The sequence below is a fragment of the Peromyscus californicus genome, unplaced genomic scaffold, assembly GCF_007827085.1.
Source record: "Peromyscus californicus insignis strain IS unplaced genomic scaffold, ASM782708v3 Scaffold_4__1_contigs__length_199733344, whole genome shotgun sequence".
Taxonomy (NCBI): Eukaryota; Metazoa; Chordata; class Mammalia; order Rodentia; family Cricetidae; genus Peromyscus; species Peromyscus californicus.
Genome location: NW_026294562.1, coordinates 165,696,956 through 165,765,407, shown reverse-complemented (window position 1 = coordinate 165,765,407; position 68,452 = coordinate 165,696,956). Strand labels below are relative to the sequence as shown.

At 52.6% G+C, this 68,452-nt stretch overlaps 4 protein-coding genes and 1 non-coding gene across 8 annotated transcripts in view; all 5 read left to right on the top strand.

The window, feature by feature from the left end:
• Positions 1 to 11,101, top strand: part of Bicra (BRD4 interacting chromatin remodeling complex associated protein) — a 78,576-nt gene extending 67,475 nt beyond the window's left edge. For both annotated transcript variants that reach the window (XM_052762392.1, XM_052762391.1), the window contains 8 exons: positions 3,045 to 3,686; positions 3,820 to 4,000; positions 4,236 to 4,345; positions 5,498 to 5,559; positions 6,602 to 6,750; positions 6,934 to 7,028; positions 7,195 to 7,297; positions 9,318 to 11,101. In XM_052762392.1, the coding sequence (XP_052618352.1) occupies positions 3,045 to 3,686; positions 3,820 to 4,000; positions 4,236 to 4,345; positions 5,498 to 5,559; positions 6,602 to 6,750; positions 6,934 to 7,028; positions 7,195 to 7,297; positions 9,318 to 10,435 (2,460 nt within the window). In that variant the 3' untranslated portion in view covers positions 10,436 to 11,101. The remainder of the gene's footprint in view (positions 1 to 3,044; positions 3,687 to 3,819; positions 4,001 to 4,235; positions 4,346 to 5,497; positions 5,560 to 6,601; positions 6,751 to 6,933; positions 7,029 to 7,194; positions 7,298 to 9,317) is intronic.
• A 3,123-nt stretch (positions 11,102 to 14,224) lies between these two features.
• Ehd2 (EH domain containing 2) lies at positions 14,225 to 33,576 on the top strand. The gene is made up of 6 exons (XM_052763092.1): positions 14,225 to 14,328; positions 17,177 to 17,635; positions 18,043 to 18,140; positions 23,967 to 24,379; positions 29,604 to 29,768; positions 31,875 to 33,576. The coding sequence occupies exons 2-6, from the start codon at positions 17,232 to 17,234 to the stop codon at positions 32,424 to 32,426; spliced, it is 1,632 nt and encodes a 543-aa protein (XP_052619052.1). The 5' UTR covers positions 14,225 to 14,328; positions 17,177 to 17,231; the 3' UTR covers positions 32,427 to 33,576.
• A 2,713-nt stretch (positions 33,577 to 36,289) lies between these two features.
• Positions 36,290 to 45,158, top strand: Nop53 (NOP53 ribosome biogenesis factor). Of its 3 annotated transcripts, none has more exons than XM_052763093.1 (12): positions 36,290 to 36,530; positions 37,069 to 37,133; positions 40,204 to 40,312; positions 40,760 to 40,959; positions 41,300 to 41,370; positions 43,008 to 43,103; positions 43,419 to 43,523; positions 43,609 to 43,979; positions 44,090 to 44,156; positions 44,592 to 44,668; positions 44,759 to 44,815; positions 45,104 to 45,158. In XM_052763093.1, exons 1-12 carry the CDS (start codon positions 36,307 to 36,309, stop codon positions 45,108 to 45,110), a joined length of 1,449 nt encoding a protein of 482 aa, XP_052619053.1. In that variant the 5' UTR covers positions 36,290 to 36,306; the 3' UTR covers positions 45,111 to 45,158. The 3 variants fall into 3 exon arrangements, with proteins under 3 accessions (XP_052619053.1, XP_052619054.1, XP_052619055.1); XM_052763095.1 differs by lacking the exon at positions 36,290 to 36,530 and adding an exon at positions 36,694 to 36,900 and having other exon boundaries at positions 37,069 to 37,132; positions 40,202 to 40,312; XM_052763094.1 differs by having other exon boundaries at positions 44,759 to 45,158.
• LOC128095848 (small nucleolar RNA SNORD23) lies at positions 44,197 to 44,305 on the top strand. Its single transcript, XR_008213446.1, has one exon. It is a non-coding gene; the product is annotated as a small nucleolar RNA SNORD23 (small nucleolar RNA).
• Positions 45,159 to 56,860: 11,702 nt separating the features above from the next.
• Positions 56,861 to 61,869, top strand: Selenow (selenoprotein W). Its single transcript, XM_052712254.1, has 6 exons — positions 56,861 to 56,977; positions 58,722 to 58,746; positions 58,862 to 58,915; positions 59,108 to 59,182; positions 59,278 to 59,380; positions 61,558 to 61,869. Exons 1-5 carry the CDS (start codon positions 56,934 to 56,936, stop codon positions 59,359 to 59,361), a joined length of 282 nt encoding a protein of 93 aa, XP_052568214.1. The 5' UTR covers positions 56,861 to 56,933; the 3' UTR covers positions 59,362 to 59,380; positions 61,558 to 61,869.
• The last annotated feature ends 6,583 nt before the right edge of the window (positions 61,870 to 68,452 follow it).

Below are 68,452 nucleotides of genomic sequence, written 5' to 3'. Positions count from 1 at the left end.
TAACTGCTAAGCCATCTCTCCAGCCCTCTTTTTATTCTTTATTTTGAGATAGTGTCTCACAGTTGCCTGGGCTGACTGTAAGCTCACTCCCTAGCCCAGGTTGGCCTTGCAGTTCTCCTTCATTATCTCTAACCCTCTTCTTGTCTGCATTTCCTTTCTTTATTTTTTATTTTATTTATTTTTTTTCCGAGACAGGATTTCTCTGTGTACCTTTGCGCCTGTCCTGGAACTTGCTCTGTAGACTAGGCTGGCCTCGAACTCACAGAGATCCACCTGCCTCTGCCTCCCAAGCACTGGGATTGAAGGCGTGCGCCACCCACCGCCCGGCATTGTCTGCATTTTCATCCCAGTGCTGGGGATAGAACCCAGGGCCTTGTGCGCTCTAAGCACACATCTTTCCACCAAGTTACAGTCTGAGTCCCTTGAACTCTTTTTATAAATAGTTCTGTTAGTTTTAGTTATGTCTGTGTGGGATTGTGCTCTGCAGTGCGCGTGCCCAAGGGTATCAGAGATGTCCTGTACACTGGCGCTGGAGTTACAAGTGGTTGTGAGCGGCCCAGTTTGGGGGTTGAGCCAAACTCGGGTCCTCTAGAAGAGAAGCAAGCACTCCTCACTGCTGAGCCATCGCTCTGCCCCCCCCTCCCCTTTTACTCTCTGAAAAACATTAAGTTGGGTGGTGGTGGCGCACACCTTTAATCTCAGCACTTGTGAGGCAGAGGCAGGTGGGTCTCTGAGTTCGGGGCCAGCCTGGTCTAGAGAGCGAGTTCTAGGACAGCCAGGACTGCACAGAGAAACCCTGTCTTGAAAAGCAAAAAAAAAAAAGAAAAGAAAAAAAAAGAAAGGAAGAAAGTTAAGTGAAACATTTTATTATTTGTAGAAAGATTGTTTCAAAAATATCCCTAAAGGGAGCTTGCAGAAGTCTGTGACTCCAGTTCCAGGGGATCTAGTGCCCTCTTCTGGCCTCTGTGGGCCAGACATACATGCAGGTAAAATACCTATATATATTTAGAAAAAAAAAAATCCTTAAAGGACATCAACACAGCTCTGCCCTGCCTTGCAGGTAGATACTTCTGCCCCACCCCCATCCCCATGCCCCTTCAAATTTTCTGTGTTGCATGTTCCTGGAGAAGAACAACCAAGTTAAAGGTGTATTTGTTTTGTTTAGCTGAGGATGACCTTGAACTCCTGATCCTCCTGCCTTGAGCTCCCAAGTGCTGGGATCACAGCCCTTGAGCCACTGCGCCAGGCTGATGTAGTGCTGGGAATCGAACCCAAGTCTTTGAGCGTAGTAGACAGACATGCTACCGACTGAGGCACATTCCCGACATAAGGAAACTTTGCAAGCACCAGAGCAAGCTGCTTTCTGCAGGATTGCTGGAGGAAGGTCCCTTTCACTGTGTGGCAGGCCCAGAACGGTTACCCTGCCCCGTGGTCGGAGCTGGCAGCACTGGAGGGATGGTTGCTCGATCTACTTTGTTTCTAGGTGTATTTTACTTCTTAGTTGTCAGAAGTCTACCAGAGCTAAGCTTGGGAGAGTTGCTCAAAGTGTCCCAGACTTAGAGGCCAGATGCATAGGGGAGTTACACCATGCAGAGGTCCAAGCAGTAATGCTGAGCTGCGGATCACCTCAGTGTAGAGCAGTGGTTCTCAACATGTGGGTCGCGACCCCCTTGCGGGGGGGGGGGGGGTCGAACTTCACTTTCGCAGGGGTCGCCTGAGACCATCAGAAAACACAGATATTTACGTTACGATTCATAACAGTAGCAAAATCACAGTTATGAAGTAGCAAGGAAAATAATTCTATGGTGGGGGGGCGTCACAACATGAGGAACTGTGTTAAAGGGTCGCAGCATTGGGAAGGTTGAGAGCCGCTGGGGTAGAGTGAGGAGCCCTCAGACTCTCTGGTCTTGAGTCCTTGTGTGTGTGCCCATGTGCATGCCACAGACCAGGTGTGGAGGGTAGAGGACAACTTGTGGGAGTCAGTTCTCTCCTTCCACTATGTGGGTTCTGGGGATCAAACTCAGGTCATCCTGATGTCTTTACAGCAAGCCTTTACCTGCTGAGCCATCTTGCCAGTCCAGTGTCCCAGGGGGTAGAGGCTTTGAGCAGGGTGGGAGCCATGTGAGGGCCTACAGTTCAAGCCCCGCCTCTTCTGGGTGGCAGACTCCCTCTGCAGCTGAAGTGAGTGAGGGCAAACCACACTGGGAGACATCCCATTAGCCCATACTGGTGGCCAAGTCAGTGCTCCAGGGCAGTGTCAAGGTGCCGGCCAAGCCTTGGGGACACAGCGGGCACTCACTGGTTGCATAGTGCCTGCTGTGGTCATGACTTAAGGATGACAGTGGCCGAGGCCTGCTTGGGTGGAAGGACAGTGCACTGGTGGGGGATGCAGGCTGGACGGTGTGGCCCCATGGCTTGGGCACTGTCTAGAACTGCCACACACATGTACCACGGTGGACATGCAGCTGAGTCACGGGCACATTGAGACAGACAGGGACCCAGGCATAGTGCCCAGAGCACGCCACCCGCACACCCATTTCCCATGGTTGGCCACTTCCTGTTGCCCTCTCGTGCTCCTGGGTCGTGAAGCCTCCCACCCTGGCCAGCAGCCACCTGTGCCCGAGCGGCGCCTGTGTGATGTCATGCAGGCACCTCCCTGTGCTGTGCTCCTGCCCCTACCTCCTGCTCAGCAGCTTGTGGTGCTCCCCGCCAGTGTCCCTGCCGCTGCTTCCTCTGCTGCCGCCAACCCGCACACCCGACCTGCAGAGCTTTCCTTCATCTGCCGGGTGGGGGTGCACAGGGGGGATCAGAGGGTAGAGGAGGGCGGGGGGTGGGGGGGGCGTGTGGCGACAGGGGTGTGGGTAGGAGAGGCTGCAGTGGTGGCGGTGGGGTCCTGCCTCAGGCGGGACTGGGGCAGGCGGGGAATGGAGCCTTTGGGTGGGATGGTTGAGGTCTGGGTGAAGAGTGGCTGGGGATACAGTGTCTTGGGAAAGTGGAAGCCAAGGCCGATCTGAGTCTGTCTCTGTCTCCCTTTTCCTGCACAGATCCCTGCAGCTGCTCCACTGAAAGCCCCTGGCCCCGCCTCCTCCCCATCACTACCTCACCAGGCCCCCCTGGGAGACAGTCCCCACATGCCCTCCCCACACCCTGCCAGGCCCCCCTCCCGCCCACCCTCAAGACCCCACTCACGCCCTCCATCCCAGCCCCAGAGCCTGGCCTGCCCACCCTTGGAGCCCACCCTGCACCCCTGCCCTCCACCCCAGGGTCCCCCAACTCTGCCTGGTATCTTTGTGATCCAGAATCAATTGGGTGCTCCACCACCAGCCGGCACCCCAGCCCCCACGGCCCCAGGCCCACCCCAGACCCCTCTGCGACCCCCATCCCAGCCCCCTGAGGGCCCACTGCCCCCAGCCCCCCACCTCCCTCCTGCCTCGACCCCCTCCTCCACTGTGGCCTCCTCCTCTGAGGCTTCCACCAGGGTGCCAGTCCCCACACCCCCTGACTTCCAGCTCCAGTTCCCACCGGGCCAGGGACCCCATAAGTCCCCCACTCCGCCACCAGCCCTCCACATGGTCCCTGAGCCCACAGCGCCCCCTCCACCACCACCACCTCGGACCTTCCAGATGGTAACTGCCCCCTTTCCAGCGCTGCCCCAGCCAAAAGCACTTCTGGAAAGATTCCACCAGGTAACGATTAGTAGGGACACCTAACTTCCCAAACTGGCGCCCTGCCCTGCCCTGCCCACTATGTGTCCGGGTGCATCTGGCCACCCCCACTGCGATCCCATGCCCCACCCCTCAGCCACCTGTCCTTCCTCAGGTACCATCTGGGATTATCCTCCAGAATAAGGCTGGGGGCACCCCTGCCACCCCACAGACGTCTACTACCCTGGGGCCCCTCTCCAGTCCTCCTGCCTCTGTGCTAGTCAGCGGACAGGCACCACCTGGGACTCCTGCCGCCTCCAGCCATGCTCCAGCCTCCACGCCTATGGCCACCACAGGTAGGGAGAGGAGCCTGCCTCAGCAAAGGGGTCGTGTAGAACGGCTGCGTAGCGGAGCCCAGGCTGCTGCCCCACCCTCCCGGCACCGACGGGTGGAAGAAGGAAGGCAGACTGCCCAGGTCTCAGGAACGAGGCACTGGTGGGAGGGCTGTGGGATGGGAAGGGTGCTCACAGTGGAGGAAGGGCCTTCATGCTGGTGACCCCTGGGTCCTCTCCCTTCCTTGCTCCACCCTAGGCCTCCCTCCTCTACTTCCTGCCGAAAACAAAGCTTTTGCCAGCAACCTTCCAACCCTGAGTGTGGCCAAAGCTGCTGTGTCTGGGCCCGGGAAGTCCCCAGCACTGCAGGTAAGGAACATCGGGGTAACTAGGGATCAAAGGGTGAGCTGGTGAGAGAGAGATGGACATGGGACACTGTGCAGGGGCAGCTAAGGTGGTGAGAAGAGCTAGCTAGGGGCAGGGGTGTGTGGACCACCAATACAGTGCTTTAGATGTGGGCTAAGGCCAGGGATCAGTGGGAGAGCCCCTGCCTAGAATCCCCCAGTGAGGGACTGGGGTGTGGCTCAGTGGTAGAGCCCCTGCCTAGAATCCCCCAGTGAGGGACTGGGGTGTGGCTCAGTGGTAGAGCCCCTGCCTAGAATCCCCCAGTGAGGGACTGGGGTGTGGCTCAGTGGTAGAGCCCCTGCCTAGAGTCTCCCAGTTGAGGGGCTGGGGGTGCGGCTTGAGGGGTTAGGGGGGTGGAGGGTGTCTCTTTGTATCTGAGGCTGTCCTTGAACGGGATCCCACCTGTGCCTCCCAAGTGCTGGGTTTACAGGCTGTCCTGTTTGCTGTCTGTTGCTATCATAATAAGACTGTAACAAGCCGGGCGGTGCTGGCGCACACCTTTAATCCCAGCACTCAGGAGGCAGAGGCAGGTGGATCTCTGTGAGTTCAAGGCCAGTCTGTTCTACAGAGTGAGTTCCAGCACAGCCAGAGCTACACAGAGAAACCCTGTCTCCCAAAACCAAAACAAAACAAAAGATTGTAATCAAAAGCAGCTTAAGGGAGGGAAGGTTTATTTGTCTGTCATTGAGGGAAAGTCAACTAAAGGGCAGGAACTGATCGCGGAGGAATGTTCCTTACTGGCTCACTCATGGGCGCAGTCATTCACTGGCTCATTTCCTCTCTAGGCTAGCTTTCTTGCAGAGCTTGGGACCACCTGCCTCGGAATGCTGCTGTCCACAAAAGGGCAGCTCTCTTGCATCAGTTAATCAAGATAATCCCTAAAGGGCAGACGTCAGTTGAGGTTTCTTTTCTCAGGTGACTCTAGGCTGTGTCAAGCATAATGACAGCACACCTGACTTTCCTTGCCAGGTTTCTCTTGATGGGCAGGGATGCTGTAGCTGCGGGCCAGCTCCATTTACCATCTATGTCCTTGGCTAGAGGGGGGACCCTAGTCTGAGGAGACAGAGAAGGCTCCCTCCTAGTAGCACCTGTCACTCACCATTCCTCCTTCCACAGTATGACAGCAAGTTGTGTAGCCTGAAGAAACAGCCCCAGCTGCAACCCAGCAAAGAAGCCTGGTGAGTGCCAGCCACCTGCCCCGACCACTCCACAAAGTCCCAGCTCCAACTCTCCCTAGTGGTGTGCGTTCCCTCTTGACCTCAGTTTCCCTCCTTCTGAGGGAATGGTGGAAGTGAGGTCAGTGGGGGACATGGGCAGGCTGTTGATGTCAGGGCGGTCGGATGTGGTGGGGAAGAGAGCCAGGCAGAAAGTGAATGGGTGACAAGAAGCCAGGGGTGTTCAGATGGACCCGTGGGTTAAGAGTGCTTGAGAGTTTGAGGGTCAGGGGGCTGGAAAGATAGATGGCTCAGAGGTTAAGAGCACTGACTGCTCTTCCAGAGGTCCTGAGTTCAATTCCCAGCACCTACATGGTGGCTCACAACCATCTATGATGAGATCTTGCGCCCTCTTCTGGTGTGAGGGTAGACATGCAGGCAGAACACTATACATAATAAATCTTTTTTTAAAAAAGTTTGAGGGTCAGGGAAGATGGGGAACAATATTTTGAGGGAGTCAGGTGAATAGGTGGTGATATGGCTACCTGTTGGGTGAGGGCAGGCAGGCTATTTTGAGAACTCGGAGGAGTAAGTGGGTCTGCCCCATGGTGCCCGAGGGCTGGTCTTCAAGGCTTGCCTGGTGGGGGACATGGTCATGTGATGGGGAAACCCAACCTACTGTAGTAGGGATTCTGTAACAAAAACAAAAACAAAAAACAACCCCCACAACTTTGAAATAGAGCAGGCACTTAGACCCTCCTAGGCAGCCCGGCTCCTACACGCTTTCTTAGGCCAGAGGAAGTAGAGAGGTCCTGCCCCCCTGGTGGCAGGAGACGGAACAGCATGGACCTTAGAGTTCCCACCTAACTCTCAACCCCTCCCCTTTCTCCTTTGGATGCTCTTCGGTCACCTGCTAACTTTGGTCCATGGCCAGGGAAGCCGTGAGACAATTGGAACGCAGGGAGCCAGGTTGGCGCCCGAGCTCTAGCCCGGGGCTGAGGTCCAGGATCAGTTTCTCTGGCCCTCACCCCCAGCTCTGTGTATGTGGTCTAACCCCTACCCCCAGCTTCCTGGAGCATCTGCACAAACATCAGGGTTCCGTCCTGCACCCCGATTACAAGACAGCCTTCCCCTCCTTCGAGGACGCCCTCCATCGCCTCCTGCCCTACCACGTCTACCAGGGTGCCCTCCCCTCCCCCAACGACTACCACAAAGGTAAGGCCTCCCCTCGGCTCTCCTCCCGTGTCCGCAAATGCCCTCAGCTCAGCCGCCAGCCCTCAGTGTTCAGACCACAGAGCATGGAGTAGGCTGGACACGTCGCACTTGGCCACAGGTGCCCTGTGCCGACTACTCATCCCCCAACCCACCTCCCGACCTGTGTGGCTTTTCTTCTTTCAGTGGATGAAGAATTTGAGACTGTCTCCACACAGCTCCTCAAACGCACCCAGGCCATGCTCAATAAATACCGGCTTTTGCTTCTGGAAGAGTCCAGGGTAGGATTCTGAAGCCACTGGGGTCCCTGCCCTGCTGTGAACAGGACAGGGTTTGGAGGGAGGATGGGAGGGAGGTAGATGGTCGGAGAGGACCAATCACATCCTGCCAGTTTCATCTCTTCCCCAGCTTGCTTTTTCATGTGTGCTTCATCTCACCCCACCATAGAGAGTCAGTCCTTCTGCGGAGATGGTTATGATCGACCGAATGTTCATTCAGGAGGAGAAGACCACCCTTGCCTTGGATAAGCAGCTCGCCAAGGAGAAGCCTGGTGAGAGGGGAGGGTGGGGCCGGCATCCCGCACCTGTCATGCACCTTGCCAATCAGCCTGACGTGGAGGTGCACAGGGGAGGCAAAGGCAGGAGGATCTCTGTGAATTTGAATATAGTCTAAAAACAAAACAAAATCAAATTCAAGGATTGGGTTGGGCGATGTTACCCTTCTTCGCCACCAGGGGGAACCCCTCCTGCCTCCCTTGTAGTAACTCCCTGAGAGTTTCCACTCTGGAAGGGAGGAGGAGGGGCTTTTCTTTTTATTTTCTTTCTTTCTTTTTTTTTTTCTTTTAAACAGGAAAATATTTTCTCTGTAGAAAATAGTAAAAATGATAACATTTCCCAATAAGCCCTTTTAGGCCAAATGATAGCTGAATTATACATATACTGATTAGATTCTGGGATACAGAAGAAACCTGTCTTCATCTGTTCAGAGAGCTATGTTTTACTTAAGTTGTGGAAGTGAGATTCCTATTCATCTTCCTCTTCACTGTTTGATTTACAGCAGACATTTTCCTATAGGCTAATCCATAATCTAAAAAGATTTTAGCCTCCCCTCCTGAAAGCACAGCCAGCAAAATTCTTATCCTAATAGTGAAATGTTTCACTAAAGCTTGCCCAGTGATTGGGCAAAACCAAAGGAGGGGCTTTCCTGCCAGCCTAGCGATGCAAATGCAGGGGAGAAGCGCAGGGGCTGAGGGCGCAGGGGCTGAGGCGCGCAGGGGCTGAGGGGGCGCAGGAGCTGAGGGGGCGCAGGGGCTGAGGGTGCAGGGGCTGAGGGCGCAGGGGCTGAGGGTGCAGGGGCTGAGGCGCCCAGGCGAGGCTCCGGCCACACCCACTCTGCCTCCGTTCTGCGCTTACACCACTCTAAGAACGAGCTTCCCTCTTGCTTTTTGCACTTTAAGCATCTTACAAGCCTTATCCTTTCTTCAAAAAAGCATGGCACCACACCACAGCCCCTGCTTTTCCAGCGTTCCCCCTTAAGCATTCTTCCACATTCAAACACCATTATTCTCTTGAAAAAAATGCACTGTTCTGCTTCCCCTACCCCAGCCCTGGACCTTTTTATGTCCTCACAGGAGTCACTAGTGCATAATCTTTCTGAATCCCTTTGAAGTATGTTCTGGAGCTTTCTGCCTTTAGGAAGGCGATGTGATGCCTACATGTGTCTTCTGAGTGTCCCTAGTGGCCCCAGGAAGGACCCTGTGATCACACACAAGACTTTCTGTAACAAGTTTGATGGACAACGTGAGATAAACCAAAGCTATAAGCAGCCAGCCAGAGCCCGTGGGCATGCCTTATCCCTATAAGAAAACAAGGAAATAACTTGGAGCATTTGTTTGTTTGTTTTTGAGGTGCTAGTGTTTAAACTCAGGGCTGGGAGCATGCTAGGCTAGGACTGTACTGCTGAGCCATGCCCCCGGTCCCTCACTGGGGGATTCTAGGCAGGGGCTCTACCACTGAGCCACACCCAGCCCCTCACTGGGTTATTCTAGGCAGGTGCTCTACCACTGAACCACACTCCAATCCTGTTTGTTTTGTTGTTTTTAGCTTCACTTTTTTAGAGACAGGGTCTCAATAAGCACCCAGGCTGGCCTTTGTACTCCAGATCCTCTTGCCTTAGCTTCCCGAATAGCCAAAATGACAGATATAGGCCACTACACCGTGCCTGGGAGTTTTCGGGAGGGTTTGGGAGTCCTTGATAAAGGGAGCCTGCAGAATTCTGGGATGACCCAAGAATCTGCTCGGTCTAGACCAGGACTTCTCAACCTTCCCAATGCTGTGACTCTGTCATACACTTCCTCGTGTGGGGGTGACCCCCAGACATACAATCATTTTCATTGCTACTTCATAACGTAATTTTGCAACTGGTATGGGACTCCTAAAGGGGTCGTGACCCACACATTGAGAACCATTGGTTTAGACTCTCCCTGGACCAGGCCATAAGATATTCAATGCGTAAGTACGTCTCTCAGCTTAGCTACTAACCCTGAGGTTTTCTTTGTTCCAACTCCACAGACGAGTACGTGTCTTCCTCCCGCTCCCTCGGCTTCCCTGTCCCAGTGTCTTCCGAGGGTCACCGGCTCCCCAGCCATGGCCCATCATCCTCATCTTCCACATCCGGAACCTCTGCCCAGCCCCCTCCTCACCTGCCCACCAAGCTAGTGATCCGACACGGCGGGGCTGGCGGCTCCCCTTCAGTGACCTGGGCTCGAGCATCATCGTCCTTGTCATCAACGTCCTCATCCTCATCCTCATCCTCTGCCGCCTCATCCTTGGACGCAGATGAGGATGGCCCCATGCCCTCCCGCAACCGGCCACCCATCAAGACCTATGAGGCCCGCAGCCGCATCGGCCTCAAGCTCAAGATCAAGCAGGAGGCCGGCCTCAGCAAGGTGGTGCACAACACCGCACTGGACCCTGTGCACCAGCCCTTGCCTGCACCTGCACCTGCACCTGCGAAAGGGGCGGAGCCTCCGCCGCGCCCGGCCCCACCCCCGCCTCCTCCTGCCACGCAGGCGCAGATGAATGGCACTCTGGACCATCCCCCGCCTGCAGCACGCAAATCCACAGTGCCTGCGCCCTGCCCACGCCTACCATTGCGCAAGACCTACCGTGAGAACGTGGGCGACCAAGGTCCTGCCGAGGGCGCACAGGGACGGCCGCGGGGTACGAGCAGCCCGACCCCACTGCCTGCCAAGGTGGACGAGGCCACCAGCGGGCTGATCCGCGAGCTGGCTGCCGTGGAGGACGAACTGTATCAGCGTGTTCTGAAGGGCGGCCCACCACCCCAAGAAACCCCAGCCTCTGCCACCAGCCAGGGCGCCACCGAACCCAGCTGGGAAGCACCCGCGCTGCCCCCGGCCAAACGACGCAAGTCTGAGTCCCCTGACGTGGACCAGGCCAGCTTCTCTAGTGACAGTCCGCAGGACGATACGCTCACTGAACATTTGCAGAGCGCCATCGACAGCATCCTTAACCTGCAGCAGGCCCCTGGCCGGACACACTCAGCCCCATACCCCCATACAGGGCCCGCACCCGGCACCCCCACATCCCCAGCGCCCCTGCACAGGCCAGACGCCTTTCCGCCCTCCAGTCACAACGGTGGCCTTGGTGCCAGGACGTTGAACAGATAACACTGGGCTGCTCCTGCGGCCCCTGTTGGGTGCCCCCAACCCCGCCTCCAGGGGAGCAGCCTGGCAGCCGACTTCCACCTCTAAGGGGACACTAAACCAGTTCCCCTGACAATTCTTGCCTAAGTTATTTGAGTCACAAAGGCCTCCCCACCCTTCTGCTTCCACATTGGCTAGAGAGTTGGGATGGGGCGTGGGCTTTCTAGGGGAAGGGGGGTTGTAATGTACAATGTTCCCCCCGGCACAGGACAGGCCAGGGGATAAGAGTGAGTGTTTCCCAGGACTGGGCTACTGGGTTGGCACACTGGTAACATCTGAATACCAGGCCATGTCTGATTGGCTTCATGGATCACTGTCCAGGGCGCTCAGAGCTGTGAGAGACCTTCAGACATGCTCGGCTCTCTTCGCGTTCCCCACAGAGCCTGGAAAATTAGGAAACAAGGACTCAAGCCAGTGTCCCAAAGTATCTGCGTCCCATCCATAACGTGCACACACCTGAGTCATTCTGTGTGTGTGCATGCACGAGAGAGTAAGAGAGATTCCCACCACCCCCATCCCTCCAGAGGAACAAGACACGGGGTCTTCCTTCCTCCTCCCAAGCGTCTTCCCTGTATTCTTGCCTCCAGCCCACCATGCCACGTTTTGAAATCTTGGAGACAAAACTAGTACTGTAAGATAAAGTTTTTTTTTTTTTTTGTACTGTATTTATTGTGTATAACGATTTTTTTAAGGGAGAATTCTGTACATCTAGAACTCTTGTAAATTAAAAAACCGATCCTTTTTTTTTTTTTTTAAACTGTATTCAGGCCCCCTCCGGCCTCTGTTGCTTTTGGGTGTTTTATTTGGGGAATGGTATTGGTGGGTTGGTAACCAAGCCAACAGAGAGGAATTTAATGTGTTGGGTGGGTGTCCACCGGGTTCTAGGCCATGTTCTAAGCCCTGTGGAGTCATGAGATAGTTCAATAGGTGCAGGACTTTCCAGGACTCAAATTTTATCGCTGGGACTTAACATGAGAAGGAAAGGACGGATTCCCACACGTTCTCTGACCGCCACGTACGTGCAGTGGCATACATGCCCACACACAAATACATGTAAGGGGCTTTTTGTTTTGTTTTGTTTGTTTTTTGTTAATTAGAAGGTAGTTTGGAAGTCCCTGCTTCTGAAACCAATACTGTCTGTTCTTACTCTACCCGTGTATGTTCTGTGGGCTTTACTTGAAAATGCTCTGAACCCATTGCTCTGGGGAACATGTAGGATTGGGACCCTAGCAGTCTAGGGTCAGTGTTCTCAACCATCCAGGCAGCACCTTGTTTTAGACGGTTTGCTGTTCACAGACATTTATGGGGCTGCAGAGACGGCTCCGTGGTCAAGAGTGCTTACTGGAGAGATGGCTCAGTGGTTAAGAGCACTGACTGCTCTTCCAGGGGACCTGGGTTCAATTCCCAGCACCCACATGGCAGCTCACAACTGTCTGTAACTCCAGTTCCAGGGAACCCGACACTCACAGCAAAACACCAAAGCACATAAAATAAAAAGAAATAAAAGAGTGCTTACTGCTCTTGCAGAGGACCAGGTTTGGTTCCCAGCAGCCGTGTGTATAGGTGGCTCACAACTGCCTGTAACTCCATGTCTAGGGATATGATGCCCTCTTCTGGTCTCCTTGGGTTCCTGCACACATTACACATTAAATTCACATGGGCACAGCACACACCTAAAACAAATCTTAAAGACACTTAGGGGTGTGGTGGCACATGCCTGTCATCCCTGCGTTTGGGAGGTGGAAGCTGGAGAATCAGAAGTTCAAAGCTATTCTAAATACTTGGGGAGACCAAGGTCAGCCTGGGCTATGCAAGACCCTGTCTCGAAGTACAAATAAATAAGGGTTGGAGAGATGGCTCAGCAGTTAGAAGCACTGGCTGCTCTTGCAGAGGACCTGGGCTTGCTCCCCATCACCCACTTGGTGGCTTATGGCCGTATGTAACTCCAATCCCAGGGTATCTGACATCTTCTGGCCTCTGGGGGCATTGCATGCACGTGGCACACAAACATACAGGCGGGCCAAACACCCATACACATAAAATTGAAATAACTTATGAATTTAAATAAATACATAAAAATTGAAAAAAACAAAAACCTTGTTTATGCATGCAGGAGGGCCCTGGGTTCCATCCCTGGTGTCTTATAAACTGAACATGGTGGTACATTCCTGTAATTCCAGAACTCTGGACAAAGGCAAGAGGACCGAAAGTTTAAGGTCACCCTCTGCTACATACTGGGCTGTGTGAGACCCAGTCTCAAAAAAAATCTGCAGACATTGCAGATACGGTACTGTGGATTGTGGATGAGAGTTCATACTGTGCAAACAAAGACCTGAATCCTGCACCCCAGAACTCACAAAAAAGCCAAGTGTTACCTCAAAGCTCTTATTCCATCTTACTCCAGCTAGGGTAACAAGGACACAAAGCCCAGGGATTGATAGAGAAGGACACATGCCTTCCTCTGGCTTTTGCCCATGCCTATAGGCACACACACTCGTACATACAGGCATAAAGCACATACAGAAATAACAGCAATAGTAACCCCTGGGCACTGGGCGACAACAGTGAACCAGTTAGATGGTGGCATTCTTGTGGTCGATGCCTGGTGGTGTGGGCAGGCACCATTTTCAGAAAAGCAGCTGTTTGCTTGCTAGGTATGGGTAGACTCCCCAGTATGTGGGAGGCTGAGGCGGGAGGATCATTAAGGCTAATTTGGGCTACTTTGGGGGACCGTATTTTATTTTATTTTGGTATTTTTGAGATAGTGTTTCTCTGTGTAGCTAGGGCTGTCCTGGGACTGGAGGCCAGGCTGGCCTTGAACTCACAGAGATTTGCCTGCTTCTGCCTACTGAGTACTGGGATTAAAGGTGTACACCACCACAGCCTAGCTAGGAGACCCTATTTTAGAAGGCCAAAATAAAATATGCCGTGTAATGTGTAATACCACAACGTGAACTGGTCTGAGAGCGCAAGCGTGCACCACTATGCTGGGGGTGTGTCCTGTGCTGGAGAATGGAATCCAGGGCTTCATGCACCCTGATGGGCACTCTACCAACTAAGCCACATGCACTCAAGTTTTTGGTGTTCTACTTTTTTGTTTGTTTGTTTTTGACACAGGGTCTGACTATGTAGCTTTGGCTGGCCTGGAATTTGCTATGTAGATCAGGCTGGCTTCAAATTCGTAGCGATCTGCCTGCCTCTGCCTCCCGAATAATGGGATTAAAGGCAGGCCCATACACTTAGATTTTTTTAAATTACTGTTGTTACAATTATGTTTTTTTTTTTTTTTTTTTTTTTTTTTTTTTGGTTTTTCGAGACAGGGTTTCTCTGTGTAGCTTTGCGCCTTTTCCTGGAACTCACTTGGTAGCCCAGGCTGGCCTCGAACTCACAGAGATCCGCCTGGCTCTGCCTCCCGAGTGCTGGGATTAAAGGCGTGTGCCACCACCGCCCGGCACAATTATGTTTTTAAGACAGGATCTCACCAAATAGTCCAGGCTGGCTTCAAATGTACCATCCTCCTGCCTCGGTCTCACTAGTGTTGGGAAAATATAAGAATGCACCAGGATAAATGATTGGTATACCTGCTGCAGGTACTGTCTACTTGTTTACTAAGAGACAGACCGGGAGGGAGCCAAACACTGGAGGGCCCGGCACAGCTCGAACAAGTACTTAACACGTGCGAGCCTGTGCATGTCTTCACAGTGTCCGCCAGGTGGCGCTCTAGGTCAGATACGGGCTGGGACAGGGGCCCCCCGCCCGCCCTGCCCGGCGCTCCTCCCGCGCAGCCCCACCCGGCTCACTCTGCTGCGGACGGGACCGAGCTCAGACAGCTTGCCCTGCCCTCTCCGGGGTCCCTGGTGAGTGCTCCCTAAACCCCAGCCCTCAGCTCCCCCACCGCACTCCCCCGTAACAGTCTGTGTCCTGTCCTTCCCAGTCCCTCCCGGTTCCCACACTCTTCCTCCAGGACCCCCCAACTCCTCCATTCTCCCCGCGTTCCCCCAACCTCCTCAGATCTCCCCAGCCTTCCCCAGCCCCTTCTAGTCCTTCCACCTCCCGTCGCACCCCCTACCTCGCCCCCAGCTTCCCTCATTCCAGAAGACTGACTCCCGCTTGGAAGTGGCCTTCTACCCTCCACACCCATTTCTGCCCTCCTCGGTGTTTCTTGCCACCCAAGAGCCCTCTCCCGACTCACCAAGTGCATAGACCCCTTAGCCACCCCTAACGGTCCTTTCTGAGATGTTGCCTCCCTGTCTGGGACCCTCCCACGATCCGCCATCAGCGTCTATGTCACAGGTTCCTGCCTCTGTTACCTCTCCTACCCCTTTTTTTCTCCAATCCATTTTCTTTCTATCTTCCCTCTCTCTTTATGTCACTATGATTTTATGGGGCGTAATGTTTTGATTTGCAGGGCTTTTTTTTTTTTTTAATGCTTAGATTGACCCATTTTGGGGCCAGATGTAAGACGTAGGAGGCAGAGGCAGAGGCAGGCAGATCTCTGAATCTAAGGCAATCTGGTCTACATAGTTCCAGGTCAGCCAGAACTACACAATGAGAACCTTTTTTTTTTTTTTTTTAGAGAGTGGAGAGCTGGAGAGCTGGCTCATACTCACAGGTTAAGAGCAGTGGCTGCTCTTCCAGATGACCCAGGTTCCATCCCCAGTACCCACATGGCAGCTCACAACCATCTGTTACTCCGGTCTAAGGGATCCAACGCTCTCTTCTGGCCTCGAAGGGCACTCCATGCACATGGTACACAGACATACATACCTAGAAAACACTCATACACATAAAATAAATGAATTTTTTTTAAAAAAAAAAAAAGAAGGAAGAAAAAAGGGAAAACTATCTCATCTTTGGCTAGTGGGAGCCACTTTAGGCGGTGCTGCATCCCTGGTATTCTTTGAGCTGATCCAGACTGGATTGCTCCTTCACAGCCCCAGCCCTGGGACAGCTGTTTCTCCAGGGAGCACTCCATTCTTTCTGTGGGGAATGACATTTAGAGATTCCGATCTGACCAAAAGCTGGTTCTTGAGGTCACCAAATCTACTTCTGGAGTGAGGGAATAGACTGTTATTGACAGCCAGGAGAAGCATCACCCCAGAAGCCACAGTGACTAAAAGGCTCTTGAGGGTATTGAGGGTATACAGAGAACAATCTGGCTTCAGGGGTGCTCACTGCTGCAGGGTTGGTGATGACCTTTTTCTCTGACTGAGCTCTTGAGACCTAGGATGGGAAATAGGCTCTGAGGACCGACTGTCTAGACTCAAGTCCCAGCTGGAGGGCTTTCCAGCTCAGTGATCCTGTGCAAACTGTCGCTATCCTTCTGAGGCTCAATTTCCTCCTTAGAATGGTGTGAGTAGGAGTGAGGCTGTAGAGTGAGGAGCTGTAGAGTGCTTCCTTAGCGTGCTAGAAGCCTTGGGTTCTAACCCCAACTCTGGATGAAACTAGGCGTGCCGGTGTGTGTCTGCAATCTCAGTGCTAGGGAGTAGAGCCAGGAAGATCAGAGGTTCGAGATCATCCTCAGTGACATAGTTCAAGTTCATCATGAAATACACGAGACAGTCTCAAAAAGAAAAGACTTAAAATGGGGATAATGATAGAGCCACCTGATAGAGTCATCAAAATTAAGTGAGCTAGCACAGGGCTGAGAAGTGTGGCTCCGTGGTAGAGCTCCTCCTGCCTGGAACCCCCCCCCCCCCCAATAAAGGGCTGAGGGAGTGGCTCAGTGGTAGAGCCCCTGCCTAGCATCCCCAAGTGAGGGGCTGGGGGTGTGGCTCAGTGGTAGAACCTCTGCCTTGAATCCCCCAATGAGGGGCTGGGAGTGTGGCTCAGTGGTAGAGCCCCTGCCTAGAATCCCCCAGTGAGGAGCTCAGGTATGGCTTAGCAGTATTGTGCTTGTCTAGCATGCTCAAGGTCCTGAGTTCTGTTCTAGTACCACACCCTAAATATGAGCTGCATAATGTCTGGCTTATACTTTCTCATGTCCAAGGCTCCTCCTAACCTGGGTGCACCCAGATAGCCTCTAGGCTTCATTTCTCATCCCTCTGGTTTTGTGTGCCCACCAGACAATCTCAGCTCCCAGTGCCCAAGAGCCTGTCAAACCCCTGGGTCTTTGCACATGTTATCCTCTGCCTAAGACCTTTGTCTTGCCTGTCCTTCATGAAGAAGCCCCTGTGATCAGTTTCCCATGCCTGCCTTGATGCCTGGAATTTTGCTATCATTAACTGTTGGGTACCCAGGTCTTCAGCTGGAGGCTCTGGTTGGGTGGCAGTTGGCCTCTGTGGCTCTTTTCTTAGGCTCCTGCAGCATGGAGCGAGCCATTCCAGTGAAAATACGTCCAGTGATGGACATATGCAGTGATGATGAATGGATTTGGGAATGAGTTTCTTTGGATGTGGGTCTTTGGAGATAGGGTCTTTCTTACATGTGGCGGCCCAGGCCAGCTTGGAACTTGTGATTTTCCTGCCTCGGCTTCCCAAGGGCTGGCATTACAGATGTATTCGACCATATCCAGCGCAGGGATGCGTCCGCCCAACCTCCAGCAGTTCCTTCCTTTCCTTTGTTCTCTCTTTGGTTTTTCCGGCCCACTTCCCCTTCTTGAATCACCGCTGTTTTCATCTCCAGGCTAGCCCCTCTCCCTCTTCCCATCACTGGGTCCCCCGGCTCCTCCTCTCCTCTCCAGCCACGCCCCTCCTCTTTCTGCAGGTAAAGCTCTCCACGCCATAGTCTCCTTGGGTGCCCCGTAGGCATCGAAGTCGCCATGTTCAGCTGGCTGAAGAAGGGCGGGGCTCGGGGCCAGCCACCTGAGGCCATCCGCACTGTGACCTCGTCGCTCAAGGAGTTGTACCGCACGAAACTTTTGCCCCTGGAGGAACACTACCGCTTCGGGGCTTTCCATTCACCAGCCCTCGAAGATGCCGACTTCGACGGCAAACCCATGGTGCTGGTGGCTGGCCAGTACAGCACCGGCAAAACCAGCTTCATCCAGTACCTTCTGGAGCAGGAGGTCCCCGGCTCCCGTGTGGGTCCAGAGCCCACGACCGACTGCTTCGTGGCTGTCATGCACGGCGAGACAGAGGGCACCGTGCCGGGCAATGCTCTCGTTGTGGACCCGGAGAAGCCCTTCCGCAAGCTCAATCCTTTTGGAAATACTTTCCTCAACAGGTGTGGCAGCTGCCAGCCAGGAAGGGGAGAGGGCGGGCATCTTCTATCCCAGAATGCTTCTGTCCATCTCAGCTTTGACTGTCATCTTTCTGCCTACCTCTTTCCCTTCCTGTGTGTGCTACCTTTCCTATGGGAGCCTGGGTTCCAACTGTGCCTCGGCCGCTGAATGCTGGGCAGCCTCTCATATTCGTCTGGAGAATGAAGGTAACCCAGGGTTATAGCGGTGACTTGGGATATCCCCAGACACAGATCTGGTATTTTATAGATCCGATGATCCCTCTGAACTTCCTTCTTTCCAGGACTTCTGTCCTCTGCATCTGCCTCTCTCTTCGTGGCACCCTTAGTGTCCCTTCTCTTTCTGCCCGTCTTCACATTGACCCCTGACCTTCTGTCTCCGCGCCCCCCAGGTTTATGTGTGCCCAACTCCCCAACCAGGTCCTGGAGAGCATCAGCATCATCGACACACCGGGCATCCTGTCAGGTGCCAAACAGAGAGTGAGCCGCGGTGAGTGAGGAGGAAGCCCGGTGTGAGGGAGGAGGCTGGGCCTGGACCCCTGTGTCTTGGGGAGGAGGCTGGGGCCTGGACTCTACAGTGTACAGGAGGTGGGCTGGGCCTGTACCTCTAGGTTTAACAAAGGAGGCTGGGGTCTCCTTTGATGGTCCCTCCACAGGCAAATGGAGCTATAGGAGGCCGCCGCCCCTTCCATTGGTGCTGGCGGTGGGGCCGGGGAGGCACGGGGGTGGGGGTGGGGGGACACATGTGAGCAGGCTGGAGCCACATGTCTGGGCGGGCCGGGAGGATGGAAAAGGAGAGATGAAGAGGGACAGAGACTGGGGATGGGGGAACAGGAGGTGCTTAGAGAGTGCCAGGAAGAGACCGGGCCGGACAGGGAGGCCCTGGGCCCCATACTTGTTCCTCTGAGCTCCTGGCTTTGGAGGCTGGGCCACAGATGGAGCTGAGAGGGAGAATCTGGGTGGGGGCCAAGGCCGGGCCTGGAATTTATAAACAGCTGTGCAGGGGGAGCAGTGGGGGGTAAATTCCAGCAGGGCCTCCAGTGAGCCTGTCCCCTCCCACCCTACCCAGCCTCGTAGCCCCATTCCTACCCCCCCCTCCTCAACATCTCCCCCACCCCAGCATCTGGGCCCACAGCCTCTCCGTCTGTCCCCGCCACCCCCCCCCCCATCCCTAGGCCTCGGCCGGGGAATTGGGGCAAAGGAGGCAAGAGTGTGGGGCAGAGGGGACCCGAAGCCAGGCAGGAGGCGGGGCCGGGGCAGGGCTTTGGCTCCCCAAGTGCCAGTGCCCCTGGCCGCTGTCCAGCAGAGCAGCCCCGAGGGAGAAACAGGAGGCAGCTGCAGAAGCGGTCACAGTGCTCTGCCAGCTGGAGGTGGGGGGAGCCGGGGAGGGAGGAATTCCTGGTGGGCCTAGCCCATGGGCTGGGCCTCAATGATGGAGGGCGCCCAGGGCCCCAGCTTCCGTCGGAGATGAAGAGGGGTGGGGATGGGGAATCCCCTTCCTCTGGCCCTGGAGGCATCGGAGGTGGAGCCTGTCTGCCCAGGGGGACTTGGGGTGGGGAGAACTGGGTAAATCCTGGGGAAGTACTAGGTGATGGGTATGGGGGACGTTGTGTGTCCGTCTGTGTGATGGGGTGTGCTGACAGGTGCGGCATGGAGGCCACGACCCTGAAGTATGAATTGACAGAAATGTGTGGGTGGCTGGCTATGTGTGCTGTGTACCTCTAATTGTGACTAGTTGTGATTTTTATATGATTCTGAGGGAAGGTGTGGGGCAGAGGGGCCTAGAGGGATCTTGTAAGGGTGTTTTATTGCGGTGTTGGTGCCTTGCACATAGTAGACAAGCATGCCATGTCCCCAGACTCTTACTGGGGAATTCTAGGCCAGTGCTCTACCAGTGAGCTACATCGTCAGCTCTTGTGTGTGTGACTCTATACAGGTGTGTGTGTGTGTGTGTGTGTGTGTGTGTGTGTGTGTGTGTGTGTGTGTGTGTATGTGATTCTGTATTTATGTCTGTGTGGGTTATATTGTCCATTTTGAGAGGTGTATAATTACCAGAAAGAGCTTGTGTGGCAGGCCACATCTGTCATCCCAGCACTGGGAAAGCTGAGACAGGAGGATTGTGACCAGTTGGAGGCCAGCCTGGACTTTGCAGTAATGTCTCTGCCACACACTGTGTGTTCAGACAGACCTCCATGCTGAAGTGTGTACGGATTCCTGCCTCTGGGATGCTCTGTGATGCATGTTTGTGACTGTATGGTATGCAAATCTGTGCAGGTCCTCGACTCCAACACACAAGTATGTGTCTGGGAGCCTGGGTCTGGCTGCAGGAGGCTCTGATGTATCCAGCTGTTTGGTGGTGGGTGTGCACATGTGAGTGTGCATTGGCAGAGGTGTGGCTGCCATGTGGCTGGAGACGCTTGCCTGGTGTGACTGTTGCCTAGGGCGTCTCGCTGGCACACCTCCAGTCTGGACTCTGCTAATTTTCTCATTTCTTTGTTTTTTGACACAGAAGGGAACAGTTCCTTGAAACTGTAATGGCTTAAGCAAGCTGTCTTGTATCTCCATGCCTCAATTTCCCACCTGAAAATAGGGAGGAAACCATAGGAACTTCTGAGAAGGGATAAGTTTGCTTCATGGAGTAAATAGGTGCCTGGGTGATGGGTAACCAGGAGTGTTTTTCTTGGGTGAACATCCCGTCTCTCTGCCACGTCTCCATTCCCACACTGACTCAACCTCCCTCCGTCCCTCCCTCTCCCCTCCCTTTCTCCCCCCCACCCCCGCCCCAACCCCATGAGACAGACTTTCCAAATCCAGGCCAGAGTGTATGTAGATCTTAGGGAGGGAGGAGAGGCCCAGCTGCTGCCCCTGCAGTGACCTGGCCCTTCCTTCCCCAGAACAATGTTGCTACCCCTTCCCCTCCCATCAGCAAGGAGTAGTCTGCCTCCTGGACCCATGTTGGGGTGGGGGTAGGGGATGGACAGGCAGCTACAGCTACTGGGGCAAGTCCTGCCCTTCTGCCTCCTGCCTGCGTGGCTTCCGTGTCTCGGTTTCCTTAGCTGGAGGATGGCGTCATATATTGCCTGCCTACTGGCATTCTGTGGGATGAGTGAGTCTGTTCTACCCCTGTGCTCAAGTCAGGACATCAGTGATGGCCCCTTATCCTGCCAGCTGCTGGCTCTATATCTGCTCCTCCAGAAAGCCCACCTTGATCTACACTTAGGCCGGGTCAGGCACCCCCTCAGGGGTTCTCCACAGTTTCCAGGGCCCCCACATCCTAAACTGACCACTCTGGGCACAGGTTTGTCCCAAAACTGTAAGGGCAAAGTTGGGGTCACCTCAGCCTCCCCTCCTGCTGGGAGCAGGCAGGTGGAGATGAGTCCTGAGTTGTCCCATGTGTCTGGTGGCCCATGGCTAACATTTGTTGAACACTTACTCTGGCATCTTGTTTCTTCTCTAATAGTTTTCTAGGGGCCTTGTTGCTGAAGCTACTCTACCCCTTCATGGGCACAATGACACACGCCCATAGATGAGCTTTTCCCATGGATGAGCTCAATTGTCATCCTTTAGTTTCATGATTGTCTATGAGATAGAACCAATCATGATTTTTGTTTTTTTTTTTTTTAATTTTAGGGGATAGGCAAGTTCAGAAAGGTTAAGCTACTTGCCTAATATCACACAGTATACGGGGGCGGGGCAGGGATTCCTGATTGACAGGTCAGGGGTGGGTCTTACATTCTCAGCTCTCCTAAGCTTTGCTCATCAGTGAATGAATAAGTGAAGGAGTAAAGGTGAGAAGTACTGAAGGGCATGAATGAGAAAAGGGATGAGTGGATGAGTGAATGGATGGACACAAATTGTTGAACGTATAGGGTGGCAAGAACATAGCACTACTGGAGAGATGGCTCAGTGGTTAAGAGTGCAGATTGTGGGGTGGGGGATTTAGCTCAGTGGTAGAGCGCTTGCCTAGCAAGCACAAGGCCCTGGGTTCGATCCTCAGCTCCAAAAAAAAAAAAAAAAGAGTGCAAATTGTTCTTATAGAAGAACCAAATTCAGTCCCAGCACCCACACTGGACTGCTCACAACCACCCAGCACCCACACTGGACTGCTCACAACCACCCAGCACCCACACTGGACTGCTCACAACCACCCAGCACACACACTGGACTGTTCACAACCACCCAGCACCCACACTGGACTGCTCACAACCACCCAGCACACACACTGGACTGCTCACAACCACTTGTGACTTTAGTTCTAGGGGATCTGACACTTATGGCTTCCAGGGATACCTGCACTCAAGTGCACCCCTCTCTATCGCCCCCCCCCCCCCCGGCACATAGACACAAAGAGAGACAGACACAGACACACACAGAGAGACACACAGACAGGTAGACACAAAGACACATACACAGACACATGCAGAGACATACACAGACACACAGACGTACAGACACACACACAGAGATATACAGACACATAGACAGACACACACAGATACACATGAACACACACAGACATACACAAAAACACAGAGAGAGAGAGAGTCATACACAGACACACACACACACAGAGACATACACACACACAGAGACATAGACATACAAAGACACACACGCAGACACACAGATACACATACATAAACACACACGAAAATAGCCTTAGCAGTTTGATCTCTTGTCACTCAATTGATGGCACATCCAACAAGTCCCTGGGAAAGGTCCTAGGTGACAGGGGCGTGTCAAGTGCTGGGAGCAGGCTCATGAATACTAGGGGCCTCTTTGAGATCATTTTAGGATTTTTCTTTCAGACAAGGTCTCACTATGTAGCCCTGGCTGTCCTGAAACTCACTCTGTAGACGAGGCTGACCTCAAGCAGATATCCGCCTGCCTCTGATTCCTGAGTGCTGGGATTCAGGGTGTACCGCACCATCTCTGGCCACTTTAGGATCTTTGAAAATTATGTAGGTGCTGGAGGGATGGCTCTGTGGTTAGGAGTACCTGCTGCTCTTGCAGAAAACCCAAGTTTGTTTCTCAGCGCTCATGTCAGTGATGGCTCACAACTGTCTGTAATTCCAGCGGCGGGTGGTCTGCGTGACACTCTCTTCTGGCCTCTGCGGGTACCCTTACCCACATGCACACACACACATATATAAATGATAAAAATAAATATTTTAAGATGTCAATAAAAATTGTGTGTGTTATGTGTGCAAATGTGAATGTGTGCATGAATGCAGGTGCTCAAGGGGGCCAGAAGAGGACACTGGATCCCCTGGAACTGGAGTTAACAGGAGGGTGTAAGCTGCCTGCTGTGGGGGCTGGGTACCAACTGAACTGGGGGTCTTCTGGGTGAGCAGAGTGTTCTCTTAACTGCTGAACCATCGCTCCAGGCCCCAACTTTAGCATTTAAAAGTATTCTTTTTTTTTTTTTTTTTTTTAGGATTTATTTATTTATTATGTACCCAGTGTTCTGCCTGCTTGTATGCCTGACAGAAGAGGGCACCAGATCTCATTATAGATGGTTGTGAGCCACCGTGTGGGTGCTGGGAATTGAACTCAGGACCTCTGGAAGAGCAGTCAGTGCTCTTAACCTCTGAGCCATCTCTCCAGCCCTTAAGAGTATTCTTTACTACGTTTTATTTCTTGTGTGGGCGTGGGTGTAGGTGGGCACATGCCACAGCATATGAGTGGAAGTCGGAGGAAAACTGCAAGCCCACCTCAGGTTGTTGGGCTTGGTGGCCCCACCTTTTCACTCTGATCATCCTACAAGCCCCATACTTGGGAATTTTAACTGCCAATGAGTATATCCCTGTCGAAACAAATCCCTAATATCTGCCAAAGGAATGAATGAAAAAGCCAGTGATGTGGGAACCAGGAGGGGGGAAGGGAAAGAGGGAGGTGGTGAAGGGGGGGGGGGGGATGGGTTGCTTCATCCCAGGAAGCCAGATGGCTTGAGGTTCTGGGTCCTGAAAAGCGGCAGTTATGGGGCCCACGTAGAGGCTCTGAGATATTTGGAATACACAGGAATTACATAGTTAACGATCTGAATATTTGTGCCACCCAATATCAGTTCCAAAGAATGGATGCACCGGGCGGTGGTGGTGCACGCCTTTAATCCCAGCACTCGGGAGGCAGAGGCAGGCGGATCTCTGTGAGTTTGAGGCCAGCCTGGGCTACAGAGTGAGTTCCAGGACAGGCTCCAAAGCTACACAGAGAAACCCTGTCTGGAAAAACCAAAAAAAAAAAAGAATGGATGCTAATGACTGGGGTGTGGGAATATGACTTCTATTCCTGTGCTCCTCTCCTCTGCCTGCTCCAGGCTACGACTTCCCAGCTGTCTTGCGCTGGTTTGCCGAGCGTGTGGACCTCATCATCCTGCTCTTTGACGCCCACAAGCTGGAGATTTCCGATGAGTTCTCAGAGGCCATCGGTGCCTTGCGTGGCCACGAGGACAAGATCCGCGTGGTGCTCAACAAGGCGGACATGGTGGAGACGCAGCAGCTGATGCGTGTCTACGGGGCGCTCATGTGGGCGCTGGGCAAGGTGGTGGGCACGCCCGAGGTCCTGCGCGTCTACATCGGCTCCTTCTGGTCCCAGCCGCTCCTTGTGCCGGACAACAGGCGTCTCTTCGAGCTGGAGGAACAGGACCTCTTCCGTGATATCCAAGGTCTACCGCGCCACGCGGCTTTGCGCAAGCTCAACGACCTGGTGAAGAGGGCGCGGCTAGTGCGGGTGAGCAGGGCAGGCCGGCGGGCGGGAGGACTTGGGGAAGTGGAGGGACGGTTGAAAGGGAGATCAGGAGATGGGGAAGGAATCAGGAGGCTGCAGGAGGGCTGAAGGAGGCTGAGGAGGACTTGGGGGGACCGAGGAGAACTTCAGGAGGCTATGAAGGATTGATGGAGTCACAAGAGACCCAAGTTGGGGAGGCCTTGAAGATGATGGACAGACTTTCCTTTCTTCCCTGTTTGTGCAGCTAGCTAGGCACCAGCTAGTTCCCAGATTAGCTGATTCTCCTGATGGGCGGGGCTGGTGCAGCGTGCGGAAGGAAGGAGGGAGTCCTGTGCAGAAGGTCCCTTTTCCACCATTGCTCTGAGTTCACATGTTTCCCTCGCTGCCTCCATCCTATCTCTGGCCTCCTCTCCCTCCTCCATCCCACCGAGCAAAAGCTGAGTCCTCTCCGTGGCTGTCTTAGTTACTTTCCTGTAGCTGTGAAGAGACACCATAACTAAGGCAACTTACCAAAGAAACGTCATTGGTGCTCATGGTTCCAGAGGGTTCGAGTCCATGACCATCATGGTGGGGAGCCTCACAGCGGTCAGGCATGGTGCAGGAGCTATAGCTGAGAGCTTATGTCACACTGAGAGAGCAAACTGGGAATGGTGTGGCCTTTTTTGTTTTTTTTTTAATTGGTTTTTTCAAGACAGGGTTTCTCTGTGTAGCTTTGGAGCCTTTCCTGGAACTCACTCTGTAGCCCAGGCTGACCTCGAACTCACAGAGATCCAGCCTGCCTCTGCCTCCCGAGTGCTGGGATTAAAGGCGTGCGCCACCACCGCCCGGTGTGGCCTTTTTAAACCTCAAAGCTCACACCTAAATGGCATGCCTCCTCCAACAAGGCCACACCTCTTAATCCTTCCCAAAGAGTTCCATAAAGTGGGGACCAAGCATTCAAATATATCGAGTCTGTGAGAGTCATTCTCATTCAGTTGCTCACTCTTTCGCTCACTCCTTCCCCTACCTCCTCACCTCCCATTCATTCCCTTTCCCTCAGTCGCTGCACTTCTCACTGGCCACCTCAGTCCTGCCTCGGGGCCCTTGTACTCACTGTTGGCTCACTCACCTTTGTGAAGGCTCACTCAGCCTTCTCTTCCCACTGACTGTCCCTACGGCTCACTCAAATGTCACCTTCTCGGGAGGTGCCTCTCTTTTGATGAGCATGCCTACTCCAGATTTACCCCTTACCCTGTGATCACCTCCTGTGAGCCTGTCAGGGGCTTCCCTGTTTACTGCCTCCTCGACTCTGTACTCAAGCTCTGCAGAACCTGGCATCTTAGAGTTCCTTCACTGAGTGTCCCTAGCTCCTGGGTCTGAATTGCTCTGTAAATATTTATGGAATGAATGACTCTCGGCAGAACTTCAGCTTGAACAAAGTCACCTCTGTGCCTAGCCCTCTGCTGGGACATGCTGAGGATGCTCCGAGGTCTGAATGCCCCAAGACAGTCTTAGGACTCACTCTTTGCTTGGGGAGAAGACAGACCCATCCCACAGCGGTGATAGCCAAACAAGGTCCAGGCTCAGGGGTGGAGTCAGGAAGGGGAGTCAGGAAGGCTTCTGAGAGGAGAAGGCATCAGAGGGAATACGGCGAGACTGAGGACTGCCGATCCTCTGGGCTGCATCGAGGCTCCTGTGCTTTGTTTTAAGGGCACCAGGGAAACACGGGAAGGTTTGGAGCAGGATGGCAGGGTTGCACTCAAGCTGCCTTCTGGAGACCGGATTCGGGTCTAGGAAGGATCGAGGTGGGCTGGAGGACACAGCCTGTTTCAGGCCGAGCCTCAGAGAGGAAGAGGAGGGCAAGGGCTTTGCTGTCAGAGCCAGAGGTGGAATGGAGCATTCATAGGGGAGGCCGCCAGGGTGGAGGTGGGGCAGGAAACTGGGCCGGAGAAGAGGCCAAGAAGGTTCTAGGTGGTAGAGGCATCCAAGGTGTGGTTTAAAGGAGCTGGAGAGGAGTGAATCACCGCCTCCAGCCCCACCGCAGGAATCCTCTTTGGAAGGGAGCACTGGGTACCCAAGGCGTCTGTTCCCGGAGGCCAGGGCTGTCCTTCAGTCACTGTGGCCCCATCAGCCTCTTCCTTTCCCAATTCTTTTCTCTTGCTCATACCCTTTTCCTAGTCATCTCTCTCTTCCCACTTCTCCCTCTGTCTTCCTCAATACCCCCTGGCTCACCCTCACTCCTCCTTGGGAAGCAGAAGCCAAACCTGGGGCCCCGCGGCACAGGGACCAAGGGGCCGGGCCGGACACCTGGCGCCCTAGCCAGGCGGGAGGTGGCTCCGGAAACCCAGGACAAACCCCGGTGTCCGACCCGCTCCCCGGCCCAGCCCGCGCCTCCCTCTTATCTCTTCCTGCCACCTTCCCATGCTTCCTCTCTGGAAAAGCCATCAGCGATCCCGCCTGCCTCGGCGGGACCCGCCCCCAGCCGCGGTCCTCGCAGACCAGGCCCCTCCCCTTTGGGCCTCCCTAGAAGACCACTCCCCTGGAGTAGCAAACAAGCCACGCTTCTCCCATTGCCCGCCCTCGCAGGCAATACTTCTTCCTCCCGTTAGACGGTCCTCTACGCCACGCCCCTTGTCATTGACCCGCCCCAACAGACACAGCAAGCCACAATTGATCTGTCCAAACAGTTCACACACCCCTCCCCAATAGACCATCCTCGAGCCACGCCCCTCCTTATTTGACCTTTTAGGTCAAAAGCCTCTCCATTAACCTATTCTAGGAGGCCACACCTCCTCCTGACTGACCCATTCTCACTGGCTGCGTCCTGACACTCCTTCCCCACTGGCCCGCCCTGGCAGCCCCCCACCCACCTACCCCCCCACCTCCCACCCCCGTCCTTCCCAAGTGGCACTATGTCTCAAACCCTACTCTTCCCCGTTGGCCATCCATTTCAGCCCCTCGCCTCATTGCCTTTCCCGGCAAGCCCCGCTCTTCCTTACTGGCTTTCTCAGCTCAACCATGCACCTTCTCCTTTGGGTCTCCAGAACAAGCAGTGACTTTCATCCCGACCACACCCCTACTCTGATTGGCCTCTCAAAACTGTAGGCTATGCTTCCCTCTGGTCCTCCAAGTTCATGCTTAGCTCCCAGTGCCTCAGTGCCCAGGATCCTAGTCTTTAGGGTTTGCTCTGACCAAACTTCATTGTGGCATCCCACTTCGTGGCACATCCTCGCCCACACACCCTTCACAAATGACCCAGACACACTTGGTCCAGTCACCAATAACAGCACACATGACTTTAACTCTCCTTGAATACTCTCCTTCAGTGGCACAAGGCCGTTAAGGACTCTAAGAAAATGTACTCGATGTTAGCCAAAAGGGTAAGAAGCTGCTCATTAAGGGTTCTCCATAACCCACCCCCATATTTGTCCAAGGCAGGGTGTGGATGATTGCTCTGGCTCTGCACTTTGGTGGAAGTGTAAGCCGCTAGAGCATTCAGAATGCTGTGACACTTGTGGCTGAGATCTGGGAAGAGTTGATTCTTTTATTACTGTTGGGTTTTTTATTTGTTTGTTTTATTTTATTGTGTGTGAGCATGATATATGTGTGCATGCATTCACATGTCACGTTCTATATATTGAGGCCGGAGGACAACTTAGGTCAGTTCTCTCCTTCCACTATGTGGGTCCCAGGGACCCAACTAGGAGTTGGCAGCAAGTGCCTTTTACCCCTGCCCACCCATCTCGCCAGGCTTATTTTATCTCCATCTGAACGTGCATATTCAATGATGGGGCCGCCTGTAAACAGCAGGCATGCCTGCAGTCATCACTCTGCTGTCCTCATTTATTTTTCAATAACTTATGAGAATGTGGTTCAAAGGTTCTCAAGTTCAGTGGTTTATCCCACAATGATTTCCTGAGTGACACTGTGCACATTGTCCCAGGACTGGGGACAGAGGAAACAGACGAGGCCTGACCTGGCAGAGCTTGTAGTTTGATGGAGGGAAACAGAAGAGTCAGATAAAATAATGATGACTCCAGTTCATCTGTGAAGAACCCAGAAGGGCCTGGAGATAATCCGATGGCAAGTGATAAGGGCACTTGGTTTTCATGGTCAGTGGGGAGACTGGGACAGAGCTCCTGCTAGGGAGCGTGGTCATATACAAAGGCCCCGGGTGGGGGAGAAGGTTGGTGTGCTGGTCAGTGAAGAATGCTGGTGAGTAGTATATGGAGGGGCAAGACAGGAGAGCCTGTGGGTGAAGCTACAGAGGCCAGTCAGGGAGGGCAGTGGGGCTCTTCAGAATTACCGAGGGGGTGGCTGGAGAGATAGATGCTCAGTAGGTAAGAGCTCTGGGTGCTCTTCTAGAGGATCCAGGTTCGGTTCCCAGCGCCCACATGGCTGCTTACAACCATCTCTAACGCTAGTCCCAGTGGATCTGATGCCCTCTTCTGGCCTCTGTGGACACTGTTCAGACACAAAACATCCATACCCATTTAAAAGTCTGAAAATGCTAACAACAAATTGAGGTCTTTCTAACCTCAGCATTCAGGAGGTTGAGGCAGGAGGATGGCTAGTTTGAGTCCAACTGGACTACATAAGGATTCTTAAGAAACCAAAGTGTCCAGTTTCTGGCTTCCACGGGGTTGGGCAGAGCTTGGACATTGCTTTCCAGAGCTCGGCACAGCTAAGGGCAACTCATTCTCTGCTAAGCTCAAGTGCCTGGGAGGGCATCGGGCTGTGGAGCCGGGTAGGAATGTGACAGGAGACGGGCAAGTCCCAGCTCTGGGCTGGTATTTGGGTGAGGCCGGCTTGTAGGAGGTTCAAGCTGGGAGTGGCTGAGATGGCTTTTAGCAGAAAGGGGAGCTTAGGTTGAACCCCACTAGATAAGACAGTGGGGTTCACCTGCCTGTAACATGTTAGAAAAGGAGGTTCCAGCCCGGCATGGTGGCTTACAGCTGCAATCTCAGCATTGAAGAGGCTGAGGCAGGAGGATGGCTGTAAGTTTGAATCCAGCCTGGGGTACATATCAAAAACCCAAGAGAAGGTATGTGCATAGTGACTCACACTTGTCACCCCAGCACTCAGGAGGTGGAGGAGGCAGGGTCTTGTGTGACCGCAGGAGGACCAGGTGGTCACACAAGACCCTGCCTCAAAGAGAAAGGAGTGCAGATTCCCAGGCCCCGTTCAGCCCCAGTCTCCTGCTGGCGACGGTGCCGCCGTGGGCTCAGATGTCAATGCCCTTCTGCAGGTGCACGCTTACATCATCAGCTACCTGAAGAAAGAGATGCCCTCGGTGTTCGGGAAGGAGAACAAAAAGAAGCAGCTGATCCTCAAGCTGCCCGTTATCTTCGCGAAGATCCAGCTAGAGCACCACATCTCCCCTGGGGACTTCCCGGACTGCCAGAAGATGCAGGTGGGGGGCTGCTCCAGACAGGGTGGCAGGGTGCTGATGAGAGTCTCCTGTGGGTTCTGAGACAGAGCCTGGAGGGTTGGGTGACATTTTCATCCAGGGGAACCTGGCTTTGAGTTAGGGTAACAGAGAGGGGAGGAAGCCCATAATAATAGTTAACATGAAAGTTTCGTTCTTTCCCTTGAAGGCCCTAGAATATACTCGGGATGGAAGGGCAACTTGCTGCTTAGGGAGCCAGGGACCTACTATATTTCTCCTTCCATGCCTGCCCGTGGTATTAATGGCTGCGGGAACTCCAGTCACTGTGTCTGCATTCCAACCAGCAAGAAGAGGGGGGCTGAGCAATGGCTCAGAGCTTAAGAGCACTTAACTGCCCTTACAGGGGTCTTGGGTTCCTTTCCTTGCACCCACATGGCAGTTCACAACCATCTATAAATCCAGTTCTAGGGGATCCAATGCCCTCTTCCATGGGCACACATGTGGTACACATACTCACACACATAAAATAAAAATGAATGTTTTGTCACAAGAAGAGAGGAACTAGGCAAGGTCCTATACATGAGTAATCCTAGCAAGGTAGAGACGGGAGGATCAGGAACTCAAACCTTAGCAACAGAAAGAGTTCAAGGCCAGCCTGGACTACATATGACCCTATCTTTAAAAAGGGGAAGGGGCAGGTGAGTACAGCCTCTCTCATTAAGGACACTATATTTTACTTTGAAGGAAATGGTCCAAGTTGTGCTGCCCAACATGGTAACCACTGACCATATTTGAGCTGAGTTATAGTCAGGTATATTGACTCATGCTTATTGATCCTAGCACTGGGGTGAGGGGCAAAGGCAGGATGATCAGAAGAAGTTCAAGGCCAGCCTAAGTTACAGAGAGAGTTCTAGGCCAGCCTGAGCTGCCTAGTCAGACCTTGTCTCAAAAGAAGGAGGAGGGACTGGAGGGATGGCTAAGTGGTTAAGAATATGCACTGCTCTTTCAGAGGTCCCAGGTTCAATTCCCAGCACCCTACAAGGTGGCTCATAACCGTCTGTAACTCCAGTTCCAGGGGATACAATACCCTCTCTGGGCATCTGTGGACTCCTATATGCATGTGGTGCACATGAACTCATGCACACACACACACACACACACACACACACCAAAATAAAACTTTTTTTTTTTTTTTTTTTTTTTGAGTAGGGTCTCTCTGTGCAGCCCTGGCTGTCCTAGAACTCACTCTGTTGACCAGGCTGGTCCTGAACTCACAAAGGTCCACCTGCCTCTGCCTCCTGAATGCTGAGACTAAAGGTGTGCACTGCCACTGCCTAGCCAAAATAAATCTTTAAAAAAAAAGGAAGAAGGGACAAAGTTAGGACAATGGCTCACATCTGTAAACCCAGCAGTCCAGAGGTTGAGCCAGGGGCATTGCTGTGAGTTTAGGCCGGCATAAACTACATAGTGAGTCCCAGAGTAACCTAGACGACATTCAAGACCCTGTCTTGATAGGGAGACAGCAGCAGCCCCTTCCCATGTATAGACCTAGGATCACCAGTGGCTGAATACAGAGGCCTGGAGGTGTGCAGGGCAGGGCTGACTGGGTACAGGTCATGCCCACTAAGGCAGAGACTAGCCCCGACTACCTTGGTCCTAAGGAATCAATCACACTTGAAACTGTTAATTGGGCCTGTTGGTACAGACCTGTTGTCCCAGCTACTCTGGAAGCTGAGGCAAGAAGACATGTTGAAGGCCAGTGTTAGCACCTTCTAGAGACCATGTCTCAATAAAATAAGCAAAAGATCCTTGGTGGTCCATGCTTTTGATGACACCTGTAAACCAAAGGCAGGAAGATCAGAAGTTTTGAGGCCTTTCTTTCTTTTCTTTTCTTGTCTCTCACCCCCCCCCCCCCAAGGCAAGGTTTCTTTGTGTAGCCTTGGCTGTCCTGGTATTAGCTGTGTAGACCATGCTGGCCTCAAACTCACAGAGATCCGAGGCCATCCTTTCTTACACCGGCCGGGGACATGGCTCAGTGGTAGAGCCCCTGCCTAGAATCCTCCAGTGAGGGGCATAATAGCCTTGTGATGGTGCCCCCTGACTTCTGAGCTTCTCCATTCCTCCCTCCAGGAGCTGTTGATGGCACATGACTTCACCAAGTTCCACTCGCTGAAGCCGAAGCTGCTGGAGGCTCTGGATGAGATGCTGACACACGACATTGCCAAGCTTATGCCGCTGCTTCGGCAGGAGGAGCTGGAGAGTGTTGAGGCTGGCGTGCAGGGCGGTGCATTTGAGGGCACCCACATGGGCCCCTTCGTGGAGCGGGGCCCTGACGAAGCACTGGAGGATGGCGAGGAGGGCTCAGAAGACGATGGCGAGTGGGTGGTGACCAAGGACAAGTCCAAATACGACGAAATCTTCTACAACTTGGCGCCTGCCGACGGCAAGTTGAGCGGTTCCAAGGCCAAAACCTGGATGGTAGGCACCAAGCTTCCCAACTCCGTGCTGGGGCGGATCTGGAAGCTGAGCGACGTCGACCGAGATGGCATGCTGGATGATGAGGAGTTCGCCCTGGCCAGCCACCTCATCGAGGCCAAGCTCGAGGGTCACGGGCTGCCCACCAACCTGCCCCGCCGCCTGGTGCCGCCTTCCAAGCGACGCCAGAAGGGCTCTGCTGAATGAGACAGCAGGGATTGCTGGTCCTCCCTCCCACTTTGCCCTGCTGTGGCTCCCCAGCTCCAGTTGGCTACACGGCTACACGCAGATTCCTGCTCTGGCCCACTCACCCTGCCTGCCCACCTTGCCTGGCTGTAAGGACTTGAGGGGGGCTACTCCCCCCACACCAGACATTCAGTCAAAGCACTTATAGAGGACCAGGGGGAGTGACAAACCTTCTCTGTCCCGTCCTTCACATTTCCACTCTCACATACACATGGGCTTATCATACAGAAAAACACACAGGCATGCATCCATCATTCATATATAGCCTTTTTTTTCCTTTTATTTTTTGAAACAGTGTCTCAGATAGCCCAAGATACCCTTGAACTTCCTATGTAGCTGAGGATGGCCTGGATATTTCATCTCCCTGGTTTATGCAGTGCTGGGGTGTGAACCCAGGGCCTCCTGCATGCTAGGCTGAGCTATGTCCACAGCCCCATCCGGATATTTATTGAGCACTTACTGCATCCTGGGTCCTGGTGGAACTGACTCTCAGGAGTGTGGCATCTACACAGTCACACAAACACTGATACCAGCAACACCCTTTGTCCCTTTTTATAGGCAAGCAGCTACTTTCACTCAGCCATCTTAGGGCTCCCTACTCCACTGGGGGCTCCGAGGAGGACATCTGAGCTCCTCCTTCCTCATATGGACCCTTCTTTCTTTCACTTTCCTCCCCACAAATCCGGAATTCTGACCACACCCTTTTCACAAAGATTCTGCAGCAGATAGAAAAACCCCAACTTCCCGGCTCGAGGATGGCTCCCGTTCTTTGCCCAGTGCTCCTAGTACCCCCAGCATGTGCACGGGATTGGCGGGCCATAGTAGCCGCCTCTTTCCACCTTCAGGTCATATTTAATAAAGTCCCCACCAAAGACAGAGGCCCCAGGGGGTGACGGGCGCTTTACTGAAGCCCGGGTTTTCATGGATTTTCTGGGGAATTGGGAATTCTTGGTGCTATAGCCTTTCCTCCTCCCTAAAGGGATCCCCACGCCTTGTGTCTTCACCACCCCTGGTGATGGGGGCATCATGGAGAAGATGGGGGGGGGACAGCTGGAAGGGGTTGGGAACCCAGTGTCCCCCACAGGGCCAATAAAGCCAAGGCTGCTGCTTGTGTCGCTGTCAGGCTATCTTGGGGCAGGAGACCCCTAGGGAAGAGACGCATGGGGAAACATTCTGGCTCACAGGGGCGGCGCAGCCTGTGACTCAACACTGCACTGACTCAGTCTCGGGCTGGGGGCCAGCCCTGCATATTTTCCTAAGAAAAGTTACTCAGGGCCCTCCCCACCCCCGGGACATCCCTCCCTCTCGCCTCCCGCCGCGGGGCCTGGGAACCCAGTCCTGGGCGTGGACCTGTGCCAACTGCCAGTTTGGGTACAGCGCGCCCTTAGTCCCCAAAGCGCCCTCCAGCGCTCATTGACACGATGCGGATGCAGTAGAGCAGATCCTGTAGCCCAAACCACCGGGTCTTGGGGGAGGAGGGATTAGTGTCGGAGTGCACAGGACACACGCCCGGCCCACACCCACCGCGCCTGGGACACGCTGGCCTGGAGAGCCTCCCGCCCACGCAAGTCCCGCTCTGCGGCCAGGGACGCCCTCTGGCGTAATCACAAGGGAAGGTGGTCAGTGACTCAGTCCAGGTCATCACCTCAACACCCTGCGCAAGGATCGAGCTGAGTTCTGTGTGAGATCCTGGCGCGATGTATTCCCTCCCAGTGCCTTTTCCTTTAAGAGTCTGGTATAGTGGTCCTTTGTAATCCCAGTGCAGCGGCAGCAGGATTACGGTACGGGGTGGGGAAGAGTTGAATGGTGTGGCTGGGGCTGTAGCTCAATGTTAAGTTCCTGTACAGCCTGCACTGCACGGGGCTCTGGTTTCCACTCTCAGCACGACTGGGCGTTGGGGGGAGGAAGCAAAAAACTTTGTAGACCTCTTTGGTGGACTACCACTTATCAGGGGCCTCTGGAGGGTGGAGTGGGGGTGGAGGCAGCGGCAGTAGCTCGAACTCAGATGCTAGGCACCACCTTAAGCGCTTTACATGTATTAACTTTCATCTTCAGAACAGCATTATTACTCCTGTTTTACAGCTAAGAAAACTAAGGCATTGTATACTACCATGCCCAAGAGCAATGATTCTGAGTCTCCCTCCTAAGCCTGTGAATAATGCATGCAACTAACATTACCTGAATATCACATTCTGTGTGTCCAACTTAGACCTTCCTAAACGTCTTCAATTTTCAATATTCTAGGATTGGAACTTTAAATTTTCATTTATGTGTATGTATGTTTTCCCAAAGAGCTGAAGTTTCAGTCAGTTGTGAGCCATCATATGGGTCCTGGGAACTGAACTGGGGTCTTCTGGAAGAGCAGCCAGTGCTTTTAACAGCTGAATCATCTCTCCAGGCCACATATTCAGCTTCTTATATAAGTCTGGGGACTCAAATTCAGGTCCTCATTGATTGCCCAGAAAGCTCTTACCCATTGAGCCATCTCCCCAGCCCTTGTTTTTCATTTTGAGACAGTCTAAGTTACCGGAACTCATTCTACAGTACAGGATGGCCCATGAACATGTGATCCTCCTACCTTGGCACCTCTTGAGTAGGCAGGGTTAGAGTCATGAACAACACCACCCAGCTTTTTTTTTTTTTTTTTTTAATGTGTGTGTATGTAAGCAAATATGCCACAGCATGCCCTGTGAAGGTTGTGAACAACCTGCTTGCAGAAGTTGGCTCTTGGCTTCCATTGTATGGGTTCTGGGGATTAATCTCGGGTCATCAGGCTTGGTAGCAACAGCCTTTACCTACTAAGTCATCTTGGCCGTCCCATGCCCACATCTTCAATAAAAAAGTTGAAAAACTGACCCGGCTCCACCCCTATGGCATTACTGTTTGGGAAGGAGGGGTGTCCTTCCACGGATCAGTTGCCTCTGCTCTAGTGACTAACCCTTCACTCATGTCATACAAACAATCCTAATAGATCCAGTGTGTCACAAAACAGCAACAAAGACACGAAAAGAGAGGAGGGCCTTTTGGGAAGTAGCATGGCGCAGCAAGAGTAGCAAAGGTATGTGAAAGGGCAATGGGAAGTGAAAATGGGCAAGGCACGTGTGAAATGTGTCAAAGAATTAAAAACAGTTTGAGCAAAATTTCAGGACATCGGGAAAGGTACTATTGCTCAGAGTGTGAAACAAGAATCTACATAGCCTACTCTCCACCACTTGGAAACTGCAGGTCCCAGTTGTAAACCTAGGAGTTTGGTATGGTGGCATTAATCAGGGGAAGGCAGAACGATCAGGAATTCAAGGTCATCTCGTAGTTCATAGCGAGTTCTTGGCTTTCTTGCACTTCATGGGATCTCATCTCAAAAAAAAAAAAAAAAGGTTTTTTTTTTTCTCCCCCGGAGCTGAGGACCGAATCCAGGGCCGTGCGCTCGCTAGGCAAGCGCTCTACCACTGAGCTAAATCCCCAACCCCCCAAAAGAAGGGTTTTTTTGGTTTTTCGAGACCGGGTTTCTCTGTGTAGCTTTGCGCCTTTCCTGGAACTCACTTGGTAGCCCAGGCTGGCCTCGAACTCACAGAGATCCGCCTGGCTCTGCCTCCCGAGTGCTGGGATGAAAGGCGTGCGCCACCACCGCCCGGCTAAAAAGAAGTTTTTAAGAAGAAGAAAAAAAGATAGGTAGAGGAAGCATTTATCCTTTACCAAGATGGCCTTCATCACCTCTTCGTTAACACTACACTTTACCAAGATGGCCGCAACAGGAAGTGCGTCATGATCTACGTCCAGGGAGTTGCGCACACTCCAAACCGGATATCAGAGTTTTAAGCGACCGAGCTCTTCCTTTCAGAAGATGGCGGCGGGAAGTAACAGCGGCGGTGAGAAGCGCGGTTCGAAAAGCCGTGCGGACTCTGGCTTCCTGGGGCTGCGGCCCACCTCGGTGGATCCGGCTCTGAGGCGGCGGCGGCGGGGCCCCAGAAACAAGAAGCGCGGCTGGAGGAGGCTCGCTGAGCAGCCGCTGGGGATAGAGGTAGACCAGTTCCTAGAAGATGTACGACTGCAGGAGCGCACGACCGGGTACGTGGGGCGGGACTTCCGGTAGCTTGGTCTCGCTCATTGCCGCCTGGTGCAAGACCGACCGGGAACTTCCGGCTCCGGGCATCTCGGGGGTTGAAGACTTAATAGTACCGTCTTTAACAAATAAGTATGCAGACATTCCAACGAAGTTTAAATTTCTCTTAGGTTTCTTTAAAATTTTGAAACAAGACCTCGCTAGGCCGCTCTGGATGGCCTGGCACTTAGTATGTAGATATATGTAGACACGCCAAGTGTATGTAGGCTGGTCTCGAACTCGGTTTCCTCTGCCTCCCGAGTGCTAGGATTAAAGCCTTGTGCCACAAAGTTTGAAGTTCAGTGAATGAGGATAACGTACGTGCATCCCAACGTGGTACGTTTTGAATTCTACATGATGTAATGTGAAAGCTCCAGACGTAGTCTAGAAGAACCCCGTGGTTTGAGGTGTTGGAATGGACCCAAAGAGTTGGGCTCCACTTTAGGAGGGTCTGTTGTCTTCCCAGAATTATTTTAGCTAATGGTCTGCATTTTTATCCTTCAGTGGCTTGTTGGTCGAGGCCCCAAATGAAAAGCTCTTCTTCGTGGACACTGGATCCAAGAAAAAAGGTAAGGAGTGCTTTTGTGATCTTGGGTGAGTCTTGCGTCACATGAGATCTATATTGGTGACATAATTTAAAAAGCAGGCATTTTAGGGGAATGTGGTGGCACATGCCTGTAGTCCAGCACTTGGGAGGCAGAGGCAGGAGGATGGCCTCGGTTTAAGAGCAACCTGGTCTACATAGCAAGTTCAGGCTATAGAAAGAAAACCAACAAAAAATTTATTTTACTTTTTCTTAATATTTATTATGGGGGCTGGAGAGATGGCTCAGCGGTTAAAAGCACTGTCATAAATGCTGTATACATAATAAATCTTTAAAAAAATATTTATTTATTATGTATACAATGTTCTGCGTGTATGCATGCAGGCCAGAAGAGGGCGCCAGATCTCATTACAGATGGCTGTGAGCCACCATGTGGGTGCTGGGAATTGAACTCAGGACCTCTGGAAGAGCAGCCAGTACTCTTAACCTCTGAGCCATCTCTCCAGCCCCTGTTTATTTTTTTGAGACAGTCTCACCATGTATACCAGACAGGCCTCAAACTCAGAGATCGATCTGCTTGCCTCTGCCTCCTAAGTGCTGGGAATAAAGGAATGCTTTACCATAAGAGGTTAGAAGGAGCCACCTTAAGTATAAAGGATTACCTTGAATGGGTGGAGAGAAGGCTTGAGATTATCTTAAGAAAAGCAACCTCTCTCTTGTTTGTTTGTTTGTTTGTTTGTTTGTTTTCTCAGTACTAGAGATTGAATCCAGGCCTCACACATGGCTAGGCAAATATCAGAGTTTGAGGACAGCCAGGGCTACACAGTGAGACCCTGTCTCAAAACAAAGAGAACGAGAGGATCTGCATTAGCCAGTAGGTAGGAAACATGTCTTGACAAGCTGGCTTTGCTCCGTTAAAGCTTGGGTTTGGACCTGCTGAGACACGAAGACAAAGGCAAGTTAGAGATTGCTTTGATGAGTAATTGGGGTTTTCACCAGTGTGGCAGAAAAACACTCAAAAGTAATTCGGCAGGTACTGAAAACAAGCTGGTACCTGGTCAAGCAGGATAGCCAGTGGCTTTGCAGAGCAAGCTGGGGGAGGGGGGAGTTTCACCAACAGATAGGCACCTTAGTATTTACAACGTGAGTCAGAGGTTCCTGGTAATGAAAACAGAACCTTGACAAGGTCAGGAGAAGCCAGGGAAGCTCCTTGGGGGCACAGGGACTTTTTCAACTAATTTTTACATTAGCGTATAAAGAAATGGATTTTATCATGACATTTTAACGTCACCATACTGTATTTTCACTTATTCCCTTAACCCCCGCCCTCCCTATCTCCTCTAGCTGGTTCCCTTCTGATAGTCCCCCTCCTTTGTTTTCCCTCTAAAAAGTTTGTTAGATTTATTTATGTGTATGAGTGTTTTGCCTACATGTGTGCCTGGTGCCCCCAGAGATCAAAAGAGAGCATCAGATCTCCTGGAACTGGAGTTAGAGATGGTTGTGAGCCTCTCTGGGAGTGCTGGGGACACACACACACACACACACACACACACACACACCCCCCGTCATCTGCAAACACTAAGTGGGTATAACCACTGAACCATCTCTCCAGCTCCCGTCTCTCTTATCAGACATACTCAGTTCTCTTACCTCTTTCCTGTCTCACAGCCCCCTTTCTAGTTCTGTGGCGCACATGGGAGTTGTTTTGGTTTGGTTTATTTTTTTTGGCACAAGGTCTCAGTATTCAGTATTGTTGGCCTGGAACTTGCTGTGTGGACCAGGCAGGTCTTGAACTCACCAAAATCTTCCTGTCTCTGTCAGAATTAAAGGCCAGTGCATGTAGTTTTAAGTCTAGGTTCTAGACAAAAGGGAAAACACGGTGTTTATCTCTCTGAGTCTGGCTCACTTTTGCTTAACCTAGTGATTTCTAGGTTTTGTTTTTGTTTCGAAACAAGGTCTCATTCTGTACCCAGGCTAGCTGAAGGGTCACTGTGTAGCCCAGGCTGTCCTGGAACTCACATCCTCTTGCCTCAGCCTCCCAAGTGCTTGTATTACAGATAAGAGCCAACAGGCCAAGCAACAAAGATTTTGTTTGTTTGGTTGGTTTTGGTTTTGGTTTTGGTTTTTCAAGACAGGGTTTCTCTGTATAACAGCCCTGGCTGTCCTGGAACTCACTTTGTGACCAGGCTGGCCTCGAACTCTGCCTCCTGGTGCTGGGATTACCGGCGTGCGCCACCACCACCTAGCTCAAGCTACAAAGTTAGTTAGCATTTAGTTTTTGTTTTTACATTTATATTGTGTGTGTGGGCGTGTGTACGCGCATGTTCCACACACAGTGTTGTCAGAGAACATCATGTAGGAGTCAGTTCTCCTATTCTGTGGGTCATTGGGATTGAACTCAGGTTGCCAGACTTGGCGGCAAGAGCCTTGGCCACTGAACCATCTTGCATCCAGCACTCAGTTTTTCATGGCATCTTGCTGCTGCTGTTTTTGTTACTATTTGCAGTGCTGAGACAGAGCCCAGGGCCTTGTGTGTGCTCCTCAGGCGCTCTGCCACTGTTACATCCCATCCCCTGTTAATTTGTGGAATTTGGTTCTCTCTGTTTAGCTCAGGCTGGCCAAAGACTCAATCTTGCTGCCTTAGCCTCCAGAGTTTAGTATTCGGGTGTGCCCCACCATCCTTGGCCTCCTTAGTGTGTTCTGCAGTAGAGTTCTTGCTTTACCTGATGGGCTTTGGAAATGGGTAGCAGAGTGCTGAGAGATGGCTACAGCAAGTCCTCCCTGAGTCTCGGTGTCCCTGGATGCTTGCCCTCTTCTCTGTTAGTTCTGAGGCCTTTCCCTGCTGTGTGTCTGAGTGCCTCGAGATGGGTCTGTGGGGACTTATTTCGATCACAAGGCCTGCGTCCTCCTGGCTTAGGCCGTGGGTGGGTCAGATCTGGGCCTCTGAGATCTTCTCCTGTAGGCAAACGAGATGAGTCTGGGAATCTTAGGGTATGTGCTGGATTAGCTTGGACCCAGATCCATCTGGCTCCAGTTGACCTGAAATCAGGGATTGGTTTATGAAGGCCTAAGGTGAGGTCTCCTCTCTATTGCAGAACGGAGCAAGAAGAAGACCTGGGTCCAGAAGAAGTCACAGCGTCTCCAGAAACCCCTACGGGTTGACCTTGCCCTTGAGAATCATTCTAAGATCCCTGCTCCCAAAGAGTGAGTTCCTCCAGCCCTGGGTCCTGAAAACTCTGCAGAGGGGTGAGGTGATGGAAACAGTTGAGGGGGGCAGGCTAGGGTGCAGCTGGGTGTCTGAGTGTCTTAGAGGATTCATTCCTGGTACCACGGCAGCAGGGCAACCTGGACGCGCTAGGGGCTGTTGGGTAGAGAAGCTCCAGTGTGCAGGTGATATGGGCTTAGTGTCAGCCCTAGGAGAGGGTGGGCTAGCAAGCCAGGCTGCCCTGAGATGGAGTGTGGGGAGGTGTCGTGTTCTGGATGCTCAGACCCGCCTGCAGTGGTGGACGTGAGCATGTGTTGAGCCAGTTCACAAGGAGGCTACTCTGAGATAGGCAGGAGAAAGGCTGCTGAGGCAGGGAGAGCCCACCTGGACGGAGGTGGCCACTGCTCAGCTGTTGCCTTACCAGATGCCACTCTCCCCTTACCCAGCATCCTCGCACACCAGGTCCCCAATGCCAAGAAGCTCAGACGAAAGGAGGAGCTATGGGAGAAGCTGGCGAAGCAGGGTGAGCTGCCCAGGGAGGTGCGCAAGGCACAGGCCCGGCTCCTCAGCCCTCCTGCACCAAAGGCCAAACCTGGCCTACAGGACATCATTGAGCGGCCCTTCTATGACCTCTGGAACCCAAACAGTGAGTGATTCTGCTGTCGCTTACAGATGGGCGGGACTGCCATGGACAGTTGTCCACACTGTCTAAGAGTGTGGCATCCAAGGGCATGCGCCACAGCTGTTGGTGTGACAGTCTTCCACTGTGGGGTCTGAGATCCTCAGTGCCACCCTTCCTGCTTGTGGGAGCTCCCCCTCAGCCTTCAGTCTCCCGCACTTCCCGGATCCCGTCTCGGTGTGGTTGGAGGCCGTGGGGGATTGAGCGTCTTCCCCCCTCGCCTGGATGTCAGTGTCGTTTCTGGCGGTGCGGAGGGGCTGGCAGGTCCCTGGAGAAAGCCTTCCGCAGTCGCTCTCCTCTCCCCTAGACCCTCTGGACAAGCCGTTCGTTGGTCAGGACACGTTTTTTCTGGAGCAGACCAAGAAGAAAGGCGTGAGGGTAAGGTCGCACAGGCAGGCAGTGGGGTAGGGAGGGCAGCTCAGTGGTCTCCATATCTGCCGCAGCCCGCCATCCTAGGGGCCCATGTCCTAGCTCCCATGGTGAGTCACCTTGGGAAGTGACCTCACTTGAGAGCCTCCGTTCGTTCCTCTAACTGTAGAGTGTGGCTGACAGCCTGCTTAGGACAGCGGGGCGGTGCAGGTTAGAGAGGAAGTGCCTGAAAACTGCTGGTACTGGGGGTTGGAGTTTGATTTGTGGCCACCATCTTGAGCTCTGGACCCTGGCTTCCGGGAGCCAGGTGCTGTGGAGCTGGAGGAAACCTCATCCTTTGTATCCATGTGTTGTGTGTCTCCAGGAAATGAGAGGTTAGGGGACAGGCTTCGGGGAGGCCAGGAGCCATTGCTGGAAAAAAGCCTTTGGGGCTAGAGACGTGAAGGAGCAAGCCAGCCATAGGCAGAACAGGGCCAGAGACCCCTGCAGCCAAGGGTGTGCAGTGGGCCCTGGACCAGTGTGTGTGGTGGGGCATAGTCCTAAGGCAGTAGCCCCATAATTCATAGGCTCGGGGGTGGGGGAATTTGGGGTACTAGGGCACCACTCAGTATAGGGCCTCTCCTGGGGAGGGGACTAGTTGGGGGTGGGCAAGAAAGCTTGATGTAGCTGGGCGGTGGTGGCGCACGCCTTTAATCCCTGCACTCGAGAGGCAGAGGCAGGCGGATCTCTGTGAGTTCGAGGCCAGCCTGGTCTACAGAGTGAGTTCCAGGACAGACTCCAAAGCTACACAGAGAAACCCTGTCTCAAAAAAACCAAAACAAAGAAAGCTTGATGTAGTGAACACTGTTCACCTGAGGTTTTCCATTGGAAGATCTTGGTTGGCTCTGGATTTTCTGTTCCTCGTATCCTCTGGGGACTTTTGGATCACGTGGGCATTAGAAGTGTCACCCAGTCCTTGCTGTGACAGACAGCAGGAGGCCCACAGCACAGCCAAGGTGGTAGTATGCTAGTGCTCGTAGACCATCCGGATGCTGCCCTCTCCCTCAGTGGTCTGTGGTTTGTTGTAGGAGAGCTCTGCAAAACCCTGTCTGGGGAGCTTGCTCACCCCAGGACAGGTGTTCCCTGTGCAGAGTGTGAGGCCCTGGAGTGGCTGACCAGCCTGTAGCCTCCACTCTGGCACCTGTGTGGGAGAGCTCCATCTCTGCCTTCTGGTCCTTTATATCTCCACAGTGGAACCCTGAGATAGACTGATGGTGCCTTTGCTCCTGGGAGGGGAGGGAGCCTGGTGTCTGTGTCCTTACATGGTGGAAGGCTGAGTGTAGAAAAGCGTGCAGGGTGAAGCCTTTAATAGTGCTTCAGAGCGGGCAGCACTCAGGAGGCAGAGCCAGACGGATCTCTGAGTTTGAGGCCAGCCTGGTCTACAGAGTGAGATCCAGGACAGGCATCAAGACTACACGGAGAAACCCTGTCTCGAAAAACAAACAAACAAACAAATAGTACTTCAGTCCTCTTGAGGCCTACTTTATCAGTCCCATCTCTTAATATTCTCACACTGGTCTTGAAGATTCAGTGTGGGCATTTTAGGGGTACACTGATGGTTTGTGGCATGGAGCTCACCCCACCTCCCTGGTCTTGTCTTCCTGCAGCGGCCACCACGCCTCCACATCAAGCCCTCCCAGGTGCCTGCAGTAGAGGTGATTCCTGCAGGAGCCTCCTACAACCCAACCTTTGAAGATCACCAGGTAGGTGTGCAGTGGGTATCTGGCCTAACGAGGTGCAGGTTTCACCGTTCGGAGTCCTGGTTCCCATCAGCCCTCCCCCACAGTCCCCTTAGCTCAGGCCCCACTTCGCAGCCCTCCCTGGAGCTTGCCTATTCAGGGACCAGACCATCTAACCAGAGCCCAGCGTGGTGTGGGGTGAGAGTGCCTGGGCTGTCTCCGGGGTGTGTGTAGAGGGTGGAGCCATGGGCTGGGACCACCGCTGAGGCCCGGGCATGGGGTGGGGTCAGGAGGGCAATCTTGACACTAGATTCTCCCTGAAATCTCACCCCTGCCCAGGCCCTGCTTCGAGAGGCCCACGAGGTGGAGCTGCAGCGTGAGAAAGAGGCAGAAAAGCTGGAGCGGCAGCTGGCCCTGCCCACCACAGAGCAAGCTGCCACCCAGGTGAGCCCCACCCACCGTTTGTCGCTGCCTGTAACCCCGCCTGCCGTCTCCCCCGCCCCCACCTGCTGATCGCCCTGCTCCCTAGGAGTCTGTGTTTCGGGAGATGTGCGAGGGCCTGCTGGAAGAGTCTGACGGCGAGGATGAGCCAGGCAGCGGTGAGTGGCCAGAGGCTGATGACGGGGCCGATGAGACCTCACCCACCGGCCCTGCCGGTGCTGAGAAGAGGATGGAGAAGAAGACAGAGCAGCAGCGGCGGCGGGAGAAGGCTGCTCGAAAGCTGCGGGTGCAGCAGGCTGCACTGCGGGCAGCCCGGCTTCAGCATCAGGAGCTCTTCAGGCTGCGTGGGATCAAGGCCCAGGTGGCGCGCAGGCTGGCGGAGCTGGCCCAGCGGAGGGAGCGGCGGCGCCTGCGGCGGCTGGCGGAGGCTGACAAGCCCCGCAGGCTGGGGCGGCTCAAGTGAGGCCCGGGCTGGGGTTCCAGGAAGTGGGGCCTCCAGGCTGCATTGTGCTGCTTTCCTGGGCCATCAGTGACATACCCCTGAATGTCCTCAACCCTGTGTTCTGCAGGTACCAGGACCCTGACATTGATGTGCAGCTCAGCTCCGAGTTGTCGGGCTCACTCAGGACATTGAAGGTACTTTCCTTGAGGGCGGCAGGGTGCCGTGGGGACCCTGTGCCCAGTGATGATAACCATCCTTGCTCCCCGTGCCCTCTGGGGCTGTGGGCGACACCATGGCTGCCCTGGGCTGCGCCGGTTGGGCTACTGCCTGGGGTCTGAGGGCACAGGGTGGGGTGGGGAGGTTCTGGTGTGAGCCTCTGACCCTCAGAAGGCCGTCTGTCACAGCCTGTCTCGTGTCAGTCCTGGTGGGTCTCCTCGAGCTCTGCACATCTGGAGCCTGGCCTGGCCTGGCCCTGGGGCACAGCCCTAGGCTTTGTGCTCTGAGCCTGGCCAGGATAGCACACAGTGACTCCAGTACAGTCCTGCGCTCCCTCTGGACCCCAGCACTGTCCAGGGCCTGGCATCTTTCTCCCAGACCCTGCTGAAGTCTCTCTGCCCTCTGTTCCGCAGCCAGAAGGTAACATACTCCGAGACAGGTTCAAGAGCTTCCAGAAGAGAAATATGATCGAGCCGCGGGAACGAGCCAAGTAAGACCTGCTGCAGTGGGAAGGAGGGGAGGTGGAGACCCCCACACTTTCTGAGATAAGGGACGCTCACCGTGTTTGCTCCTTCTCCAGGTTCAAGCGCAAATACAAAGTGAAGCTGGTGGAGAAGCGGGCCTTCCGCGAGATACAGTGAGTGAGGCCCTCCCGTGTGTGGCTGAGTGGCATCCTGTGAGCCAGTGGCTCTGACCTGCTCACCCCACAGTAGCCTTTCTGCCCTTTGAAAGCTGCCAGGTCCAGGGCCCTTCCCAAACGCTGTGACTGGCCAACCATTGGGGGGGTTCTGGAATCTAGAGTAGGGGTGGAGAGGGTGCCCAAGGGGAACAGAAGTCCTAAGCCAGAGGGGCATCGGGTGTGAAAGACTGGGGCGTGCCCCCACCACCACCACCACCACCACTCAACTCTGCCCTCTGTCCTCAGGTTGTAGCTGTGCAGATGTTGGAGCCCTGCCCCTCAATAAAGTGCTGTGACCAGCCCAGGGGTCCTGTTACTTTCTTCTTGCAAGCAGTGTCTCCTCTCCTAAAGCCCCTCCACCCTGTCTCTGCCCCTAGGACGTAGGTAGCACAGCCCCTCTCCGGCAGAGCCTGCCACCAGTGCTGAATGTGTGGAGACCACAGCTCCACTGGTGCTCTGCCACTGAGCCACACCCCCACTGCCACCTCCAGTGACGCTCTTCCTGTGGATAATCACAGGGTTTCCTTCAGGTCTTCGCTCCAGCGTCAGGTCTCTCTGCAGTCTCCCTTCACATCCGGTTGTAAATTGTAGCGCCTCCTGGTTCTCTAGTCCCTCTCCTTGTGGCGTTTGCCACCTTTGGCATTCTGTTTATCTTCTTGCAACTTCTGTTTTTATTGTTTTTGTGGTTTTGTTGTTTAGATGGGGTCTCATGTAGCCTCACACTATGTAATTGAGGGGCACTCTGCTTCCTCCCCCAGTTCTGAGATAACAGGCAAGCACCACCGCGCCTTGCCGGTGTACGTAACAGATGCGATTTTAAGCGCCATGAATCTCAACAGTATCTCTAAAGCAGCCGGTCACGTACCCAAATGTCAAACACTTGAGACAGTGGAATCTGCGAGAGAGGAAAGCTAAGTGACTCTTTAGCACCATGAGAATTCTTACCTTCATCCCCTCATGGTTTAGATCTGTCCTTTCCAGCAAGTCCAAGGCTAATCCAAGCTTCTTAGGGGATCAGGGAGGGGTCCCTCTTCCCTTTTGTTTACAAATGTCTTTGGCAAGGAACTAAGTTTACATCCTTAAGGGAAAAAAATGGAGCTGGAGAGGTGGTTTAGTACCTGAGAGCTTGCTGCTTTTGCAGAGGACCTGGGTTCAGTTCCCAGTACCCCCATCGGGTCCTATAACCAACCACCTGTAAAGTCAGGTTCAGGGAATCCAGTGGCCTCTTCTGGCCTCTTACATCAGTGTGCAGATAGTGCACATACATACACTCAAGCATATGTACAAATCAACTTTAATTTTTTGGTCTTATTTTTGGTTTGACACATCTCATTGTGTAGACCAGGCTGGCCTCAAACTTGGAGATCTGCCTTCCTCTGCTGGAATTTGTATATGTCACCACAGCTGGGCCTTATAAAATGAAGTGTTCTGCCTGCATGTATGTCTGTGTACCTCATGCATGGTGCCCACAGAGGCCAGGAGATGGTGGGGATCCCCTGGGACTGGAATAATAGATGGTTGTGAGCTGTTATGTGGGTCCTGGGAATTGAGCCCAGGTACTCCGGAAGCCCTTAAACACTGGGCTGTCTCTCCAGCCCTAAATCTTCATTTTAAAAGAATGTAAAGGGTTGGGGATTTAGCTCAGTGGTAGAGCTCTTGCCTAGCAAGCGCAAAGCCCTGGGTTCGGTCCTCAGTTCTGAAAAAAAAATAAAATAAAATAAAAGAATGTAATAAACTTGAGGTTCTGGTTTGCTACATTATTCCAGTCCCAGGGGATCCTGGTTCATCTGCAGCTTGGAAGTCAGGGACACTTGACATTTTCATTCTGGTTCCAAAACCCTTCCACTCTAGAGCAGGAGACAGGGGTCACGCAAGGTTTCCTGGGAGTGGGGGTGAATATGTACACACGTACAAAAACCTCAAGATTCTTATATATAAAAAAACCACACAAGCCAGGCAAGGCCGATTGTTCAGCATTCATGAGGCCATCCAAGGCTATAGTGAGACCCTGTCTCAAGAAAGGAGTATGAAAGCTGAAGGACCAGGAGTTCAAGGGCACCCTCAGCCACATAGTTTCGGGTCAGCCTCATGAACAAATCCAGCAGCCCTCTGGGCCAGCCTAGAAAGAGGTCTCAGCCGGGCGGTGGTGGTGCACGCCTTTAATCCCAGCACTCGGGAGGCAGAGCCAGGCGGATCTCTGAGTTCGAGGCCAGCCTGGGCTACCAAGTGAGTTCCAGGAAAAGGCGCAAAGCTACACAGAGAAACCCTGTCTCGAAAAACCAAAAAAAAAAAAAAAAAAAAAAAGAGGTCTCTAGGGACCTTACCCCCACCCCCACACTTCCCCATTCACTCACTCAGAAAGCAGCACTACTCTGTGTGCCGCTTGAGGGTGGGTGAAGGGTAAGAGGATCCAGCCAGAACTTCCCAGTGGCCAGTGTCTCTAGAACTTTGATTCTCCTTGAATTTGAGAGGACCCTGGAACTGGAGTTACACATGGTTTTCAAACATATGGGTGCTGGAAATTGAACCTGGGTCCTCTGGAAGAGTAGCCAGTGCTCTTAACTGCTGAAACGTTTCTCCACTTAAGTTAGTATTATTTTTAATGTTTGTGTGTGTTGCTCATAGAAGCCAGAGAGGGCCTTGAGATATCCTGGAAGGAGACACAGTTGAAGCCACCAGAACTGACTGGTCCTCAAAGATCAGCAAACTGTCTGAACCGCTAAACCATCTCTCTAGTCTTTTTAAGTTGAGATGAGGGTCTCAAGTAGCCCAGGCTAGCTTTGAATTTCCTAGGTCACAGCAGAGAGCCTTGAACTTCTGATCCTCCTGACTACCTTCTGAGCTGGGATTACAGATATACACTACCAAGCTTGCTTTTAAATGGTGCTAAGTATTGAATGTCCCAAGCAAGCGTTCTGCCGACAGCCACAGCCCCAGTTCTGAGACTTTGTCTTAAAAGGAAATAAAAGGTTGGTTTAGTAGAGAAAACTGGAAACACTGAGAAAAATAATGAATTTGCTGGACTCCTGCTGCCCCTGTGACTTGGCAAGGAGTTTGTTGATTGCATGCCAGAGTGGACGATCAGTCCCACCCAGCACCAGAACACAAAAACTCCTGGCCGGTATACACTTCCTCCCATTCTTGAAGTGCCAGGCCCTAAGCTTTCTCCCAGATTCCCTTGTTTCCTCACAGCCCCCAGGAGTGAGATCAGCCTGTGGAAAGGACTCTTGTTTGTCTTTTTTTTTCCCCCTTAACCCCATTGTTGTATCAGCAGTCAGCAAACAGGGCTGGAGAGAATGGTTCCTAAATCACTTCCCTGGCGGGTCATCATCCAGTGCCAAGGGCACTCACTATCCTACACTGTGCTGGAAGCCCTGAAAAGCTTAAGTCACCCGCAGAAAGGAGGTCACAGCCCTGCAACAGGCCCAGGAGTTGAAATTGGAATGTGGGTCGGCAGCCTGGAGTTAACCAGGCTCGCTCCCTTCCTCCTAGGGTGCTCCTGATGGCAGTGCCAGACTGGGCACGGTCTCTTTACTGCTTGTGGAACTCACGCGTTTCCTGCAGTCTCACTGAGGTTCTCAAGTTCGCCTTGAGGGCCCAGGCTGCACACTCGGGGACATGGTGGCCAAGACCACCCCACCCAACCTGTGCCATCGCCCACCGCAGTGGCCGCCTCTGGCCCAGCACTTCCTCCAGTGAGTCCCTACACTCCCTCTCAGTGTAGACATTCTGTGCCAGAGGCCAGAACTTGAGACTCCGAAGCATCACTTAAGATGTTTTTATGTGCTTCAGCAACTTCCATTCCTACTCCTTCCCCTGCCATCTGTCCCACCCACACATAAAGCACTGTTTTCCAGTCTCCAGAACATTCCTTTCTAGGATGGGAGGGGGAGGATGACAGGAATAGCCTTCCGGATAGGCTTTATGGGGGATGTGGGTGGAATCTGACCAGGGTCTCTACCCTTAACCTGTTTATTTTATAAAGTGCCTGCTTTTTTTTTTTTTTAAATGAAGACCTTATCCTGGAGGAACCATTCTAAAGGGCAAAAACAAAACAAAACAAGGGGTGGGGGATTTAGCTCAGTGGTAGAGTGCTTGCCTAGCAAGCACACGGCCCTGGGTTCGGTTCTCAGCTCTGGAAAATTAAAAAAAAATTTAAAAAAAAACCCCACAAAACCAGGTGGTGGTGGTGCACACCTTTAATCCCAGCAGCACTCAGGAGGCAAAGGCAGACAGATCTAGTTCGAGGCCAGCTTTTTCTACAAAGAGTTCCAGAGAGACAACAAAAAAGGAAATCTAAAGCCACTGAGCATTGCTGCCTGACAAGACCCCATCTACAGCCCAGAAACAGCCTGAGAGGAGTGTAATCTTGTGACAGAACTCAGATTCACCCCAAAGAGCTGCTGCAAACCAAGTGACAAACACCCCTGGAAGAAAATGGTCTAAAGCTCTTTATGGTACCAGCTGCACAGAAATACAGCTAGCCGGGACCCACAGGGAGAAATTCTCAATCCTGGCTGCTCCCGGGTTCACAGAGACCTTCCTGCCTCTGCTCGTGAGTGCTGCTCCCGGGTTAACAGAGACCTTCCTGCCTCTGCTCGTGAGTGCTGCTCCCGGGTTCACAGAGACCTTCCTGCCTCTGCTCGTGAGTGCTGGGGTTGACGGGACACAATTCTTGACTTTGGCAACCAGGCACAAACTGGAAAGGGAAGATTTATGGTGGCTACCTTCTGAAGAAGCAGGTGGGGTACTACCCTGCTGGAAAGAGTCAGTATAGCCCATAGGGAGATCAAGTTAGCTGACTGGTATAGTGCCTCTTAGAATCCCCCAGTGAGGGACTGGGGGGGTGTGGCTCAATGGTAGAGCCCTTGCCTAGAATCCCCCAGTGAGGGGCTGAGGGTGTGGCTCAGTGGTAGAGCCCCTGCCTAGAATCCCCCAGTGAGGGGCTGAGGGTGTGGTTCAGTGGTAGAGCCCCAGTCTAGAATCCCCCAGTGAGGGACGGAAGTGTGGCTTAGTGGTTGATCCTGGTGCTGGGGATTGATCCTGGGTCCTCTGGAAGAGCACCAAATCCTCTTAACTTCTGAGCTGTCATTCCAGCCTTGAATTGTTTCCATTCATGGTTTTAGAGGTTCATGGTGGGGAGGGCGTGGCTGAAGAGAACAGTTCACTCAAGGTGTCCCAGAAGCAGAGCGTAAACAAAGGACAGGGCAAGATGTATGCTGAGGGCAAGCCCTGGTGACAATTTCTCGAGCTGGGCCCACCCCTTGCCTTTGGCCACCGCCCAGACATCAGTCGTATCGTGAACCCCGTGAGACACCAGTGATGCATGGGACCAGAGCCCTTGGGATCTCATCCTGTCTTGAAACCCCCACAGACATGCCCAGCAGTGTGCTTCGCTTGTTTTGCTTGCCATGGGCAGGTATAGGTAGGGTCAGAGGACAACTTTTGCAGGAGTTGGTCCTCTTCTTCCACCATGTGAGTCCATGTTGTTAAAGTTTTCCTGCCTGGCCCACAGTCAGGACAAATCTCTCTCACCCGCCAGTCCCACAGCCACTCAGACCCGACCAAGTAAACACAGGGACTTATATTGCTTACAAACTGTATGGCCGTGGCAGGCTTCTTGCTAACTGTTCTTACAGCTTAAATTAATCCATTTCTATAAATCTATACCTTGCCACATGGCTCGTGGCTTACCGGCATCTTCACATGCTGTTTGTCATCATGGCGGCTGGCAGTGTCTCTGACTCAGCCTTCCACTTCCCAGCTTTATTCTCCTCCTTGTCCCGCCTATACTTCCTGCCTGGCCACTGGCCAATCAGTGATTTATTGACCAATCAGCAACACATTTGCCATACAGACCATCCCACAGCAGTTCCAGGGTTTGAACTCAGGCTGTCAGTCTTCGCAGCAAACACCTTTGCCCACTGAGTCTTCTCAGTGGCCCACCTTTTAGATTAACATCATGAAATTTAAAACTATTTTGCTACATGAGACACCAAAGTATCAAGTATCATAGGATCTCACTGTGGGCCATGTTCAAATTGGGCTAATCCAAGAGGTGGAAGCTCTGGGTGGGGAGATCCTCCTCCTACACTTCCTCTGATCCAACAACCACAATCACTGACTCCGCTCTCGTGTTTCTGGAGAGTTCACACTGGAGCACAGGTGGAGTAAGGGTCAGAGTTTATTTTTAGCAGGAGAGAAATCGAAAGTACATAGCCCAGAGCCAGAAAGGACTGAGCCAGGCCTTGCCGCTAGCATCTGGACTCAGCAGTATTAGTCCAAGATTTCCCTCCCATGGGACAGTCGGGGTGGTCTCCTTCCTGGTGTAGGCAGAGGCTTTCTTGGAAGCTTCCTTACCCACAGTTACGTCTGTTACAGATGCATTAGAGGCAGGAATGTTATATACGAGTGTTGCTATAGCCCTTGGGAGGCCGAGGAGCTCATGGTCTAACCTGGGCCACATAGCAAGACCCTGTTTCTAAACAATCAATCAATCGGAGAGAGAAAAGAAAGATCATAAAGTGCTAGAAGACATTCTGGTTGAGGAGCTTACAGGGAAAAAGGCAATGGTGTCCTGTGTATGGTCCTCAGGAGGGCTCTTTGGGACCCAGTGGGAGCCTGTCAGACTTGATTTGATGTTCTTCCCAGAATCCTGTCCTTTCTTTGATCTGTCTGATCAGCTTGGGTATCTCAGACACCAGCTGATCTTCCGTGTTCCCGACCTTGCTTTTTTTTTTTTTAAGATTTATTTATTTGCATGTATGCCTGCATGACAGAAGAGGGCATCAGATTCCACTATAGATGGTTGTGAGCTACCATGTGGTTGCTGGGAATTGAACTCAGAACCACTGGAAGAGCAACCAGGCATGGCTTAGCAGTTAAGAGCACTGGTTGCTCTTCCAGAGGTCCTGAGTACAATTCCTAGCAGCCACATGCTGGCTCACAACCATCTGTAGTGAAATCTAGTTCCCTCTTCTGACATGCAGACATATATGCAGGCAGAATACTGTATATATAATAAATAAATTTTTAAAAATAAAAAAACAAAATAAAATAAATAAAATAAAAATGGCCAGGTGTGGTAGCATGTCTTTAATCCCAGCGCTTGAGAGGCAGAGGCAGGAAGATCTCTGTGTGTTCCAGGACAGCCAGAGCTACATAGTAAGACTATCTCAAACAAACAAACAAAAAGTTTATTATTGTATTCTCTCCCCCACCTCCGTGTGTGTGTGTGTGTGTGTGTGTGTGTGTGTGTGTGTGTGTGTGTGTGTGTGTGTGTACACGTATGGAACTGCAGAGGCCAGAAGAGGGTGTCAGATCCCCCAGAGCTGGAATCACAGCTGGTTGTGAGCCTGCTGACGTGGTTGCTGAGAACAGAAATTCAAATCTCTGAAAGAGCAGCAAGCACTCTCAACCATGGAGTCACCAATCCAGCCCCTGATCTTGCTGCTTGAATTCTACTAAAGGAGCTGGAGAGATGGCTCAGTGGTTAAGAGCACTGGCTGCTCTTCTAGAGGACCTAGGATCAATTCCCAGCACCCACATGATGACTCACAACCATCTGTAACTCCAGTCTCAGGGGATCCAGTGCCCTCTTCTAGGCATCACTGGCACTGTATGCACGTGATGCGCATATGTACATGCGCATTTATTTCGATTAAAAAAGGGAGCCAGGTATGGTGGCACATGCCTTTAATTCCAGCACTCTCTCTGGAGGCAGAGGCAGAGCTCTGTGAGTTAGATGCCCCCCTAGTCTACAAATTGAGTTCCAGGATAGCCATGGTGGTTACACAGAGAAACCCTGTCTCAAAAACCAAAAACAAACAAACAAACAAAAAGCAAGATTCCCACGTGGCCTCAGCAGGGTGAGGAGGGAATAGGTGGGGGATGACATCAGAGATAAGGGACTAGATCGTGCAGAGATTGGTGGCCCTTCCTGAGGACTGTGCCTGTAGAGAGAGTACAGGCTGTGGCCAGCGTGACCTGGTGCCCTCTGGTGGCTGTGTGAGGACCAGGTTGTAGGAATGAAGGCTTTATTTTAAGATTGGAAAACTTTTAAAGATTTATTTTTGTAGCTGTAAGTTTCTCTGGTCCCATCCAGCCTCTCGGTCCCTTCTTTCTCTGGTCTGCCCGGTCCCGCAGCTGCTTATAAGATAATCACTCAGGGGCTTAATATTAATTGCAAATTCTATGGCCTATGGCTCAGGCTTCTTACTAGTTAGCTCTTATAACTTAACTCATAACTATTAATCTATGTATCACCATGTGTTCTGTGGCTTTACCTGTGTCCCATTACATGTTGCTCTTTGGACCGCAGTTCGGCATCTCCCCCCACTCTCCTTTCTTCTCTTACTATCTCTCTTGGATTTTCCCGCCTGGCTCCATCCTGCCCTGCCATAGGCCAATGCAGCTTTATTTATTAACCAATCAGAACAACACATATTCACAGCCTACAGAAAGGCATCCCACAGCATATTTTGTTATGTTTAGTTATGCATATGTATACGTGTGGCTATATGGCTGTGAGTGCAGCCTAGCAGAGGTGTCAGAGACCCCTGGAGTTGGAGTTACAGGCAGTTGTGAAATGCCAGAAGTGGTTCTGGAAACTGAATGCAGGTCCTCTTAACCACTGAGCCATCTCTCCAGCCCTTGTGTTTTATTTCTTCAAGACAGGGTTTTACTATGTAGCCCAGGCTGGTCTGGAGCTCACAGAGATCTGCTTGCCTCTCTGCCTCTTGAGTGCTGGGATTAAAGATGTGTGCCACCATGCCCAGTTTATGAGACCCTGTCTTTTCTTTTTTTGGTTTTGGTTTTGGTTTTGGTTTTTCCAGACAGGGTTTCTCTGTGTAGCTTTGGAGCCTGTCCTGGAACTCGCTCTGTAGACCAGGCTGGCCTCGAACTCACAGAGATCCGCCTGCCTCTGCATCCCGAGTGCTGGGATTAAAGGCGTGGGCCACCACCACCTGGTGAGACCCTGTCGTTAAAAAATAGAAAAAATGTCTGGGCAGTAGTTGCACTCAGGAGGCAGAGGCAGGGGGAATCTCTGTGAGTTCGAGACCAGCCTGGTCTACCCAGGGAGTTCCAGGACAGCCAGGGCTACATATAGAAACCCTATCTCGAGAAACAAACAAATGAATGAATGAATAAATAAATAAACAAATAAATAAAAAATAGAAAAAGAAGAGAACTAAATGTCTTTAATAACACCTATTATATGACTTGTGTATGTGTGTACTCATTGAGTGTGCGTGCATGTGTGTGTGTGTGTGTGTGTGTGTGTGTGTGTGGATGTTTTGTGTGTGTAGGTCAGAGGTCAATGTCAGGTGTCTTTCTCAGTTACTCTCCACCATATTGTTGGTTTTGGTTTTGGGGGGTGCTGGGGATTGAACCCAGGACCAGTTGCATGCTGGGCAAGTGCTCTGCCACTGTGCTACTTTGCAGGCCCCACCCCAGTCTTTTTATGAGAGAGGGTCTCCCATTGAACGGAAGAGTTTTAGATTTGCCTAGGCTGGGTGGCCAGCTAGTTCTAGCGCTCTCTGCTTGTCCTGCCTCTCCAGTGCTGAGCATATACGGGTGCCACACCAGCCTTAGCTTTTGTGTCATCACTGGGGGTCGAACTCAGGACCCTCATGCTCATATGTAGAGCACTTTACCCACGGCGTCATGAGTCGTCTCCCTAGCCCCTGTGAATGTGATTGTGGGGCTTAGGAAGTTATATTTCTCAAAGGATGTAGTTTACCGCTGACCAAGTTCAAAGATTAAGCAAAGATTTTAAATTAAGTTTTTTTTTTTAAAAATGAGCCATTTTTTTACCTTAAAGAATTTCCGAGCCAGGAGGTGATGGCGCACATCTTTTACTGTTAACCACCCAACTAACCCCTTAGCTGGCAAATAACTCTCCTATAGCCAAGCAGCTCCAAAGATGGCCATGGACTGGTAAGGGTCAGAGTTTTCCCTCCAGTCCTGGGTGTAACCAGCCCCGCAGCTACCCTGATCTCAGATTTCTGGCCTCCAGGGGTGTGAGAAGAGGCATGTCTGTGGTTTAAGCCACTGGGGTTGAGGCACTTTGTAAGGGCAAATAAATAGGCCCAGCTGTGTTGTACACAAGGCAGACTTTTCCAGAAGGAACTGTTTCCCCTCCATGTTGCAGCTGATTCTTGGAGGAAGAGCAGGAATCAGGAGTGAGAGGGTTAAACCAGCAAAGGCCCTGAGACAGGAATGTGGCTGAGGTCCCCTGCTAGAACTTCAGTGGTCCCTGTCACTGGGGCATTGGGAGAAAGGGCCAGAGGGGCCCTACAGGCCAAAGTACCATGGGATGGGGCATGCTAAGGTTTGGGATGTTGTCTCAAGGATATTGGGAACCACAGGAGAATTTGAGCTATGAACATTCACACTCGACTATGTTCATCATTCTCCAAGACCGGATCATTATTCCTTTTCAGACTGTGATCACAGGTCCATGCTCTGTAGACAGAGAGGACGGGACACTGCAATTAGCCTGCCAGAGATGCCCATTGAGGACAGAGGAAGGTTTCTGGTTATCTTCATTGAGTTCTCCCCAGCACACACGGCAGATTCCGGCTCTGATTCTTTCCAGGAGTCTGAGTGCATGAACACACCATCCTTTTAGGGAAGTGTAATTTTCTTACGGCTTTAAGCCATAAGAAATCCTCCGTTGCCAACTCACTCCTGTGAGGTCCAGGGGGAAATGAATGATTCAAATTTCATTCTTCCGTGGGAGAATCGAAGCCCACCATCTGCATGCAGGCTAGGTTACTGATAGGGCACAAAGGGAGGCAGGTGAAGGAGACTGACTGACATTTCCTTCTTTGGACCCTAATTGGCCATTGGTGGGGGTAACTAGTGACTGTAAGTTAAAGGATGTCAGGTGTGAGATGAATATCTCTCCTGATGAGCCATCCTTGGCAGGGGAGGAATTATAGGGGTATGGGAATGTGCATCCATAGGGTGTGGAGGACAAGAAACTAGAGAGCAATACATAATTTCTGTGTGAACAGATATCTCCTGTGAGGGAATATGCCCAGCTTCCATTAGGAGAAACTGAGGCTCAAGAGTCCACTTTCACAGTTATTTTACAGTTTTTGTTTTTGTTTTTTTGAGGTGGTCTCTCTATGTAGACCTGTCTGTCCTGGAACTCTCTACGTAGCCTAGGCTGGCTTCAAACTCACAAAGATTTATCGGCTGCTGGGATTAAAGGCAACACCTGGCTTTTTTGTTGTTGTCTCTTTTAGACAACTGCTCGTGTAGCCTAGACTAGCAAGGATAACCTTGAACTCATAACCCTTCACTCTCCTTTTCCCAAATTCTGGGATTACAGGCTTGTGCCACCGCCAGCAGTTTATGTGGTCCTGGGGACAGGATATCCTGCTAGGAAAGTACTCTACTAACTGAGCTACAGTCCACGCCCGGTTCCAACACTTTCTATGTTCCCTTTCTGCGCGAAGGCGCAAAAAGAGAGGTTGCACACTTTTGGGGGTTACGCTGGGGTCCAGCCGCCAGGCTCTGAAATGAGACAGCTGGGCCCGAAGTGCACGCTAGGACTCCCAGCTTCACTTTTTCAGATCTAGGGTTCATCTACCCTGAATCAATCAGGGCTGGAGACCCACCCCCATTGCCGGTCCCCTCAAGGAGGATGGGGCGCGTGCGTCGTGTGCCTCAATTTCCCCGCGCAGCCCCTCCCGGCCACTCTGTAACTGAACTTCAGTCTCAGCGAATTCTCTGCCTCGAGCCACCGCCCTGAGGTCTGAACCATTCTAGCACAGAGAAGGGACAGCCAAGGGCGCGCCGGTGACTCGTCCCAGAGACGCCGTCTATGGAGACGACCCCGGGATATCACGGGAAAGAGCATGGACTTCCGCGTGGGGGGTCGCGTCCGTGGCCTCAGCCCTCGCCGTGTCCTGGAGCCTCGGTCCCCGCGCTACCCTGCTCCCCCCACCGCGCGCGTGCACTTGGTTTGCTCCGCCTCTAGACGGAGTAGGGCTGTGCGCACGGCCCCGCACGCAGACCTCGAGGTCCTTGTTGCTCTTCGGTCGGGTCCTCGCTCTGGGCGGGGATGCGATCTGGAGCCATGGCGCTCGCTGTTCGAGTCTTGTATTGGTAAGTCCTGGTGGCCACGGTCCCCCCTTTCTCTCTGTTCCCGGTCCTTTGTGCCAGGGACTCCCTTCCGCGCTCCCCATCTTGTTGGCTGAGTACGGTGACTGCACCCCAGACCCCTCCATAGGGAGGGGCTTCCAAGTGGGTGGGACGGAAATAACAGCTCCGGGCAGATTCCCCCCACTCCCCCCGCATCTAACAGCGGGGGCGTCTCACCCTGGGAAAGTGGAAACTGATGCTTGGGTCCTTTTTGAACACTTGACTCAGCGCTGAGGGGAGGAGGGGAAGGGTAGCATCGGGTTTCTCTGGGGACCTTTGCCGCCCGCCAGGCCGTTTCCCTTCCCCCCCCCCCGCTCTCTGAGCAGCACCGGGTGAGAGAAGGCTGGATGGAGGTTGTCCTGTGGGGTGTGGGGAAGACTTGGATACATGGTGTGGCGCACATAAGCGCTCTTGGGAACTCCGTGGATGCCCTGTGTCTGCACTGTAGTGCGAGTTACAGTTGCTGGCCCCTCCCAGTGTGTACTTGAAAAAGGGTGATGGTGGCGGTGGTGGGTGCACACCTTCGGTCACAGCACTCGGAGGCAGAGGCAGGTGGAACTCTCTGAGTTCCAAGCCAGTCTGGTCCGCTTAACCAGTTCGAGGCAGCCAGGGCTACATAGTGAGATCCCCGCTTCCAAAAGAGAAAAAGGGGTAGTGTGGACTAGATAGTGGGCGTGAGGATGTAGCTCGGTAGTGCAGTGTTTGCCTGGAATGCACCAGGCCCAGTGTCCTGATCCCAGTATAACACGCCCCCACCCCCAACCCCCCCCAAAAAAAAACAGAAGACAAAAAAAAAAAAACAGCTTACCGGCCTCCGATGTGTGGGTGCTGGGGCTGTTAACCCCGCCCCTTTTCTGGCCTTAGTTCCCGTTCTGTAGTGTGAAGTGGAGCGGGTGTGTGTGTGTGGGTGATGGTGGTAGTTAACTCCTCAGCACTATAATTGTGCCCCTGCGAGAGGCAAGCATAGAAAGGCCAGCCATTTTCCCTTGATGGCTTTTTCTTCTGCAGCTGATACACAGCCAGCATGCAGTAAGTGATGAATAAGTGCCTGCTGGATGGATTCCCCACCCCTGAAGCCTCTTGAGGGAGCGGTATTCCATCTCCATTTTACAGGGAACGAAACCCAGTCTGGGAATGAAGCCGAGCTCGCTTGAGGTCCCATTACAGATTGAATCTGGGTTCCCTGATCCTCTGCGCCGTGTGATCCTCCCGACCCCTTGAGGGCTCTGACCAGCCCCGGATTTTCAGGCTGTCTTTCGAAAGACTGCTTTGATGTGTGGCTCCCATGAGGCCGCTGCACCAGATTCCAGGCCTAAAATGGTCTGCAGTAGAGAAAAGGGGGCTGGGGAGAGCTGGGATTCCTGAGTGACAGCCAGGCGGGGGAGTGGGTGGGTGCGATTCTTCAGAGGTAGCTTTTGTCCTAATTCATTTCCCTCCCCGTTGTCATCCTTGTGATCTCTCTGCCCCCTCGCCCCCTCTCGGCTCTCTTTGTGGGCTCTCCCCTGTTGCCCATCTCTCTGTGTGTGATGTGCATATCTTCCCCTCTCGAGGGCCTCTGTCACCTCCTCTGCATTCTCATCTGGACACCTCTTTCTCTGTCCCCTCGCCCACTTCATCTCGTCCTGTTGCCTGGCTCACCTGGACACCCGTGCCGGCCTGGGTCCATGCTGCCCTGGCGGACCGCAACAACCCTGGCTTCACCCACCAGTGGAGCTTGAGGCTACAAGCCCAAGGTGAGTGGAGTTTCTCAGAGTGCCTTGAAGGAGGTCAGGGTGGGTATACCATGGGGAGGATTTGCCGGGCCTGGCTATGCGCCCCCAAAAACTCCCTCCCTTACCCTGTTTTCAGTATCTCCAGCTCAAGGAGAAGCTAGAACATGAGTTCCCCGGATGCCTGGACATTGTGAGTCTTGGAATGGGGACGGAATCACACTGGTCCCTTTTCTGTCCCTTGGGACTGGGGGTGAATGGGGATGGGTTAGGACAATCCTCTATCCTTTTGACTTAGACTCTTGGGACATGGTGGGGAGGGTGTTCCTGAGAGGACATTTCACACACACACACACACACACACCCCAACGCCTTCTTTCCTCAGTGTGGCGAGGGGACTCCCCAGGTCACCGGGTTCTTTGAAGTGACAGTAGCCGGGAAGTTGGTTCACTCCAAGAAGGTGAGTCAGTGTCCTGCCTCATGGGAGTCACGCGGTTTGGGGCCTAGGTTGGTGTCTGGGGCCCAGCTCAACTCTCTCTCCTGTCTTCTCTTCAGAGAGGTGATGGCTACGTGGACACCGAAAGCAAGTTTCGGAAACTGGTGACCGCCATCAAAGCTGCCCTGGCTCAGTGCCAGTGACCCCTGGATGGAGGCAGGGGTATGGGGGCTGCTGGGGGGGGGGAGGTGCCGCCCTGGGCTGTTGTAGCCTTCCCTGTGTATGGACTCTGAGAGTGCAGAGTGGGAACGGGCCACATCCCCGGGGCCCCTGGAGCCAGGAGGGCTAGGAATCATACCTGAGGGGTTGCAGGGTGGTACCCTGGAGGTGATGGGGGGAGGGGCTTTCCTTGAGTGGCCTTCTTGATTCTGGAATGGAAGATGCTGCAGGAAGTCAGGCTGTGGTTGAGGGGTGCTTACCTGCCACGCAGGAAGCCCAGAGTTCCAGCTTCAGCACTCTAGAGACGGGGTGACGTGACGTGACTCCCCCTGAAAATCCCAGCACGAGGGAAGGCAGCAATGAGCACTTCCAAGGCTGAGGCAGAAGGATTGCCATGAGTTGGGAGCCAGGCTGGGCCTCATGAGACCGTGTCTGAACAGAACAAAGGAGCACTGACTGCTCTTGCAGAGGACCCGGGTTCAGTCCCCGTACTGACAAGGTGATTCATAATCATCTGTAACTCCAGTTCCAGGGAATCTGATGCCCTCCTCTGGTCTCTGAGGGCACTGCACACACAGTGTTTTCAGACATATATGCAGACAAACACTGTATACACATTAAAAAAAAAATAAACATACAGCAGAAGAGTTGGTGTTGTGGGGCAGGCCTGTGATCCCAGCATTTTGGAGGTAGGGCCAGGAGGATCAAGAGTTCAAGGTTATCCTTGGCTGCACAGTGAGTTTGTTGCCGTGGAGGGCTATGTGAGACAGTCTTTAAATTAAAAAAGCTGCCAGGGATGTAGAGATGGTTTGGGTTAAGAGCACTTGTTGCGCTTGCCAAGGACCTAGGTTCGATTCCCAGCACCACATGGTGGTTCACAATTCCTAACTCCAGTTCCAGGGAATCCAATGCACTCTTCTGACCTCCATGGGCACCAAGCACTCGGGTCCTGACAGGCAAAACACCAACACATAAAATGAATAAATCTAATAACAAAATGCTGCTTAGGACCTGGCAGTCTGGCCCTGGGTCACCTTTGTTCCTTTGACAGAAGCAGTTTTCTGATGCACCGGGCCATGTAGGAGCAGCCCAGGGACTAGTGTCCAACCCAGTGCGTTCTGGAATACAGTCCTGTTCCCTGTTCACAGCACATTCACAGTTGGATTTTATTTATTTATACATTTATTGGTTTTGGTTTTTCAAGACAGGGTTTCTCTGTAATAGCACTGGCTGTCCTGGAATTTGATTTGTAGACCAGGCTGACCTTGAACTCTCTTTGTAGTGCTGGTAGTGTGAACCACCACTGTTTTTTTTTCTCCCCCTTATACTGGGAGTTGAGCCCTCTGCCTCACACAATGCTAGGGAGAAGCTTTACCACTGAGCCACACCCCCAGCCCCTCACTGGGGGATTCCAGGCAGGGGCTCTACCACTGAGCCACACCCCAGCCCCTCACTGGGGGATTCTAGGCAGGAGCTCTACCACTGAGCCACACCCTCAGCCCCTCACTGGGGGATTCTAGGCAGGGGCTCCACCACTGAGCCACACCCCCAGCCCCTCACTGGGGGATTCTAGGCAGGGGCTCCACCACTGAGCCACACACCCAGCCCCTCACTGGGGGATTCTAGGCAGGGGCTCCACCACTGAGCCACACACCCAGCCCCTCACTGGGGGATTCTAGGCAGGGGCTCTACCACTGAGCTACCTTTAATATTTTTTTAATTTGAGACAGTTCTGTCTGGTTGGCTGAGCTGACTTGAACTTGAACTCAGTGGAGCTGAGGCTCTGTTTTGATTTTGTTTTCCTGTCATTTCCATGTGTGCTCCAAACTCAGCCTCCTCTACTACTGGTCCGCACTGGCTGGCCCAGCCAGAGCGGAGTCCTAGCTTCTCGCTCCACATCCTCTCCACCTTGGATTAGTTCCTGTACCTTGGTCTGGAACTGAGTATCACATCCCAAACCCCATGGACTAGATGCCCACTCCCAGCATGCTTTGCACCAGGAATCTGGTCAGTTTCACCTCAGCTGCGCACAGTGGCGCATCTGTGAAAGCAGCACTTGAGAGGCTGAGGTAGGAGGTTGCTGCGACCGCAGGAATGTGCCACCACGCCTGGCTGTGCTCCCCCTTTTATAGCCCCCCTTCCCCTGCCTCACAAGCTGACCATCCCCTCTCTCTCCACAGAGACCTCCTGGCAGCCGCCTTATGACAGGAAGGACTGAAATGTCTCAGACCTGTGGTCTTTCCTCGATGTTCCTGCGGCCGCCAAGTCAGGCCAGAGGGTGCCTCTGTGAGGGGGTGTGCCTCCCCAGAATCCACCTGTGCACGCACCCTGCCCTGCCCTTCTGCCCTCTTCCTCACCTCTCCCTGAATTCCTCCATGTCTCCCATCTACCCTCCTGCCTTGGTTTCCCTTCTCCAGCTTAGACTGCAAGATGATAAGCAGCCATGTTGCCAGCTGTCCCCAGTCGAATAAAAGCTGGCTGAGGCAACTGAAGGGAGACACAGCTTATTTCGGTGGCAGTTCTTGGTCACAGTCCATCCTAGCAGGAGGGAGGTCAGGGTATAGCAGGAGCTTGAAGAGGCTGGTCACATTGTATCTGCAGTCAGGAGGCAGAGAGATGGGGCTGGGGAAATGGCTCAGCAGGCAAAGGTGCTTGCTGCCAAGACTGATCCCGAGTCCCATCCTTGGGAAGGAAAGAACCAACCAGTTCCTGCACCTTGTCCTCTGACCTCCATCGCCTGCTTTGTCCATCAACACTCTGGAGAGTGCACACATGCTGCAGGCCGCAGGAATATATATCATAAGAACTTAGCTGGTTATGGCAAAGTCACTACCTGGAGGGATCAAGGAATTCCTCCAGAGGAAGCCAAATCCCAAGGAGTTTTTGGTGTTACTTGGCTTGTTACATATCAGCTGTATTCTGTTATGAAAAATGTGTGCCTTCATAGTTTTCCCAATTGACTTTTCCTTAAGAAGGGAAGGAAGTGTGGACTGATCACTCTCTGGACATACACATTCCAGGTATTTGGGATCAGCCTCAGGAAAGGCTTTCTCTGGAATCAGGTATCTTCCTTAGCCACTTTCAAGGACTACAGGAAACACCACCAGGTGGGCGCCCACCTTCCGAAGATAACGATAACAGCCCACCTACAAGTCTCCTGACTTAAATTCCACAAGGAGTCACCGCCCGGGGGGTGGGGGGCGGCCAACCTCCGAGGACTAACAACGATAGCAGCCCACAGGCAAGTCTCCTGACTTAGGGTAAATTCCACAAGGAGACACCGCCTAGGAGAGGTGGACGTTAAGTAAATAGCTTTACACAATTTAGCTCAGACCCTCCCTTTATATACCGGGACTTCCAGGGCAGAGGACGGAGAAGAGAAAAGAGAATGGAAGAACTAGATGGGTAAGAACTTGAGAGGAACAAACTGAGATGGGGAAGAACTAGATTGAAGGGCTAGAAGAGAGGACTAGAGGAACGAGATGGAAGATGAGGAAGAGCCAGATGGGGAAGAACAAGATGAGGAAGAGCTAGATGAGACGGGAGAGGAGCTGAAAGGGGAAAGAACTAGATAGATGGGAACCTAGAAGGGACAGAACTAGATGAAGGAATTAAGATAGAACCTAGAAGCCGGGCGGTGGTGGTGCACGCCTTTAATCCCAGCACTCGGGAGGCAGAGGCAGGCGGATCTCTGTGAGTTCGAGGCCAGCCTGGGCTACCAAGTGAGTTCCAGAAAAGGCGCAAAGCTACACAGAGAAACTCTGTCTTGAAAAACAAAAACAACAAAAAAATTGGCTTATGTGTATAGTTTTGTAACGTGCATGCCTGGTGTCTGCTGAAGGCAGAAGAGATCCCTTGGGACTGGAGTTAGTTCATCGAAACAAAAAACAAAAACGCCAGTCAGTGGTGGCGCACACCTTTAATCCCAGCACTGGGGAGGCAGAGGCAGGCAGATCTCTTGAGTTCGAATCCACCCTTGTCTACAGAGTGAATTCCAGAACAGCCAGGGCTACACAGAGAAACCCTGTCTCGAAAAAAATAAAAGAAAAAAATACGGGAGCCATGTCTCCAGCCCCTCTGTTTCAGTTTTTCCCCCCCAAGTACAAAAAGGGCTGGTGAGATTGTTCAGCACTTGCTGCAAAGCCCTGTCTCCGGTGTGCCCTACATCCCAAACACACACACACACACACACACACACACACACACACACACACACACAGAGGCAATAAATAAAAAATAGTTTAAAAGGAGTACTCTGACCTCTGGGTTCCGCCCTCAGCACTGCCAACATAAAACAATGCCAACTCTAAGCAAAAAGCAAAGCCAAGGGACTCTCTGGCCTTCTGTAGAATCCCTTCTTGTCTCCGAACCAACCTCAGGGTTTGTCAGGTCATATACGCATTTTACGCAAGCTGCCTGTCCCTATTGTCTTTCTCCAGTAGCCTGACACAGGTCTGCCTACACCAGACCTAATTCTGTTCTCCCCAATCCCTCGCTTCCGGCTGAGGCCAGTCTGGATTTATAGGATTGTCGAGTTTGCTAAATGGGACCAGACAGGGTCAGAGAACCAGCTATGGGGCGAACTAGGGCCAGGATAGCCACTAGGGGGCAGCAGAGACTCTCCAGATCCTCAGGGAGACGGTATTGAGGTCCCGCGTCTCTTTCTGTCACCGCACGAAGAGACGCTGGAACTCAACCCAAGCACAGGATCTACATGGGTCTGCACCAGGTCCAATGCATATATATTATAGCTACCAACTTAGTATTTTTATGGGACTCGTGCGTACCAGAGCGAGAAGGTCTCGGATTCTTGTGCCAGCTCTTGGGAAACTCCTCCTCTTATTGGGCTGCAGTGTCCAACTATGATATGATGGTTTTTGCTTCACCTTATTATATTTTATTTTGTCGTGTTTGGTTTTTCTCTTAGAAGCCTGTTCTTCTCTACCGAGAGACAGAAAGGGAGTAGATTCTGAGGGGAAAGATGGTGTGTAGAACTGGGAGGAGGAGAGGGAGGGGAAACTATAATCAGAATATATTGTATGAGAAAATAATACATATATTATTCCCCCCCACCCCCGCCGCCGCCCCAGACAAAGTTTCACTGCGTAGCCCTGACTATCCTGGAACTTGCTCTGCGGCTGCTTCTAAGTTCTTTAACTATGGACAGTTTCATTATGTAGGCTTGGCTAGCCTGGAATTCAGAGATCCTACTCCTTCTCTGTCTTCCAGAGAGCTAGGATTAAAGACGTGTGCCACTACATTCAACTTGCCTGGAAAGTTAAAAAAAAAAAAAAATTAAGCTGGGCATGGTGGGGTAATCCCAGCCCTCGGGAGGCAGAGGCAGGTGAATCTCTGTGAATTCAAGGTTAGTTGATTTACATAGCTCCCAGACTAGCCATTAATACATAGTGAGAGCCTGTCTCAAAATAAAAAACAACAAACAAAAAACAAGCCCAGGTGTGGTAGTGTACGCCTTTAATCCCAGCCCTCGGGAGGCAGAGGCAGGTGGGTGTCTCTGAGTTCAAGGCCAGCCTGGTCTACATAGTGAGTTCCAGGACAGAAAGGGCTACACAGAGAGACCTTGTTTAAAACAAAAAATTAAAACAAACTAAGCCAAAACAGGCAAGGCAGGTGGTAGCCTTTAATCCCAGCACTTGGGAAGCAGAGGCATAACAAGTTTGAGGCCAGCCTGGGCTACATGAGACCCCCTTTTTTTTTTTTTTTTTTTTTGGTTTTTCGAGACAGGGTTTCTCTGTGTAGCTTTGCGCCTTTCCTGGTACTCGCTTTGGAGACCAGGCTGGCCTCGAACTCACAGAGATCCGCCTGGCTCTGCCTCCCGAGTGCTGGGATTAAAGGCGTGCGCCACCACCGCCCGGCCCCCTTTTTTTTTTTTTAATATAGGATCCCACTTTGGAGCTTTGGCTGACCTGAAATTCACTGAGACTTGCCTCCTTTATAATAAGATCTGTTGGGCTGGAGAGATGGCTCAGCCGTTAAAGGCTAGGCTCACAACCAAAAATAATAAGATCTGTTTTTATATGTATATATTTTCGTGTGTGTGTGTGTGTGTGTGTGTGTGTGTGTGTGCATGCAGAGGCCAGAGTAGGATGTTAGTGTGTCCCCCCCCCCCCCCTCTTCTTGTTTTTTGAGACAGGGTTTCTCTGTGTAGCCCTGGCTGTTCTGGAACTCACTCTGTAGACCAGACATCCGCCTGCCTCCTGAGTGCTGGGATTAAAGGCGTGCGCCACCACCACCTCCTGGCTCTCTATTCTTCTCACTTGTCTTGAGACAGAGTCACTTGCTGAATCCACCATTTTGGCTTGGGTGGTCGGCCAGTTTTCATCTGCTTTCCTCCCCAGGACTGGGGGTTCAGGCACACACAGCCAAGTTCAGCTTTGCAAGTGGGTGCTGTGAATTCAAACTCAGGTCCTCATCCTTGCAGAGCAAGACCTCTTACCCTTGGAGCCACCTCCCCAGTCCCCAGTCCCTGTCTTTAAAGAAAAAGAGAGGGTTTTATGCTTTTCATTAAATATCTGACAGGGTGCAGAGCCGTGGTTCTCAACCTTCCTAATACTGTGGCCGTTTAATAGGGTTCCTCATGTTGTGGTGATACCCCCCCAACCATAAAATCATTTCGTACCGGGCGGTGGTGGTGCACCCCTTTAATCTCAGCACTCGGGAGGCAGAGCCAGGCGGATCTCTGTGAGTTCGAAGCCAGCCTGGGCTACCAAGTGAGTTCCAGGAAAGGCGCAAAGCTACACAGAGAAACCCTGTCTCGAAAAACCAAAAAAAAAAAAAAAAATTTGTTACTACTTCATATCTGTAAATTTGCTACTGCTATGAATCTGATAGGGGACCTGAGGGGGTCCTGACCCACAGGTTGTGTAGAAACTCTGTAGCGCTTTCTTGGAAGCACTCCCCTCAGAGAGTGGAGGGCAGAGGAGAGCCTGAGCCCACCTCCTGTTCACAGCTACTTAAAGAGCCTGGGAAGACGGGAGGACATGACTCTGGACAGGCTGTCACACCATCTGTTGCTGCGTCCCTGGGGCCCCTCTCAGTTCTTTGAACTGGCTGAGATTCTGCAGACACTGGCCGGGCTCTAAGAGGATTGGGCTAGGTGATGAGTTAGGCTAGGTCAAGGCCAAGGAAATTATGCTACCTGGCCACCCGGCTAGAGGCTAATGAGAAAGGAAGAAGAGGGGAACCGGACATCAAGATGGCTCAGTGAAGCCGAGTGTGAGGTTGCACGCCTGTACGCCCAGCACAGCCGAGGCCGAGGCGGGAAGAGTGCCTTGAATTCACTGGTAGTCTCAACTGCTTAGCAGGACACCCCCCCCCCCCCGCGCCCCATTTTAATGTAACCTGTCATCTAACTGCTCTATGCAGCTGCACCCCACTCTCCCCTTCTATTCGATGAGCACTTTTGCGGGCTACAGGGGGCAGTGGCAACAGCCTTAACCAGAAGGTGCAAGGACAAGCCCCAATTTATCACAATTCGCTCTTGAAGCCTGCCAGGGCTGCAGAGCGGGGAGGCCAGCTCCTCTGTGAGGGTCTGTTTGGCAGTGAGCTTGCTTCTGAAGGTCCTGTTCCACATTCCTCTAGCCCGAGCCAGTGGACGCTGTTCGAGCCAGCCAGTGACGTCAGCGGGGTTGTAATCACCCACGCTTGTTCACGCTCTCCAGCTCTTCCCTGTACAGTGGGAGTGGGGGAATCCTTGGCTGAGGATGTGCACCTAGCTTTTGAAGACAGACTCCTGTGCCTTCCTTCCACCCACTCCTGGGACCGGGCAGTGCAGTGGCAGACAAAATACCCAGAGTCCTGTGTATACTGCTTACCTGAGGCCCAGGCCCTGCTTGATTTTTTTCCCCCCACCGCCTGGCAAGAGATGCATGCTTGACCCCCTCAAAATGGGTAGTTTCTACCTGTTTGTGGGCTACACAGGGCATGGTGAGAGAGGCAAAAAGGACCTTCTCTCTTTTAACTTTAATCTTACTTATTTTTAAAATTTTTTTTAATGACCATGGCTTCCCCTCCCTCCCAACCCCTCTCCCCCAGATCCACTTCTCCTCCTTTCCCTTCAGAAAAGGGCAGCCCTAACAGGGCTGTCAACCAAACATGGCATAACCAGTTATTAATACAATTAGGCATATCATATTAAGGCAGCTGGACGAGGCTGGAAGGACTTTTTTTCCGAGACAGGGTTTCTCTGTGTAGTTTTGGTGCCTTTCCTGGAACTCTGTAGCCCAGGCTGGCCTCAAACTCAGAGATCCGCCTGACTCTGCCTCCCAGTGCTGGAATTAAAGGCGTGCGCCACCACTGCCCTGCTCGAAGGACCCTCTCTTAATTAGGTGGTAGTGTACATCTTTAATCCCAGCACCTGGGAGGCAGAGAGAGAAGGATCTCCCAGTTCCAGGTCAATCTGATCTACAGAGTTGAGTTCCAGGACAGCCAGGCTACAAAGAGAAACCCTGTCTCGGGGAGGGGGAGGGTGTGTTCTAAAAGAAGAGAATGAATTCAAGGAATCAAGGTCATCTAGCTGTATGAGACCCTTTCTTAAAATAAACAGGTGTTGGGGGCCTGAGAGATGGTTCAAGCAGTTGAGACTTTTTTTTTTTTTTTTTTTTGGTTTTTTTTTTGGTTTTTCGAGACAGAGTCTCTCTGTAGCATTGGAGCCTGTCCTGGACTAGCTCTGTAGCCCAGGCTGGCCTCGAACTCAGAGATCCACCTGCCTCTGCCTCCCGAGTGCTGGGATTAAAGGCGTGTGCCACCACCGCCCGGCTAAAGAAATGACCATTTTTGTTTTGTTTTTTGTTTTTCGAGACAGGGTTTCTCTGTGTAGCTTTGCGCCTTTTCTGGATCTCACACTGTAGACCAGGGTGGCCTTGAACTCACAGAGATCCACCTGCCTCTGTCTCCCAGTGCTAGGATTAAAGGCGTGTGCCACCACCGCCCGGCCTCAAGCAGTTGAGTGTATACTGCTTTTGCAGAGGACTCAAATTTAGTTCCCAGTACCTTTATTAGGCAACTCACTACAGCCTGTAACCACCTCCAGGGTCTGCAGCACTGCCTTCTGAA

Bases quoted from the DNA above. Each gene is read 5' to 3' on its own strand.
- Ehd2 (XM_052763092.1), top strand. From the start codon at position 17,232: ATGTTCAGCTGGCTGAAGAAGGGCGGGGCTCGGGGCCAGCCACCTGAG. The intron at 18,141-23,966 runs GTGAGTGAGGAG...TGCCTGCTCCAG, and splicing joins CAAACAGAGAGTGAGCCGCG to GCTACGACTTCCCAGCTGTC. The intron at 24,380-29,603 runs GTGAGCAGGGCA...GCCCTTCTGCAG, and splicing joins AGAGGGCGCGGCTAGTGCGG to GTGCACGCTTACATCATCAG.
- Nop53 (XM_052763093.1), top strand. From the start codon at position 36,307: ATGGCGGCGGGAAGTAACAGCGGCGGTGAGAAGCGCGGTTCGAAAAGC. The intron at 43,104-43,418 runs GTAGGTGTGCAG...ACCCCTGCCCAG, and splicing joins CAACCTTTGAAGATCACCAG to GCCCTGCTTCGAGAGGCCCA. The intron at 43,524-43,608 runs GTGAGCCCCACC...CCTGCTCCCTAG, and splicing joins CAGAGCAAGCTGCCACCCAG to GAGTCTGTGTTTCGGGAGAT.